The 72,089-nt window shown below is 37.1% G+C and overlaps 3 protein-coding genes across 6 annotated transcripts in view; 2 read left to right on the top strand and 1 right to left on the bottom strand.

Annotated features, from left to right (window-relative positions):
* The window catches only part of pdzd2 (PDZ domain containing 2), an 84,559-nt gene extending 78,363 nt beyond the window's left edge, over nt 1-6,196 (top strand). For both annotated transcript variants that reach the window (XM_060882798.1, XM_060882799.1), the window contains 6 exons: nt 1-1,294; nt 1,753-1,870; nt 2,115-2,216; nt 3,134-3,407; nt 4,152-4,286; nt 4,955-6,196. The exon at nt 1-1,294 is cut by the window's left edge and continues 1,446 nt beyond it. In XM_060882798.1, coding sequence (XP_060738781.1) covers nt 1-1,294; nt 1,753-1,870; nt 2,115-2,216; nt 3,134-3,407; nt 4,152-4,286; nt 4,955-5,121 — 2,090 coding nt within the window. In that variant the 3' untranslated portion in view covers nt 5,122-6,196. The remainder of the gene's footprint in view (nt 1,295-1,752; nt 1,871-2,114; nt 2,217-3,133; nt 3,408-4,151; nt 4,287-4,954) is intronic.
* An 11,516-nt stretch (nt 6,197-17,712) lies between these two features.
* Nucleotides 17,713-55,750, top strand: parp8 (poly (ADP-ribose) polymerase family, member 8). 2 transcript variants are annotated; one of them, XM_060882754.1, is made up of 27 exons: nt 17,713-17,930; nt 18,047-18,180; nt 18,490-18,544; nt 31,978-32,015; nt 34,161-34,250; nt 35,847-35,914; nt 36,000-36,068; nt 38,635-38,729; nt 43,295-43,355; nt 43,931-44,021; nt 44,222-44,288; nt 44,380-44,508; nt 44,953-45,478; nt 45,864-45,917; nt 46,002-46,097; nt 47,765-47,857; nt 47,956-48,081; nt 48,159-48,224; nt 48,330-48,397; nt 48,858-48,906; nt 50,339-50,451; nt 51,643-51,715; nt 51,842-51,911; nt 51,996-52,069; nt 52,159-52,228; nt 52,330-52,414; nt 54,049-55,750. In XM_060882754.1, exons 2-27 carry the CDS (start codon nt 18,096-18,098, stop codon nt 54,149-54,151), a joined length of 2,514 nt encoding a protein of 837 aa, XP_060738737.1. In that variant the 5' UTR covers nt 17,713-17,930; nt 18,047-18,095; the 3' UTR covers nt 54,152-55,750. The 2 variants fall into 2 exon arrangements, with proteins under 2 accessions (XP_060738737.1, XP_060738736.1); XM_060882753.1 differs by having other exon boundaries at nt 17,713-18,180.
* Nucleotides 55,751-57,292: 1,542 nt separating this feature from the next.
* si:dkey-3h3.3 (uncharacterized protein LOC100144568 homolog) lies at nt 57,293-60,882 on the bottom strand. 2 transcript variants are annotated; one of them, XM_060883157.1, is made up of 4 exons: nt 60,471-60,693; nt 59,063-60,034; nt 57,750-57,967; nt 57,293-57,635 (listed from the first exon to the last, which is right to left on the bottom strand). In XM_060883157.1, exons 1-4 carry the CDS (start codon nt 60,534-60,536, stop codon nt 57,566-57,568), a joined length of 1,326 nt encoding a protein of 441 aa, XP_060739140.1. In that variant the 5' UTR covers nt 60,537-60,693; the 3' UTR covers nt 57,293-57,565. The 2 variants fall into 2 exon arrangements, with proteins under 2 accessions (XP_060739140.1, XP_060739141.1); XM_060883158.1 differs by lacking the exon at nt 60,471-60,693 and adding an exon at nt 60,811-60,882 and having other exon boundaries at nt 57,296-57,635.
* Nucleotides 60,883-72,089: the final 11,207 nt, after the last annotated feature.

The raw sequence follows: 72,089 nt of genomic DNA, 5'->3' as shown, positions 1-72,089 counted from the left end.
AAAGCCCTTTGTTAAAAAAGACCAGTTGCTCCCCCACTCAAAACCATAAATTACCGGTCAATAGAATCACCCCTACAAATAGTCCAAAAATTAGCAGATCATTAGAGAACAGCAGTACTGCTCTTATTAATACAGGTGACCAAAGCCAAGACACAACTCTGCCAGATCTGACCAGTACTTTATACGCAAATGACGCTCTCAAAGCTGAACATAGCTCTGAAACAGAATCCAAAAGTTGTCTATCAAAGCAAAGCGAGGCGGTATATAAATGCGAGAACACAACTACACAAAGAACTTTCATCGAAGTGCGACTTTCATCTTCTGTATCGCCATCTTCTTCATCTGCACCAGTTTTAGCATGCAAAGAACCTGCAAATTCCAATTCAACACAAGTTCAAGGAAACCATATTATTCTCAAGGATAACTTACCCTCTTTGGGAACTTATATGACTTTTGACTCCACTAAGTCTATAAAAGAGCAAAACGATTCTAATAGAAGTTCACCTAAACCTGTGGACATTACTCCCACAGAGCCTACATGTCTTAAACCAGGCAAATCCAAACATTACCTCAAATCACTGGATCGAAGGAGCTACTCCACAGATAGCGACGCTTTCAAACGCCACTCCTTTTCTGTTCAGCAAAGAATCAAATCTTTTGAGAACTTGGCTAGTTTTGAACGTCCAGTTGTAAAAGGCATTGACATCCAGTCTTACGCTGTTGGCTCGAAAGCAGCTATCCACAAGAGGTTGTTTGGTCCAGCCCATTCCAACGATAATTACCCCTTAAAAAGGAGTCTTAGTTCTTGTGCAGAAATTTTAACCTTAGGTCACTATTCTTCAGTGCAGTCACAGAGCTCTTCTTCTAATACAGTTATGAATTATGAAAATTCTGAATCATCACCTTCAACCGGACCCACTGGGACGCTCGTAGAGAAAAGGGCAACACCCGAGGGCGCCGTACCTCTGTCCAGTACAGTACCGCATACTCCACCAGTGCTGCGCTCCCGTAACTCCCGGTCTAATAGTGGAATATCACGGTTAAAACTAAGGGAACTGAGAGCACTTAGCATGCCTGAACTTGATAAGTTATGCACTCAGGACTTCTCACAGGACCCTGGCAATGTCATGTTTAAGACAGAGCTGGAAATTCAACCTACAAGGCCCGCAAATTCCTCATCAGGCGGCCTTCAGTGTACTGTGGTGACCAGGATGAGTATGGTGGAGCCTGGCTCAACTGGCAATGGGGAGCATGCTCAAGAACAAACCATGAGACAGTCAAGTTGGTCTGTTAGGTGAGTAGCATGTGCTTCTTCACTCCAATTATTAATGAACTATTGCGCTTTCCAGTTTATTCAAAATCTTGTTTAACATCAAACATTGTCATTGTGTCCTATCTTAGGCTTTAACTGACTATGAATAGATTATTCAGAATGAGCAGATGATATGTTCCGGACTGATCCAAACACAGATATGAATAGGAGACATTAGGAAAGCTGAGGCTTAGGAAATCTAACCAATTAAAATTGCTAGACAATATTGCAAACAACTAAAAATAATACCTGTGCAAATGAGATAAAAAAAAAAATCAGTCTGCACATTTCTGCTAATCATTAACATCCGCAATACCTTTATGTTTATGACATTATTTAAGTCTTGATTACCAACATTTGTCACATCTCACAGATTTTAATTTCATGTGGATGGAAGTAAGACGCATTATGACCATCGTTCTATCTTTCTTCTATAACAGTCTGAAAGATTTATCATCTTCACCGGTGGAGCGGAATGAGGTGCAGAATGTCCTAAATTCTTTTCCAGCTGTATTGGATGTGATGACTCTGATAAAGGAGGTTAAAAATGTTTCAGAGGTAATGTCTTTTTTCTAAGACCCAATATGTTTTGCATAGTTCTTTTACAAGGTTATCTAGGACACAAATTGTTTGATATATCACAAGGCATCTTTCCACCTGAACTGGCACTTTAACCTTAAATATAATAACAAATATTCTTAAAGAAAACCAATACTTTGATCACCACAATTGTGCGATCACCACTGATTCCTTCCCTGCTTATGTTAAAGGAAATCTAACCAGTGTGTAAATGTTTGTTCAGGTTAAAGAAGATACGTATTTTGTGATCTTGACAAAGAACGAGGGTTCTGGACTGGGTTTCAGCATCGCTGGAGGGATGGATCTGGAGCAGAAATTGATCACTGTAAGCTTGCCCTTTTATATTAGTAGCAGTTATATCTCATATGTATCTGAGATGTTTTGTGTTGTGTTATTATATTTACCGATCATACAATCAGTGTTAATAACATTTTTATTGGTCAAGTATTAAAGGTGGGGTCTCCGTTGTTTGAAAGCCAATGTTGACATATGAAATCAACGAAACATACACACCTCTAACCCAAATGGGTCCCACCCCTGTATTGATAGCTCCACCCACACATACATACGTAACCCATACATAACCAACGTTACTCACCTATCGAGAAGGAAAAAAGCGCCTTCGGCGTCTTAAGTAAAGTTGGCCGCATATTCACAGATTCAAGAAGTCAATAACTCTTGAGCTAAACGCTGTTACTAGTAAAACGCGGTTGTAGCTGCGTCTCTACATTACTACGATAGAAAAGAGGTGTTATTTGTGTAGTAACAGCGTTTAGCTCAGGAGTTATTGACTCGGGAAACTCCAACCTGTGAATATGTGAATGTAACTTCCTGCTCCTTCAGTTCTCTCCAGCTCTGGAAAGCTGATCCTATATTAACACGGTCTTACTTCTTGTCTTATCGTAAGCCTTTCTTCGCTTTCTTTCTTTGTTTTTATCCTCCATGTCAATGCTCTCTCTCCGCCCATATTGACAAGACACGCCCCTTTCTGCTCATTGGCTACACGTTAGTTTTGTTTTTGTTTTGTTTATCGGCCCGACTCAGTTTCCTGAAGCATTTCTCAACAACGGAGACCCCACCTTTAAGATGGGTTAGAAAGTTATAATACTTTTTTTTACTTGTGCATGTTTTTCATGGACCTACCGTATATGAATTTTTTGATCTATCATGTTTTGTTGTTTTTGCCTTTTTGTGTGAAATACATTTTCAAATCAAGAAATCTAACGCTCTTTCATTGGACAGGTCCATCGGGTGTTCACTCAAGGTGCCGCCGGCTTGGAAGGTACCATTCGTCGTGGGGACATTGTGTTGTCTATAAATGGGAGCAGTCTAAGTGGGAGAACCCACGGCGAAGCTCTCTCCTATCTCCATCAGACCAAGCTAGCCAAAAAGGCACTCGTGGTTATTCAGAGAGGAAAAGACAGTGAACCTGTCACAGTTAGACAGGAACCTTCTTTAAAACCCAGAACAGGTTCTTCTTCTGCCTTTCCAGACATCAGCAGGGAAAATGGAGCAGGTAAATAAACCCTAATTACAAATAAATTATTCACCATAGAAAAAAATAATACAGATCATTATGCATCAAGTTGAAACTTCTTCCAGAGATCACAAGTTCAAATCACTATGGCACAGCCACCCAGGACGACTAGGGGCACAATTGTCCATGCTCTTTGGTGTAAGGGATGGCATACAGTACTCTCCCTTTCTTGCCAATTACAGTGACACTAGGCAGTTATAAGTGTTTTTTCAGCTCAGGTATGCAGAAGATTGTAGATAGCGCTGTCCTCTGAGTGTGTTATATTGCTTTGTAAAACAGCCTGAGCAAGTTTCTTGGAGAAGGCGAAAGTTTAAAGTTATAATATTTGCTATGTTGTTTTTTTTAAAAAAGATTTATACCTATTTCTTCTTTTAATACCTATAATTAGTTCCTGTTTTCAGGAAAGATGTATCATTTCAGTATCAATACCAGATATTTTATGTATCTATACACACGTAATGATGGATGACATGACAAAAACGACACATAAAATATCTTAATACAATCTTAATACAATACGAATACAATAAAATACATCAAGTACGGGAAAAGCATTACTTAAGAAATAATTCTTCACCTTTTTCTTTCACTTCCTCTACATTATTATTATTATTATTTTTTATTATCCTATTTTTATGCTATTAGCATTTAAGGGTCAAGGTTACTCTCCAATAGTTGTGTATTTTGCTGCTTGTCATTTGTAACATGATTTATGTGTTCTAGCTGTGGAGGTCGGGCCAGATGGAGCATTAATAGTGGAGCTGCTGAAGACATCAGCAGGTCTGGGTTTCAGCTTGGAGGGGGGCAAAGCTTCAGCCCAAGGCGACCGTCCTCTCTACATCAAACGCATTTTCAGAGGTAAACATCTCCCTCCATCTGAACTTCTCACCTCCACTAGGGGGGGATGTTGTTGTTAGTATGTTACCCAGCAACACATTCTCAAAGCAAATTACTCTCACTCACTCATTTTCTACCGCTTATCCGAACTACCTCGGGTCACGGGGAGCCTGTGCCTATCTCAGGCGTCATCGGGCATCAAGGCAGGATACACCCTGGACAGAGTGCCAACCCATCGCAGGGCACACACACACTCATTCACTCACGCAATCACACAATACGGACAATCACACAATTTTCCAGAGATGCCAATCAACCTACCATGCATGTCTTTGGACCAGGGGAGGAAACCGGAGTACCCGGAGGAAACCCCCGAGGCACAGGGAGAACATGCAAACTCCACACACACAAGGCAGAGGCGGGAATCGAACCCCCAACCCTGGAGGTGTGACGCGAACGTGCTAACCGCTAAGCCACCGTGCCCCCAAAGCAAATTAAATGTTTTTAATAAGAAATATGACATTAGTTAGTGACATTAAATAACGGGCTGCTTTTTTTTTAATGAACATTCATAATCCACTTTATTACACATTGTTAATAAATTATTGTGTTAAAAAAGTTTAGCATAGCGATAATATTAACAATATGAGTATATACTGTATGTATATCTGTTCTGTGTATTTATTCAGGAGGTGCTGCTGAACTCTCCCAGGTTATAGATGTTGGAGATGAGCTCCTGGCTATCAACGGCAGGTCTTTGCAGGGCCTAATGCACTACGACGCCTGGAATGTTATAAAGACTGTGTCTGAGGGCCCAATCCAGTTAGTCATTAGAAAACCACGCACTTCCGTATGACCTCCGTGGACTCGTTTGCTGTATGTATACGCAGTGCCAAACTGATCTTGTAAATACTGTATGAAGACTTTTTACATTTTTATACTTGTTTTTCTACCACGTCTAATGTGACGATACATTTTCGGATGTTAATGGATTTTTCTGTTTCGAAGGAGGGCATCATCTCTATGAGTATTTGTGCAATCGGTGTAGCTAAGCAGGTACTTATCTGTACAGTGTAATTACATGAACATGAAATGATCTTTTTTTGCTCTAGATGGATTTATTTTATAAAAAGCTTCTTACCCAATGATGCTAAAGTTCTGTTTGACTGATTGACTGACTTGAAGCTTTCACATTGGCAGTCGTGAAATCGTTCCTATTTCCTTTTCATTTCCTCACTGTCCTTTTTTAAGCCTAATCACAGCCACATAAAAGTATTTACACTTCCTGTATAAAAATGCTTGTTTTGTTCTATTTGTTGCGCTAAAACATATTAGATTTGAAATATTACATACTTCTGATGGAACCGCTAGCTGTCATATGTAAAATATCACACGTTTTACCCCACAGCTTTTTTTTTCTGAATTGCTTTTCCTGACTAACTACAGAATATTTCTCAGAACACAATTGCCTTCTAGTAGCTGTGAATATTTTTCAGCAGATAAACTTATTACAGACCTTGAACCGTAACTCTGATATGTCGAATCGACACATTCTGCATGAATTATTTGTGTAAATATTGCAATCATGAGGAATATCGCCATGAATACTGCCCTTTTGTAAAGAGACGTGAACTATTTTTTCAGTGCAGTGCTGTTATTTATTTTGTAATCTTCCTTTCAATTATGTTAACATTTCCTTCCACTTATAATTTTGACGTTTTTCTTTTCTTAAAAAAAAAAACAAGGACTCACAAAGGTACTGATAGCATCTTTATATATACATGCTGTTGCTTCATTGTAGAGTTTATGCTGACCTTATTTATATAAGCTCATCTGAAAGAGGCCTGGCATTTTGTGCAAAACATATTTGGTACATACGTATATTAGAATTCTGTTATAATATTAATAATAATAAAAAAAAAGTCAGTTTATCGGTTGTGTAATTACTACTATTTTATTTTCAAGTCCTGTGTTGTCATCTATCGTGTGTACAAGATTCTGGCCGTATTTATCTGTTTGTATCTTTGGGTTGATCCAGGAAACTTTCTCTCATGTATACTACTCTTAATCCTGACACTTTATGTTGCTGTATAGAAGGGACAGTCATGTTTCCCATGAACTGATAACAGCTTTGAGAGTTTACAAATAATGGTGCAGAAGAACAATTTTTGTAGGACGGAACAACATGTTGGTGAAGAACGTCAAAGAAAAATTATTTGAGTTAACAGGAAGCCTACTGTAACTCAAATAACTCCCCCAACTTCCTTAAAGACATGCGTTGTAGGCTTTAAACTTAAATTGTCTGCAGTCTGTATATGTGATTGTGCCCTCTGATAGACTGGCACCGCGTCCAAGGCGTTCCCTGTCTTGTGTCCCAAGTCCTGTGAGATAGGGTTCAGGTTCCTTGTGACACTGTGTACTGTATGTTAAGCAGTTCAGAAAATAAACCGATGGATGAATGTAGTCCTAAAGTGGTAGGTGAGTGTATATATTTATGCAGTGGCAATTTATGACCCATCTGCTGAATAATTTACAGTTTATTTGACCTCTGAATAGTGCAACGGTCCAAATCTACAGACACAACTACACGTTGACCTGCAAGGATCATTTTACATTAATTCTAGCCACAAACATATGGTAAAGCAAACTGTATGCGAGGGTTACATCACTTGGCATGAGTCTACAGACACTACAACATAACCGGCATTGTTTGAGTGTTGTACCTGTGCAGATGGCAGCGAGAGACTCCAGAGATTTTCACTTTCCTACTGCCAAAAATTCATTAAAACCTGGCACAAAAATGTTCACTAAATGCGGATCTGTGTTTGGACACTGTACAATGACTTGGACATGATAAAACTGCAGATGTTTTTCAGTGTCCTGAATTTGAATGTTTATTCAAACAGTAATTAATGGAGGTTTATTTTTTGCCAGAAGATTTAAAAATAGCCTCGTACAGGTTTGGTGTGCAGGGTTGGGAACAGACAGTGTCGATGCAGCTGCTGGAAAACAGACTATATTTACACCAAAGAAAAGTGTGAATCAGCAGCGGTGTGTCTGTGACAGCCTTTGCATATACAAACTTTAATATCAGACTTGAAAACAAGGAAGTTTACCTTTAAAACTCTTTAAAAAAGTTTGAATGTGTGGGTTTGCGATTCATGAGGTATTTTAAATGCAAATTTGTTTGCGAGTGCAAATATTATCGATATCGGAATACGGATCGCTTTACAAAACCGAGGAACAGATTTATATCTTTTATTAATCATTTGAAATGTTAAACTTAAGGCTGTGCTTATTTTAGCTGCTTTTTTAATAGCTGGATTACTGTATATCCCCAGTCTATCTGAATCTGTTAAATTCTATTGTTTTGTGGGTGGGACTGGATTAGCGTATCTGAGCGAAACAATATGAAGCGACTGCTTGTATTGTTTTGTGGTTTTGTAGCAATTCCACCCTAATAGTAGAAAGAAAAACAAGTGAGGTTATCTCTCACTTCCTGTTTTTGCTCTGGAGAAGTCACACTCGTCGAGCACTTTGCAAAGACACCGGACTAGCAACCCGAGCAGAGAGAAATCCTGCAGCCTTCTCAGGGAATTACTAAAGTAAACATTCAGTTTACTTCAAATAACAGAAAAATTTCGAATGTCGTTTTTGTTTAATTGGTAATTCTTCAGCGTTTCTATATATAAGGAGGCTATACAACAACGTGGGTGGACGTAAAAAGAAAGTCTGAGCATGTCTTGTCTGACCTTCTTAAAGCAAATTCTAATACCGCATAATTTTACGTGGGTTTATTGACATTTCTAGAGCAGCATGAAGCTTTTTTCAGCACCAGGATGTTAGCTGTAGTCCATTTCCCTAAGATATGTGCTATATGCTGTCTGTAATGATGGGGGATGAAGATGAAGGTGTAGATTGGCGGACAGTACAGTTGATTGCTAATCTCCAATCGTTTTTTTTATCTCCAATCGTTTAATAATATAAATGACTTGTACTTTGCACTGCATACAGGTACATGATGTATATTTATCAGTAACTTTAATCTTTGCGGTTACGCAGTGGGTATCAGTCAGTGTGCTAAAATGTCAAGCCTTTGCCAGTCAATTTTCCTGTGTGTGTGTGTGTGTGTGTGTGTGTCTGTGTGTGTGTGTGTACAAATAGTTGACAAATTTACGGAAAAAACCAGTAGCTCTATTCTGCCTTTTGGACATGTTACTGGCATGAAGTCAACATAGAGGTAAGATCACGAACATCATCTTTATTCTACGAGGAAACATTTTTATCCTGATACGAACGACCTCATCCGGGACGTGTTGATGGTCTGTAATTTCGGCCAGCGTATCTGCAATTTAGTCATAATTCACCTCCATCTCACATATACAATCGGCACGCACCCGATGCTCAGGTTCTGATCCTTTAGCTAAGAAATGAAAAGCATGTGGCTTTATCTGTAGCTCCCTCCTCCGAGCTCAGAGTGGTGACATCTAATTTCTCACTTTGCTGCCCTTCTTTGAATAGCACAGCCAGCTCTGAATGATTGTGTTCTGAGAGAACGGGACTAGGTCTGGAATTTTAAAGATTCCTGTTCAAAAGGGAGATGTGCCAGGCTGTTTAAAATGGACAGCTCGTTGGTGTAACCACTGCTCATCAAGTGGATGGCATGCATTCTTAAATAACTGCTACAGTCCAACTGGGGCTGTGTTCCTTCTCATATTGTAACTGCTAATTCTTAGTGAGCTCATGTTTTATTCAGACTAAAATGAGCCTCTGTTAGCCTATATAGCCTGTACACAGTACACTATAAGGTCCAAAAGCCAGTCTTCCACTATTTCCTCATTTTTTATGTCAGTCATTTTTATTATTAAACCTGCATTCAGATGCATACGAATAAGAAACTAATGTCAGTGATGAAGAATAATGCACTTTATATACTGTATGTAAGAACTGGCATGTGAAGGGTTTTCATAGCAATGTTGCTCTCACTCACTCACTCTCTCACTCATTTTCTACCGCTTCGAACTTCCTCGGGTCACGGGGAGCCTGTGCCTATCTCAGGCGTCATCGGGCATCAAGGCAGGATACACCCTGGACGGAGTGCCAAACCATCACAGGGCACACACACACTCTCATTCACTCACGCAATCACGCACTACGGACAATTTTTCCAGAGATGCCAATCAACCTACCATGCATGTCTTTGGACCGGGGGAGGAAACCAGAGTACACAGAGGAAACCCCCGAGGCACGGGAAGAACATGCAAACTCCACACACACGAGGCGGAGGCGTGAATCGATCCCCCAACCTTGGAGGTGTGAGGCAAACACGCTAACCACTAAGCCACCGTGCAGCAATGTTGCTAAAAAAAATAATAAAGGTGAGAGCTAAAACTAAACAGCTGCTAAATATTCAAAGCTGATTAAAAGCTCTGTGTCTATAGTATAAGATACTAGTTGGTTAAAAAATGCAGTAAATCAGTGGTGTTGGATGGGAAAGTTACGCTATAATCCATGTAATGTGATTTAGGTCTGGCAGTTGTGGGTGATGTCTCATGGCCAGAATCCAGTGAAGTAGGAGAAATACATGATGTATGGCTGATGAATTAATCCCACAGATGAAGAGGAATTATGAGCTCGCATAATTTTACCTAACGATATCCCAGTGCCAGCTAAATAAACCTACTCTTCCAGTCTGATCTGACTCTTCTGAGTCTGCATATTGGTTTTATAGAAAGAAATGAGTCAGGACATGAGTCTGAGCTGAACAAGAACACAGGACATTTTATAGGATGTCATTTTTTTTCAATGTTTAAGTCGTCACCAGTCATGTGGAGATTCACAAACAGACCTGACTGTCTATCAAAACATCGTTTCATATCTTCAGATAGACGCCACGTATTTTCATCTGACACACGTCTGTTGACAATTCAGTCATTGTTAATTAAATGTCTCCTTACAGAAAGCTTCACTTTCATATTATCCATTTTTATTTTGTCATACAATATAATGTTTGTAACTTTAGCCTTAGATTGTCTTGAGCATCTGCCATACAAGTCTTTCAGAATGAGTTGTCACTATAGACACAATAAGGTAAGGAAATGAGCTTATAAGCCTGTGACTTCCGTTATACTCAGCACTACTGTCAAGGGCTTCAGCTAATCTTCATAGAGCTTCTGTTCAAAATCAGATTTGACCATTCACCAATGTGCAAATGTTACTTAATCACACATTTGTCCTTTTTGCTGATAAAGCCTAGTATCCCAAATATGAACTCAAAATATAAATCACCAAATGCCAAATGTTTCACGCCCTTCTTTATCGTCTCAGATAAATGAACAGGAGCATAAGCCAAGTGTGAGCATGGATTTTAGCGTGTGATACTCACATTTTGCTGACGGGATGATGGATAGGCCAAATGTGCTTGGAACATTTTCCTAAATATTTTTCATCACACTTAAGCAATGAATTGTTAATGTAATCACCGAGTAGCACCTGAAAAACCCAGCATCGATTTCTGCTTGGCTGAATGCATAATTAAAATGATTGCTGAGCACGTTGACCTTAAAACTCAACCCAACCCTCAGAACTGTACTTTAATATGTGATTTCTTTCAAAATTATTTACTACTACTACTACTACTACTACTACTAATACTACTACTACTACTACTAATACTACTACTACTACTACTACTACTACTACTACTACTAATACTACTACTACTACTAATACTACTACTACTACTACTACTACTACTACTACTAATACTACTAATACTAATAATAATAATAAAACAAAGAAGAGGAAGAAGAAGAAAAAGAACTACAACCCTTTGGTTCTTTGGTTGTCCATCAACACTTCAGTGTTCTATGTAGAACCATACAAAAAGTACATGCATACTTTTTACATTTTGTTTGGTCATAAATAAACATTTTTTATGTTAATATACAATAAACATAAATAAATAAACATTTTGTTTGGTCATAAGCAGACCTTCATGCAAGGTAATACAAGTTTTAAAAATGACCTCTTGACTGATTTAATAGTAAGTAGAACTTTAATTGATTCATTTAATTAAACATTATTATGCTTGTAATAAACATAATAAACTTAATAATTGTAATAAACATATTTACCTATGATTGCTGTAATCTATTCTAATTAGTAAGGTAGTTATTATGTTTAGGTATTGGGTACAATTAAGAATATAGAATAAGGTAATGCAGAATAAGGCATTAATATGTGCTTACTAAGTACTAATAAATAGCCAATATTATATTAATATTCATGCTAATAAGCAACTAGTTAAATGATCCTAAAATAAAGTGTTACTGTGCATGTTATAGAAGAATGCAAGTACATGCAGGGGGTTTGGCCTCAATGGCACTCCAGTAAGCAGTGTGTTGTGTGCAAGTGACCGAGGAACGCAGAGTACAAATTCAACTTAAATTGCCTTAAATCTTGTTGTTTTAAACAAAATTATGCTGCAATTGTTATAGGCAACTCTGCATTTTTTTTTGAATTCCCAGTTTATTTCCATATATTCCCATTAATTCCCATATATTCCTGTTAATTCCCATATATTCCCTTTAATTCCCATATATTCCCGTTAATTCCCATATGTTCCCGTTAATTCCCATGGAAAGTTTCCAGCCTTGAAAATTCCCGGAATTTTGCAACCCTACATTTCTCTATTTAAGAGTCTATTAGAGTGTACAGATAGCCTAAAAGTTTACCACACACAAAATGCCTCCAAAGCTAAATTAGTAAGACCCCAAAGTGACCCCATTAGTAAGATTAGTAAGACACATCTGACCCCAAAGTGTCTTAATTATAACTTTTCAGTGCAAGAGTCATTTGGATGAAATGAGAAACCTTTAAACCTTGAGTAATCTTATCCAAATTATTGTTAGAATAAAACATTTTGAGATTTTGTGTTGCTGAAAATGCACTGAAGCACTCTGATGTATGGTTTGGTACATTAAAGGTTAAATGAGTAAATGATTAAATGATACAGATAAACAATACAGAAATGATAGAAGGATTATATATTTCTCAGATCAGCTCACTGGTTCACAATGTTCACTAGTTTTCTGATGGAAACCAGTGCAGAAAAGTGCAAAACCCAATCAACTTGCAGTCTTCAAGATTCTGATGACTGATGCCAGAAAAATGAACAAATGATGCCTCATGAACTGTGGATAGAATATCTGTAGCTGAGACAGTGCACTTCGTTTCTGTAAAGCTGCTTCTACAGATAAAATTGAATTGAATTGTATTTATTGTGAGAAGAGAAGAGAAAAGAAGAGAACAGAAAAAAGTGAAGAGAAGCGAAGTGAAGTGAAGTAAAAGAAGAGAAGAGAAGTGAAGTGAAAGAAGAGAAGAGAAGAGAAGTGAAGTGAAGTGAAGTGAAAGAAGAGAAAAGAAGAGAAGAGAAAAGAAGAGAAGTAAAAGAAGAGAAGAGAAGAGAAGAGAAGAGAAAGAAGAGAAAAAGGTGAAGTGAAGTGAAAGAAGAGAAGAGAAGAGAAGAGAAGAGAAGAGAAGTGAAGTGAAGTGAAAGAAGAGAAAAGAAGAGAAGAGAAGTGAAGAGAAGAGAAGAGAAGAGAAGAGAAGAGAAGAGAAGAGAAGAGAAGAGAAGAGAAAGAAGAGAAAAAGGTGAAGTGAAGTGAAAGAAGAGAAAAGAGAAGAGAAAAAAAGTGAAGAAAAGTGAAGATAAATGAAGTGAAAGAAGAGAAGTGAAGTAAAATAAAAGAAGAGAAGAGAAGTGAAGTGAAAGAAGAGAAGTGAAGTGAAAGAAGAGAGGAGAAAAAAGGTGAATCAAGTGAAAGAAGAGAAGAGAAAGTGAAGAGAAATGAAGTGAAAGAGAAGAGAAGAGAAGTGAAAGAAGAGAAGAGAAAAAAGTGAAGAGAAAGGAAAAGAAGAGAAGCAAAGAGAAGAGAAGTGAAAGAAGAGAAGAGAAATGAAAAAGAAGAGAAGAGAAGAGAATAAAGGTGGAGATTAATATATTGTGAGCTACATAAATCATCTTTCACCTCTTGTTACACAGATCCCTCTTCTGAGGAACGCAGGCCTTTAACACTGAGAGAAATCTGTGTACACAAAACACCTCCACTTCTTTCCCTCACCTTTTCCCTGGGCCTATAAATAAAACATCTCCCAGGACTCACATGCAGTGTCCTGTGTTTTATCAGCTACAATAAAAGAGACAAATGGTTCCTTAAGGGCTCTGTGGATAGTTAATAGTTAAGAGACAAGCATATGTTGTAGGGTTCTAAAGGAGAAGGAAACTGAAGAAACCCTTGGATGGAATGGAATATTTTATTTTTATCAATGTTGTTAGTTTTATTTTTCTTCATTGTCTCCTGAAAAACCATCAGAAGTTACAGTAAACTTTCACAGAAAATGGATCTTTCTTTCTGGTTCTAACTCTAACACTTCTAATGGAAACCCCTGCTAAAGGGAACAGTAATGACCTCTTAACCAAGAACCATTTAATGTTCCAGATTTGACTTTTTATTTTTCCTAAAACTGTCCCATGCATCTCCTGAACAGCTTTCTATTACAATTTCATTTAAAGGAAAAAAAGCAGTCTACCAAGACAATGTTAATAAACCCGTGTACATTAATTATATTATGGCTATAAATCGGTGCCTCTCGGAGGGAAAAAGATTGCAGCAGAAACATTTTGAGTGGAATAGCATGATTATGGTGATGAAAACATCTCAGGTCTCCGGATATTTAAGCTGACTTTACGTAGCATGAAGAGCAGATGATAAAGTGTATCAGAGTGCATGTGGGTGCCTCGATGGCACACGTACCAAACGATCTGCTTCTCTGTGAAATTGGAATTAATGAGCCGACTTTAGCAAGCAGTCAAGTCAATGGTGCGGGAATTTCTCTTTCTCAGTCAGCTACACTTACTGTGCCTCTCACCGCATGCCCATACTTACCTCAGCATGTTTTTACAACCAGCAAACTGTGTCGACAGATTTCACCCTATGTGCGTCTTTCAGAACAGGGCACCGCTGGCTCTCAGCTGTGGGCTCAGTAGTAAAAGAATGCCTCATGCCATAGTGCATTAAAATAATCGCTGAATGCTGAATGGCGTCTCGATGGAGACGATGTGAGCACCATTTGCAAAACAATTCATGTGATTCAACATCAGCAACTCATAGAGAATGTGGGCTGAGATAAAAGGAGAGGAAATAAACGGGTTTCTAATTAGAGTTTGCTTTCATTCATGAAATGTCTGCGGTCAGGATTAACTCTCGCACAGCCGAGGAGGACGGGTTCATGTCCAGATACTGACTGAAGCTGCATCGGAGCACAGCTGGTATGCTGCTGTCTTCTTGGACAAACTCCACAGCACAGCCTGTTAATAAGCCAGGATTAAAGCATCAAACCTTGACTCATATGTGCATGTTTTTAAAGCTGCAGGATATGGAGATAATAGACTTTTGGTATGTTGAATTACACTGTAAGAGACAACTGCTTGCAGCATCTACACTGTGAAGTAAATACTGTACTGCACTAAACAGGGGAAGAATTACACACTACAAGACATGCTGTTATCAAAACATGATCAGTAATGTGGTGGTGTGATATAGTCTGTTACCTCACTATAGTTCTATCTGCCTTGTTGTATTTCTTTTACACCACATCATTTATCAACAATTTACCAACGCTAAGAATTTTTCATTTATTAAAGAATGAATCGTTGAAGTGTGTGTGTGCCCTGCGATGGGTTGGCACTCCGTCCAGGGTGTATCCTGCCTTGATGCCCAATGATGCCTGAGATAGGCACAGGCTCCCCGTGACCCGAGGTAGTTCGGATAAGCGGTAGAAGATGAATGAATGAATGAATCGTTGAACATCCATTGTGATTTCTTTATTTTCATTAGAACCATCTAAGTCCCCATGTCTACACAGGGCTGATAGAATTGTCAACTCTGCTCAAAAATACGACTTGTTCTAAGCAGCTCCATGCTGCCAAAACACAGCCTTGTAGACCATCTTTGCTAGCTGGTAAGTGATGGTAGAAAGAAAGCAACTGAATTAAGGCTACTACTGCCACATCAACAGGTTATTTTAAAGAAAAGCTGGAAGGTGGATAATAACTGCACAGCCGGAAAATAGAGTACAGTGTAATATAGACCAGAGTACAGTGTATTATTAACACTATTCTACCCTCTGCTGCTTCTACACTGAAAATATTCACAGCCAGAGCATAGATTTGCACAACCTCTATTAACACTTCTTGCATGAACCGTTTTTGACCTCTAGTTGTAATAATAATTATTATAAACTAAATTGCACAACATCTGGAAAGGTGACCTAATTAAAAAAATCTGTATAACTAATGTGTAATCTGTTGTACACTTAAAAGAGATAATTAGTATTTTAATGAAATTTTAAATGTAGAGAGTTGTGAATGAGGACTTTACCATTTGTTTTATGACTTACAGTATATGATGGGGCTCCGGATGAGCTGTAACTGCTTTCTACGAGATGTTGGTATTATTCAAACTAGCCCATCAATGTAAGAAGTCCTTCAGTTTTATATCATTTCACAGCAACTGACTACTATTAATAATAATAATAATAATAATAATAATAATAATAATAATAATAATAATAATAACAAAAATAATCCTAAACAAATGGATGAACGGATGGTCTTTTCACCAGCATATAGAACTGTATCATTCAAAATACTTGTTAATAATTAAAACAGATATACAGAAGACGCTCTGTAAAGCCTGCCTAAGAAATATTTGTAGAAAATGTGGCCAAAATTACAAAAAGAAGCACAACTAACAACATAAACAACCATATCAATATCAAACCACTGTGTTTCTGATGGCTAAGGACATGTAACAAGATTGACACAAGTCCACATCCCTCAAACAGCACTATATTGGACACTACCAGGGAAAAGGAAACCAGTTCTGTGCTGCTTTACCTGGAGACAAATAGTAGCATAAGAATTACCAGACAGTGTATACAATAGAAGCACGGCTCATTGCTACAGACATACAGTAGTGATGGTTGTCTTATAAGGGACAAAGACAGTAAGTATGTGACAAAAATACATATTTTCATATTTAAGATTTACAATTCTACAATTTTAGCATTTATTTTTTTGACAATTCCGAAACGGACTATATACACTTTAATGAATAAGTCGTGTATCTACTGTATCTAGTCTACATGTATCATCTCACCTACTTTACTTTGTGCTACAATTACAATTAGAATTTCTTTCTTTCTTTCTTCCTTCCTTTCTTTCTTTCTTTCTTCCTTCCTTTCTATCTTTTTTCTTTCTTTCTTTCTTTCTTTCTTTCTTCCTTCCTTTCTATCTTTTTTCTTTCTTTCTTTCTTCCTTCCTTTCTATCTTTTTTCTTTCTATCTTTTTTCTTTCTTTCTTTCTTCCTTCCTTTCTTTCTTTCTTTCTTTCTTTCTTTCTTTATTTCTTCCTTCCTTTCTATCTTTTTTCTTTCTTTCTTTCTTTCTTTCTTTCTTCCTTCCTTTCTATCTTTTTTCTTTCTTTCTTTCTTTCTTTCTTTCTTTCTTTCTTTCTTTCTTTCTTTCTTTCTTCCTTCCTTTCTATCTTTTTTCTTTCTTTCTTTCTTTCTTTCTTTCTTTCTTCCTTCCTTTCTATCTTTTTTCTTTCTTTCTTTCTTTCTTTCTTTCTTCCTTCCTTCCTTCCTTTCTTTCTTTCTTTCTTTCTTTCTTTCTTCCTTCCTTTCTATCTTTTTTCTTTCTTTCTTTCTTTCTTTCTTTCTTTCTTTCTTTCTTTCTTCCTTCCTTCCTTCCTTTCTTTCTTTCTTTCTTTCTTTCTTTCTTCCTTCCTTTCTATCTTTTTTCTTTCTTTCTTTCTTTCTTTCTTTCTTTCTTTCTTCCTTCCTTTCTATCTTTTTTCTTTCTTTCTTTCTTTCTTTCTTTCTTCCTTCCTTCCTTCCTTTCTTTCTTTCTTTCTTCCTTCCTTTCTATCTTTTTTCTTTCTTTCTTTCTTTCTTTCTTTCTTTCTTTCTTTCTTTCTTTCTTTCTTTCTTCCTTCCTTCCTTCCTTCCTTTCTTTCTTTCTTTCTTTCTTTCTTTCTTCCTTCCTTTCTATCTTTTTTCTTTATTTCTTTCTTTCTTTCTTTGGTCACCCCTTAGCTACTGTTTGCTCCTGGGGTAGCTCACCTGATCAGTCTAGACTAAATTGTTCAGTAGCTCCTCCCCTTTTACGACACTAGATATTAATTCATTACTCTGTAAACTTTTTTATGGGAATCTTTTCTGCCCGAGCATGACATAACCACCAGGCTGGTTTCGAGTCCAAGTCTGGTGTATGGATGACTCTGGATATTGTTTATATCGTTTATTACGATCGAGTCTTCCTCATCCGTGTGTGTATTTATTTATTTATTTATTTATTTTTGCGCTACTTTCACTTTAAGGGCTCGCGCTGGCTCAGAATCGCAGAATCGCCATTGTTGAGGCTCGCGCAGTGATGAGCAGCGTTAGCAGCGTAGCTTCCGCCGTCAAACCGACATCTACATGTTATCAGTCGCGAGACGGAGCCTCGAGCTGCCGAGTGGACTGCGTTTTGTGTTGTTTTTTTTTTATTTTTCACGTTTATTTTGTCATTTCGACGTTCCCCGAGGCGACATGAGAGCTTGTGAGTGTCCGGACTGAGTCGTTAGTTTGACACCTGGATCAGAAACCGTCTGTTTCTGCCGTCGTGACTGAAAACGGGTGGGAAAGAAAAACAGCGATACATCCAAATTTTTGCAGAAATTCCCAGAAAGGCCATTCCGCTTGAGGGTTTTGGAGTTTGAAGGGGATGTGTTCAAGGCAAGAGAGGATTCAAAAAGACGTCGACATCGTAATACAGAGGTGCCAGGCGGAGAAAGGCTGCCTTTTCTCGGGTGAGTTTAACATCCATAACAACAACACACCCGTATTCATAAAACGCACTTAGTGAGCAGAAATAAAAGCTGTTTCTTTATAATAAAAGCATCCTTTTGGCTCTATTTGGCCCAGGTAAAGAGTGTAAACAAGCATGAGTACGCTGTGTAAATATTAATTAGTCCAGCTCTCGGTTCACGTCCTCGATATCCGATGACAGCGGAAACCCCTCGCGATGTTGCCATGGAGACTACACGTGTTGAGAGGGACCTTCCTGTCTGTGTGCATTTATGTGTTCATAGTTTTTTTTTTTTTCTCCCTGTTTTTAGATTTTCGATTCACTGACGCCACGTTTACGTTCAGCTACTCGAAAGGATCGAAAAGGTAACTGGTTGTAAAATATTATTAATGTCAGCACAGTTACACTGAATCTTTATTGACCTGATGTCTGGCTCCATCTTCACCTGCTGCAGCTTCAACACACAATTCGATTTCTTTATCTGAACCTTTTCTGAAAACCCTCAGCCATGGCTTGGCTTGTCGTGCTGTCTGGTTGTGCACATTTCCTTCATATTTACAGTCCAGTGCAAAAGTTTGCACCCCCCTGGTTTCTTGGTGAAAAACCCAGGAAAATCCCAGGAACACCGTGCATGAGGCAAGAAAACACCCTAGTTGGGATGCCGGTCTATTGTACGGTATTGTGCACACACACACACACACACACACACACCCAAACCAAGTGGCGTTTATCATACCCATTTCACCTACCAGCATGTTTTTGAAGCTAGAGGAATCTATAGAACAGAGAGGAAACCTCCAATGAAACGATGTGAAACTCCATACGTACAGTAACCCAAGTTCATTATTGAGCCAGGAAACCTGGAGCTGTGATTGTGACAGCAGAAAAAATTAAAAATCCAAAATATTAAAAGTAAAAAGTTGTTCATTTCGAACATAAAGTACGATCTTTTCGATCACTAGATCTCTCTATCTGAAGAAAGCGGCGTGTAAAAGATCTGATGAATAACGCAGAAAATATTGGCCAAGAAATCAGAAATGGTTTTTCTGAATATTACTGCTGAGAGGATTCAAACACCGGAGGATTTAAAAGACACTGTAGGCGGTTACTAGGGAATATCTACAGCACAGATATATTTATATATTCATAAAAATCTAACAGACAAATATTCTCTCACTGTATATTAATTTTCTGTCTCCTAAGGGAATGTAAACTTTTTACTTTTACCTTCCCTGTAATAAAACTCCATATAGCGAAGACCCACTATAACATTTCATTCAAGTTCTTTATTGTGTAGAGATGTGCAAACTTTTCTATTCACACTTACTTCTATTCTGTCTTTCATAGGCAAACATTAACATCTCATACACTGTCTTAGATTTTTTGCTTTTGCTCTTTCTACACAAATCTGAAGTAGAAAACCTGTGACACTCCTTTATTATGTGTGATTTTAGATTTCACTGTGAGCTGTTGTATCATCATTGTGCACAAAACTATGCAAAGGTTAAATGTTTGATGTAAGCTTGAGAGCCAGAGTTAGCAGCAGTGTTTCTAAGTTGCATTTAACGTTAGATTTGGTGACCTTTCAGACCTCTTTTTTGCGGTGAGAAATGTAGCAACCTTCTGAGCAGCCTATAGTGATCATTCTGCTCTTGATACGGCTTTCAATCTCATATCAGAGCTGCTGGTTATATAAGTTTAGAAAGCAGGTTTGGTTGACCCACCATCAGTGTGTAAACCCTCTCAGAATCAGAATCAGGTTTATTGGCCAAGTGTGTTGACACACACAAAGAATTTGGTTCCAGCTGTTTGTGACTCTCAAAAGTACAGACATAAATAACACTATACTATACAAACTATACAAGACAATGCAGACGATGAGATACAATATAGACAGAATGAGTATTAAATATGAATATAGGATATATGACTGATCAGTTATGTACATAAATTGTGGGAAGTGCAAATAACAATGTTGTGCAATATTATGCTTTTTGTACAATATATATAGCAGCAGTAATGTGTGTAATATATACAGATGATGTGATGACTGACAGTCCTGATAATGCAGTACTTATAGATATGAAGCAGGGAATATAATTATGGTGAGTTGTTAATCAGGGTGATAAGGGGTCTGGGGAAAGAAACTGTTCCTGTGTCTGGCAGTTTTAGTAAGCAAAGTTCTGTAGTGCTGCCAGAAGGGAGGAACTGAAAGAGGTGTCTAGGGTGCGAAGGGTCAGTGGTGATTTTTCCTGCCCATCATCATACATTGATCACCTTTGCCCTCAATCACCAATTCCTGATTATCATTACTATCAACAACCGATTACCGATCACTATTGCTCCCAACATCCAATCATCGATCGCGTTTGCTCTCACCAATCACTGATTACCAGCGTTATTTCAATTCTTTATTTCTACTTATACTTAAAAGTTTTTATCAAGCAAAACAACCCCAGCATCTGTTCATGTATTTTTAGAAGTTCTGCTAAATAGCATTCTTCTATGGTATGGTATAAGTATAGAGGTTTTCAGCTTTGTAAGAAATTGCTGGGTAACACATACACTGACTGTCAGGTAAAACCTGATCCAGAGACTTTCCCTCTGTTTAATCGTGCATGTCACCCTGGAAAATACCCTGCAGTCCATCAATTCAGTCTGCCCATGTGGTTTCATAGCAACTGCTTTGTGTTAGGCTGGCAGCACACGTGGCTGCTCTGGTTATAGATCTGAATCAGTCTGACAGTTTCAGTGTGGAAAACATTGACAACAGGTTTAAATTTAAACATCCTGGCTCAGGTGCCACCCATAGTTTATACACACATTGTATAAACACAAGTATTTGTTTATATATTTACTTGTTTGTTTGTGCTTCTCTAGTTTGTGGGGGGCATAAACTATAATATTGAGTAATCTTAATTTTGAAGGATAGAGAAAACAAGGCATGACTCATAAAATCTTCCAAATATTCCTGTCTCTTTTAGACCTACATTGTCGGCTCTGAGCAATCATTAACTATTCTTCTCTTGGGAAAACACCTTTCTGTTCGCCTATGTGCATCTGTCTGTACTTGTGTGCAAAAGCCTGTGGTTTATAGTTTAAGGAAATTTCCTTTATGCCTGACGTATTTCCTTTTACCTGTTAAGAGAAAGGCAGCCCATTCTGCTCAGTGTAGTCTGTGGGTTATAGACCACAAACAATAGATTAGTTGCTCTGAATTCCCCGGTTTCGTTTTTGTTTCCTTCGTAATCTGCCCTGTTAGTGTTTTGTCTTTTTGTAGCCCGAGATCACTTTAGACACCCTCAGTTTTATTTGTTTAGTTCATAAACATTTTTTTAGAGCGTTATTTTTTCAAGTGCTGTAGAGCTTTCTATTTCTGACTTTCCTTTGACACGATTTATAGACTGCATGGTTTTGAGTTATAGAGGTTTTGGACTAAACTCTTTGAATTCAACTGACCAATCAAACAGACTAGTTTCTCTAAGAATGCTATAATAAATATGTTTACTTATGATGGGATTTCCACCTCTACATAACTAATTTATTTCTGATTCTGAATAAAAAAAGAAAAAATCACAGAACCCCTGGCTATTCTTCTCTGACCACACTGCTGAGAACCGCTGCTATAAACATCACCATAGGTATATTTGAATGAAAGCTGACAGACCCCAGCGGGAGATGACTCAAACAGCTAAAGTAGCCGAAGAGAAAAGTTCTGTTCTACGTATTTAGTATTAAAAGTACCGAAGGATTCAATTAGAGAAGAAGCAGGAAAAGATTTCCAGGTTGATTTACATGAACAAAAAACATCTTTCAATGTAAAACCAATTTTGAAAATTCACCTGATCACATTCTCCAAGTCCTGTCACCTTCAGATTCTTAAAATGTTCTCCTCTTGGCCAGAGTGTATTATAATTGTATTATCTATGACTTCTGCTCTCTAAGCAACGATGTAAGCAGTTTTTCTTGCAGCAGGATTTTTGCCCCTGGCTGCTCTACTCTCCAAGATTTGCTTCAGTGAGGAATAGTTAGCTCATCCTCTGCCGGGGAAGAAAGACATTGTTAGATTGGTTTGGGTACTAAGAGATTAACTACCGTCTATCTGCAGAATATTGCGCCTGTCTTGGATGGACGCAATTACTCATTGCACAATTACACTCATTACTGTCATTCCAAAACGGTGGTGAAATTCCTAACATATGAATTTCAAATTGAATTTTTCTGATGTGATTTATTACAGCTTTAAAATCGCCTGTAAAACAAGGTAGTTACTGGAGGTATCTGTTTTCAGGGTGGATTTATATCCACAGCTACCTGCACATTAACTAGCTAATTACAGTATCATTAATAGACTTAATTACGTTTTCCTAGACACAGGACAGGCAAATGTCTGAAGCATGTAGGAAGGTTTGGGCAACGTGGTGTATATTTTGTTTGCTCTCTTTCATCTTACCAATACAGATTATGGTTGGTTTTATGATCTTTTTGGGACAAAACCCCTAAAAATGTTATTTTGCCTACATCTGAGGTTTTAAAGTTACAAAATCAAAGTTTTAAAATGCCACCATTACGACTACACACATCTCGATAAAGGGCAAAATGCAGAGGCAAATGGGCCACATGTCATCAAACCGAATCAGCAGTACAACCATGTGAACATGCGTACTGTATGTAATGAAACGATTAGATTCTTACACACCCGTCTGTGTATGTGCATGTGTGTGGATGTATAATATACCATGCATAAATCATGATTCTTCAAGGAATAATGTGTTTCATTACTGTTTGAACAGATTGCATGATTATGAATAGGGGTGTGGGAACATGAGGATAGGAGTAGTGGGAATTGTGCATGTGCGTGTGGGTGGATATGAAGGATTTTTCTAGACTCTCCATTCTCCCTTAAAGTCTGTTCATGTTTCAGACTCTTTTTATACTACAGCGTCTTTAAGAGGAACCCGTATACGCACGACATTAATGCAGCCTCGCCATAGATAAAGGGTTAAAATGACGTTCTGATCGCAGCATCCATGCAGCATGAAGCGATTATATTCAGGTTAAATCTTAGCTAGTTCACTAAAGAAATTGGGAATAGTTAGCTGATTCATCCATGTAGTTGATTTCTGCTTATTATTGGCAAGAAGCACATTCACTCACTCTAGTCACTTAGACTAGATCCCATCGACATTCAACAAGGCATAATTAGTCCTGCTCTCTGGGTGGAAAAGATGGCCATCTTTTCTTGGCTGTTAAACAGAGCAATGTCTGATAGTTAATTTATACAGAAAAGGGCAATTTGTGCTCTACTCCAAGTGCATTCAGCTGCCCTATAACGCTGCATGAACAGCAATCCAAAAGCATGTGCCAGCTGGCTTCTACTGTTCTGGAGGAGACATGTGCTAGCTTTTGCCTTCCCCGCCTGATAGCTGGGAATCAGCCATGACTAAATTGGGTAAACATCACAAATGACTACACAAATGAACGAACAGTGTTTCTGAGATTCTTTGAGTTCCTTTAAAGAAAATTGGAAATCATTTGTAAAGCATTTACTCAGTGGGACTCAGTATCTTAGCTCAAACCTTATGAAGCGCTGCGTCTCTGACATGTCCCATTAAACGTCATCTATATTTTATTGTTGCGTATCGCTCAATACTTTCAGTTTCAAAGATGGTGTCTTCTGACAAACACCAAATGGACAAACAACATCTGACCATACACTGCAAACCCATCCAGCTCTGTGACAACGCTGAGAGCCAAATAATTCCTATTATTACCTATATATAAATAATTAATATTACAGCCATTTTATAAAAGTGAGAGGCTGCTGGAAAAACATCACCTGCAGATTCATTGTCATTGAGGTGACTTTTGTTTGATGTGAACATTAACTGAAACTCTTCGCTTATATCTGCATGATTTTATAACTTCGTGTTGCTCTCTGTTTGCTTTGTAAAATGACATTTAACAGTATTTAGATTGTTTCGCTGTGTTTAGACTGTTTTCCGACAATCATGCATTTGAGATTAGATTTTATTTATTTACTGCTTATTGTAAGCCGTATAGACACACGTGTTATGTGTTGGTGATGTTGCCAGCAACCTGGTTATGTCCTTTATTCAGTTAAAAGGATACAGGTTCGCTTGACATCAATTACGTGAAGCCGAAGGCTTCCCGAGCCATCGCACATTAAATGAGCCGTCTTATACCTCTTCTTTCCCTGTGGCCGTGCAAAATTTCTGATAAATCCCTCGATAACTGCTAATTAAAATGGAGGTGTCCATAAATGCACCATGTGCTCACTACTCCAGCAGCACTGGCACAGATAAGGTGGACCAGTGAAAAGATTTATGAATACGGAGTAGTGGCCTTCAATATTTTAATTAATCCTGCTTTAATTTGGGGTGCCCTGGACGTAGACTGCATCCTCTGCAGGTCTTCTGAAATATGGCCTTTTTTTTTTTTTTTTTTTACTATAAACACCCTACGTATTGATGGTGAATGCGGTGGCGGAATAAATTAAATGCATGGTTTATCTGTAAATAGATGTCAGTCATGCTGTCTTGTATTTGCCTGCCAGTATAATGACACGTTAGCCAGGTGTGTTTCCCTTGAACGGAAAGTGAGTGTCAATGATAGCTTTCAGTAACAATGAAGTCAAGTTCTAACAAAGTTATAAAGTAATAAAGCTAATAAATGTTCTGTCTTATATATGCTACATACTTTTCTTTTTTATATATACATTTTAAACATGTTTTTCTGATTTTCATTTCATCTGATCACAGCATTGTGATCGTAATTGTACTTCTGATTACGCTTTGGTGAAACTTCAGGAAATCAGTTGCTTAGTTTGGTGCTATTTGGTCTTTATTTTTTAAAGCCAAATCATAAGTCATTGTCTAATACTGTTAGATTGCCTGGAATAATAATTACTAATATATTTTGCAGTAAACAGTGAAACAACTAATAGCATTAGACATAATTTGTGCATAAATTGTACATGGTCAGTACACTGCTGTGCAGGAAATTGGGCTTGTTGGAGAATTTATTACCGTTCTTCCCTCTCTGCAGGGAAAATCCCAAACAGCCTCTATTAAAAAAAGAAAAACAGAAACACGGTCTAATATTTAATATCGTCCGTTACTTAACGAAATACAATTTTTTTCTTTTCTTTTTTGAATGCATTTCCTGTATTGATTTTGGTATTGCATCTTGCTGTATTGTACCACATTTTAGAGAGATTCTGAAATGAATTCAGTCCTGTGTCCTGAGTGACACAACAACTGAGAACTTCAGTCAACCAAATCTCAAATGACAGATGAACACATTATAAGCACCGACAGCTACCGGATTGGGTTGCCAAGGCTGTGCGAATCAAGCAACCCAGAAAGCGACTAAACCAGACAAAAAACTCCATACTCAAAATATGACATGCTTCATGTAGATCCTATACAGTGCTTTTCAGCGCCGTACGGTGAAGCGGGTCATCGGTTTAACATCATCACACATTCATATTTAAAATAGCTTAAAATCAATGTCTATAGTTAAATACGCATTTTATTTGAATAGTGACTAAAACGCTAAAACAGAGGACTGCGATGCCGCTATTCAGAAGGAAATTAGATGGGTTGAGCTCTTGGTTATCTTTAGGATTGCATATGTGCGTAAATGAAAGCAGTCAGCTTTAGAAGATGGCAAGTTTAACCTGAATTACAGTCAGACCTCTGGATTGAATCAGGAGCTTGCTGTCATGTGTCAGCGATTGAACTACTGTAGGTCTTTAAATGTCACAGTTGTTCAGAGAGGTGGTGCCGTGCATTACAATCAGGAAGCTGAAGGAGGGCTGTCTATGAAAAACATTGTCACTGCAGGGTGTGTAAGAGGAAGTGATATAGTTCCTGGTTTTCTTTTTTTTTTTGGTGTTACTTGTGTTTTTTTGGGGGTTTTTACTTGGTTCCTGTTGGTGTAAATTGCATTATAAAATGAATCTGTGATTCTGTTCTCCACATCTGCATTTCGCACAGGTGATGGGTGGAGGATTTGTGTTTCTGCCACTCAGTCTTACCTTCTTTTGTTCCATTTTGTACATAGCAAGGCTTTGCTGTCCCTTCAGGCAGAATGGAGCAGACAAACCGTCATAGTACATGCTTCAGAAAAGTGAATTTAATCTTAAAGCAGAAAAAAAGATTTTGTATATTTATTTAGTCTAAACCTCGGTCAGAAAATACATTTCACCGGAAGGTGTTGTTTACTTCCACTATGCATTTTCAGTATGTAGTGTCTTTTCTTCTAGGTGAACTTTGACCTGTGAATTTTAAACCCTTGGCCTCATGCAAACTTCAGACTTTCAGTTGGACCAGACATTTCTTTTCTTCAGGATTGTAATCAGCTTAACCAGATGCGCTGAACTCTCAAACCTGACAAAATCACATTTCTGAATGTTTCTCAGCTGACGTACACAGGAGTAACGTGAGAGCAGACGCAATTCCTACTGACAACCCAATGATAACAATTCAACACCACAGCAAATCTCCATTTTGTGCTTAGAGTTGCTTGCAGGGCTTTAGAGAAGCGCCAGTGACTACGACACATATTTCATCAATGCTTTTTATGGGTTCTTACCGAGCGCTAATTTCATCAAGTCCAATTTCGGTCACGGTTATGAGCTTTGGACGCCGCAGGGCTGTGCTTTATGGCTTCCACAGAAGACGGCAGCTGAGAACAACTCTGTAAATGGGCTCTAGGAATAGGATTTTAAAACACCTCATGATTATGATGTGATATGATGGGTGTGTACAACGCTTTCACAGCTCTCAAAACTCCCTAATGAAACACCATTGATGAAATGCAGCCTCTTCAGCATGTATCTGTGAGGCTGAGCAGGTGAGAAGACTTAATCAAGCCAGCGTGATGTAGAGCACAGTACACGTTTTCCCTTTCTGTTTTAGTCTTATTTCTCCCAACTTTATGTTGTTTCACTGTATTGTAACAGTTTCCACAGATGCTCACACAGATCACTGTTTTTATATTAGCCTTTCCTGGACAGTATGTTGTTGTTTAGAATATACAGATATGAAGGTACAGTAATATACCTAAACTTGAAGAACGATCTCTCTCTCGAGGACTGGAAGGCACACTTTGTAGACGGAGGTGGAACAACCAAATATCATCTCTGTACATTGCCGTCTTGTCTCTGCCACTCTCAGAGCTTCAGACACCAGTGTAATGTGGCTTTAGTTAACACGTTTGACACAACAACCGCATGTTCAAACTGTCTCCAAGACTGGCCTGGACTTCATAGCTGGAGTTCTTGTAATAATGTGTTATTGTTTGTAAAGTAACAGCTTATTAACAGGGCCTTGGATGATCTTTGTCTTGGATAATAGGAAACAAGACCGTTAAATGTTGTTTAATAAAGGAAACATTTCTTTATTAGTCTCCAGTGTCAGTTTTGAAGCAGTCAGAGTTCTTAGCACAGGAAATGTCTTCAGGAGAGATGAGTTTATGATTATTAGTGTTATTATTAAATGTTTATGAAGTGAATGATATTTGTAAGGGAACTGTTTAGTGGTCCTATAATGTAAGTGAAAACAGGAGCTAACTTATCTCCCAGGCGTTCCACAACATTCTATTTAACTAGAAACCATTAAAATGCATGACATGTTGTTGCTTAATAAAATCAACATTGTAGTCATTGGCACATTGCTGTGGTATAAGTGCAATAACATAATCCTGACCAAGACTGCACTCCGTATTTTCTTCTAACATCATGGTCCTTCATGTGTTATTCCTCATACGATTAATGATACGAGACCATGTTAGAAACTATAGTGACGTTAGAACGCTGGAAAAGCAACTAATGAGATATTTTGCAATTAAAAATAGTTTAACAGCTACAGCTACTAAATCTCCCAGGTGATTATTAGCTTTGTGTTTAATAAAGAAAATCATTTAGCACACCTGTAGTTCCACAGTTTTACTTCCCTTGTGTTCAAATCCTCTTGTCTTAGAATCATACTGAACAGTCTTGGAAATCACGTCTCATCATTGAATTTAACCGGCATTTATTTGAATTAGAATTTCAATTTGGCAAAATCTTGCTGGATGTCGTAGTAAAATGACAGCATGTCTGTAGGTGTGTGTGTTCCCTAATGACATTCTTTAGTCATGTGGTGTGATGTGTCACATCGCATGGACAAGATGTGGACTCAAGGTTTTTTTAAAGCTTTAATAGCTTGGATATTGTAAATGAAGATGAAAATCAGCTTAATTTAGCCTTTTCTTGCAAACGACGTCATGAGGAGCACATGTGATTAACGTACTGTAGAGAGTGTGTGTATTCAGCACAGTCGGATCAAAACGGTTCAAGATGAATTTCTTCACATTTCATATTATTATGGTTTATAATAATTGGCTATGAGTCAATAGTAATATAGACAGTTTAAGCTGAGTGCAATTGGTTCAGATGCTTGTTCTGTTGCTGATCTTTTTCTTCCTCTTTTGGCTTTCTTGAAGGTTTTGAAAAATTGAAAATGTCCCAAAGACACATCTAATATTCAAGCTATAAAAACACACCAGTGTTTCTTACAGTGTTACGTTTTCTTATGTTTTGTATATATATATATATTGCTATTGGCTTTTCATATATTTTCCTCTATGCTGCTGTCAACTGCTTTAGATCATATAATATGCTGACTGATCACATATTGTACACATAAACAGTGGGTGTTGTGGGTGGGTTGTTTCCTTGCATTGTTTTGCACGAGGCCTGTAATTGTTGCACAATAAGGACACATATAGTTTGAAACTGTCTATGAAAGTCTTATGTGTTCTTATGTGTTCTGCTGAACACACACACATTTCCATTATAACTTTGGGGAAAAACTGTACAGCACACACACAGCAGGTGCACCACTGTTCTCGTGCTTTCACTATGAGCGAGATAGATATTAGTTACAATTAATGTCTTTTTTCTACATCTGAAATTGGTTTAAAAAAAAAAATTGGAAGTGTCAAATGTTAGCTTAATCATTCCAATCCAATCCCCACCAGCTACAATATGTGCATAAGTGTCCATGGCAATACAAAGAAATGTGCTCCTGTTGCCTTTTGCTAAGACTTTAGTTACTACTTTTTGGTTACTACTTTACTACTTTGTCTGGGGAAAAAAATCTCTTCTGCTGACCTCTGAGTGAGAATTTCCATTTTGGAATTTTTAGAGATTTCTTAGAGCACAGACCAAAATGAGAAATGCTGCAGCTGACAACATCAACCTGCCTCAAAAGAAATAAAGTCAATAGTATTACAATGGGGGGGCACGGTGGCTTAGTGGTTAGCACGTTCGCCTCACACATCCAGGGTTGGGGGTTCGATTCCCGCCTCCGCCTTGTGTGTGTGGAGTTTGCATGTTCTCCCCGTGCCTCGGGGGTTTCCTCCGGGTACTCTGGTTTCCTCCCCCGGTCCAAAGACATGCATGGTAGCTTGATTGGCATCTCTGGAAAATTGTCCGTAGTGTGTGAGTGCGTGAGTGAATGAGAGTGTGTGTGTGCCCTGCGATGGGTTGGCACTCCGTCCAGGGTGTATCCTGCCTTGATGCCCGATGACGCCTGAGATAGGCACAGGCTCCCCGTGACCCGAGGTAGTTTGGATAAGCGGTAGAAAATGAGTGAGAGTGAGTGAGTATTACAATAGTATAGGTTGATATATTTGTTTATGATCACTGATATCTGATCAATTCCACACCGTCTTCAGCCTATACCGTGTCTAAAGTACCTTTACTGCTAAGTAAAGTTTGATCGAAATGACAGCCTCCCTTTTTATCTAGTACTGTAAATGAAACAGCGCTGTGTGAGGATGGGGAGTTAATTTGGCTCGCAAACATATGAATCAGTCTCAGCTGATTAATGGCAGTAATATGCCATGTATATTGCCTCAGGTCATCATTTATTCCTTCAATTTTAAAGGATTACCTGGAAATCGGGTTCATAAACTTTTCATTTCTGAATCTGAAAAGATTTTAAGGCTGTTCTTGTTTTGCCAATCACACCAGCTGTTCAACAGACCAGATGAATTTTTCATGCTTGTCAAACCAAATAGTGACAATTTGGTAGAAATCTGTGCATGAATGTGCAGTTTTTCTTCTTCAGTTGTAGATTAGAAGCACAGTGTAGAAAAAAAAACGTAATGAACTCGGCTCTTTCCCAAGATTCTCTAAACAATCGCATCTTCATTATGTAGAAATCCTTGAGGACCTGTAGGGGTTCTGAGTTTAAACAAATGACTGTCTCATAATAATCTATTTCCTCTGTTTAATACCTCAGCATGTGTCTTTCACTTCCCATTTCACAAGAGGTTATCGGTTATGCTAAGATATTGTGAGCTCTTGGGTGTCTTCCAACGTTTTCTTGTGCTACCCAAAATATATTGTGGCCACGATGCTAACAAACGCCTGCTCTTGGCTTTTCACTTGAAAAAATCTCAAAGGTTTATTCACATTAATGTGCTTTTTGGAAACTTTTCCCTTTCTTTTTCCTTAGCTTCTAATTAGCCTTTACAATTCCTTGACACTGTCTTTTGATATACTGCACAACACAATGGAGCTTGGGCTTTATTTGGTTTATGAGACTATTCACTTTTGTGAATGTGCTGTCCTGATTATTTTTAGCACACTCACCAAAGTTGATAATTAGGCTTAAACATTCTCTCAGAAACGTTCGGCTTGTGTGATTAAAAACACGGCAAAGTGCAACCGAACACAATTGTCTGTTGATATCGCAGCCTCGATGAAACATGTAATAGAGACATTATTAAGTTGTTAAAGTTTTAAGGGCATGCGCCTGGTGCTTTCGTCACTTCCAAGCCTCTGCTATTTCAAGCTATACACAAATTCTTGGTTACATTTTGTTTAACCAGCCATGAGCTGTGAGAACGTACACTACAACACGTAAACACAAATCATGCTTTTTGGTTTGTTTTCTGGTCTAAACAAACCATTCTTTATTGTGGTTATTCATTCATATCTCTACTACAGAAGGTAAGGATATAAAAATGGTGAATGAAGACTTTCCTCCTGTTTGTCTTATTTATGTCTTATTTCTTGACACGCAGCTTGATTGGACAGTTTGTGCTTAAGGCTGATAGATTTGAAAGGATGCTTTTGTTCTGTTGTGCTTGGTTTAACATAAATCCTAAATAATCCAAAGACATTTATTAACATCAAATATTCTGCTATGCCAAAAAAAATGTAACTTTATACAGTACAAAAAATGGATTTTATCTATGAGACAAGACTCTGGTAGTCCACTAATACCAGTCACACCTGGATCCACCACATACGTACATCTGCTGTATATTACTGGTACCAGTTATAGCACCATTTGGATATATGTAAACCATTGTTTCTAAGTATGAAGAAGAGTTGTTTGTAGAAGGATGTCTGTTGGCAATGCTCGGTTGATTTCACTACTGATCCTTGAAGTCACAAGAGTAAATGAAAAGTGCTGCGTAAAGCTGAGTACATTTCATTATAAAAGAGACTTAAGTGGATCAGCTGTAAAAACAAATCATCCGTTCTTTCTAATTCCATAATGATGTTTACCTGTTTACTGATTATGCGACAAAGGGAATTATAATTAGTTTAGATTTGATTGACCACAAAAGTATAATTGTCTTGAAGCAGTTATTAGACTACAGTTTCTAATTTATTAAAAGAAAACAAAAAAACAACACAGGGTTAGGTTCGGATTTACTGTATATTTAATTTGTCAGACGTGTGATTTGTATTTTGTTTTTATTTCCACAGTGTGTCCTACTCTGTACATGTCTCTGATGATTATCCAGGTAAAGTATTTTTTTTCTTTTCTTTTCTTTTCTTTTCTTTTCTTTCATTTTCTTTAGTTTATTTATTTTATTTTATTTTATTGTATTTTTCTATTTATTTTTGTTTTATTTTTTATTTCATTTTTATTTTATTTTATTCTTTTTTATTTACACCATTGGTTCCCAGAGTGGGCTTCATGGACACCCTGGTGCCACTGAAGCATAGCCATGGGAGGTTGACTATTTTTATTAATAATAAATTTAACAAAGTTTAATAATGTTTATGAAATAAATCCATACTGAGGAGGTTTGTGGAATTTATTTGTTTGAATGGGCTACAAAAAGCTTGAGAGCCACATATTACAAGAAGTGGACATTTCAGTGGACAAAATCAGTGGAGAGTTTATTTAAGCTCCAAATGATTATATGGAAGGAATCTGAATTTATTTTGATTTTCACCTAAACTGTGATGTCAGACTCTGAATGTATATAATAAAGGCAATAAAATCTGTAGATGTTCCATATTCATTACTAGTAATGGCTTTTAGTTACCTTTTTATCCCCCTCCTTATACTTGTCCTGGCTTAATGAACGGCATATTTAGATCACGTCAAGTTTCGCTCCACCGCTATGACAAGCAGCCGGAGTCTTTTAGGCAGAGTTTAATTTGGTCAATGAACTATAATTGGCCTGCCAAGAAATCTCCTGCAGGACATGTCATGTGAAAGCGCATGTGGATTGTCCACTGCTTCAGAGTAAAGGCACATTTTAGCCTTTTTTTCCCACACCATGGGGTCATTAAAATGATACTTCATTTCACTTTTACTCAGTCAGCACACTGGTCCATCGATCTAAAGTGCATAAATGTGTATATTTGTTATTGCATTACCCTTGACTCAAATAACGATGTAAACATCATTAAGTGCAGGATGGATAGCAGCATTATGTTTTAAGACCTGTACATTTTAGTTACAAGTTTAGTTTTAGTTATAAAAGTTTAGAAAAAAAAACATTCATTCTTTTTAACGTTATTGTTAGTATCTTGCTGTAGTTGCAGAAGTATTTAAGAATTATTTTCCTATAAATGTTTTTTTACCTCTTGTATCACTGCAGTTATCAGTGTTATCACTGTCAGTGTTTTATTATTTTTATTTTTAGGCCAACACATCCTACCTTTTAAATAGTTTTTGTTATATTTACTATTGTAGAATATCTGAAACAACCCAAAACCAGTTATGTTATAGCAGCTATGGATAGTCGTTCCCTCACCAGCCTCGATTTTCTCTCTAAAAAATGAATATTAAAAAAATATATAACTAGTCGGAACGTTACCAAGAAACGTTTCTCATGGCCATACCTCTGACACTCCGTCGAGAAACCTGCAGACCGCTTTACCTAACATTAACTCATCTGATCTCATTAATACTCTTGTGACTGAATGATCACAAATCCCCACAGCCGTATTTCAACGTCTAGAGGAAAGCTTTCCCAGAAGAGTGGAGCTTATTATGACATTAAAAGGTGGACTAAATCTCGATCTCGAATATCTAGATGTTCAGAAAGGACATACGGTTGTGTTGGCCAGGTGTCCTTGAACCATTTATTTTTGTCACTATGACACTCTTGTTTTAGTGGTTTAGAGGATCGACCTGCTTTTTATTTTCAGAAAGACACAGATACACTGATTCAGACCACGTTTCCAAATCATGGTCTTGATCCAGTGTTCTGAAACTTAATCCTACCTTCATTATAGTGCACAGTCAGCTTTGCATTTGTTTCCTGGCACAGATTTGGTCGTTATTTACAAAAGCTGGCAAAAATTAAAGTAGTGTGATAGTTAGTTCAAGAGGAAAAAATGATTTAAAAACCACATTGCTTTCTTCAGCCTCCTTCTCTTGTTATTATGCAGTGTCTTAAAGAAACATGACTAGAAAATTGACTCTCACTGCTAATTTGATTACGCATTACAAATAAATAAATTATGTATTATAAATAGATGCGTACCGCAAAATTCAATAAGACCATTATCTTAGTCTGTTCATCAGTGTATTGTGGGCATGTAAACACGATTAATCAGAATTGTTTAATTAGACTGTTATTATAGCCCTGGTTTGGTTGATTGCTTTTCATGTTAATGCTAATTGACGTGTCCTGTTTCTCTTTCAGACAACACATACGTCTCAAACTCTGAGAACAACGATGATGTATTAGTAACAAGAGATCCCATACCAGTTATTTTCCATAGAATTGCAACAGGTAAAACCTTTATGATATGATATTAATTAATCACATCTTATGTTTCTCTAGTTATTACTTTGTTAAATGAAATAAATGCATACGATAATAAATAATAGAGATGTGCAGTACACTCTGTAGGTTAGAGTCAAATTAGACTTTTAATTTTAATCGTCAGAAACGCCTGGGCATGGTGATGGTGTTATTCAGCAGGACAGCTGATGGTTCTTGTATGAAGTAATTCACATACATATTGTTTCTAAGTGGTCACATTTTTTGGTAACTTGAATAGACCACAGATGGCCATTATCTTCAGTTAGTCACTAAATTGGTACATTGCCATACATTCAGGGACTAATTACATAGCTTAAGTCTACAGTTTTAAGAATTTTCTCTTGTTTTGTTTGCTGCTTAAATCTGGAATACTGACTGCAATTTTTTCCCCTATGAACGTAAATAGAAATTGTCTCGCACAGCAGCTGATAGATAATAAGCACTTATACACAAGCGCACAAACAGATGAAAGGAAAGCAGTATAATGTGTGTGTGTAAGGTGCTGCCTTCCCAGCTTCAGTGAACCCTGCCAGTTATTCTTTAAGTCTCTGGAAATGTACTATAGCGATGAGCTCTGTTCATCTGAATGATATTTCAGTCGGGGTTGTGATAGTGGGGAAGAAGGCTAATGATGTCACTAGAAAATCTTTCAAGGTCAGGTGATAGTAATGGTCATAGCATATAACATACAATCGTTTTATCCTCATCAAGAGATTCACTGAGATCTCTTGTTTTACAGAGTAAAACTATCATAATAAATGTGTATGTCTTTTCAGTCCCACTGCCCTCTAAATGGGAAAAGTGGATCCAAACCATAACCAGCAAAATGTCCCTACAGCATAACAGAGCCCACAGTTCCTCCATTAATGTGTCATCTGACTGTAAATGGCAGATGGTATAGAGTCATAAGCCTATGAGTCATAAGCCCAGTGCTTCCACTGTTGTTCTTAATAAAGCAAGAACTCTATTTTTTATTTCAGCTTCAGAGATGTTTATCAGCACAACTTTGTCTAGACATAATACGTTTTATATTTCATCTTCAGAGATGTTTATCAGCACCTAGGACAAAATACATTTACTCAGTGGCCCCATTTTGACCTGCCATGTACACAGACAGCTTCTAGATTGCCTAAATCATTAGCAGCTTAGCTAATCATCTATATCACAGCAGGTAAAGCCTCAGGCACCAGGTCTAAATCCCAGGAGTGATGACGATAAAGGAACGAAAGATATAGAACAGAAGACCACTATTTAGATTTAGTATTCTGTAGTTAGTGGATTAAATGTGTACGTGTTATCCAAGGATTACTTGCTGTATATGCAGCAGAGTGTTGGAGTGTAATTGACTGTGGATGTGTCTACTGATTTAGCAGTGAAGTATGTCTCCTTAATCACTTTTAGTGCAAAGTCAATGCAAAAGAGAATCCATTAGAACCTTGCATTTATTTAATGTAATGCTATAATTACTAAAAGACGAATAAAAATACTAAAAAATAAATATTATAGCTTAATAATCGACTCAGTAGGTATAGATCATCATCAGTGATTTCGTGTTTTCTACAGAGATAAGGACAGCTAACGATGACAGTTGTCTTTCCATTAAGTCAAAGCTTCAAATTGACAAAAACCCGGTAAGAGAGATACCACAGTGTTTCATTCATTACAATGAATTTTACATTTACATGTAATAACTAATAACTTGTTTCTATTCTACAGTGCCATTACACTGTAGAAGAGGATTCAGAGGGAGATAATGACTCTGAAGAGTTCTACTATGGTGGACAGGCAAGTGTATATGATGTTTATTTACTTGGAAATTAGTTTTTATAGCTCATGACAAACCCTAAATTCTAGATTCTTTAATTAGCACACCGAGCAAACAGAAGCACCATTGTGCTGCCAGGTCATGTTATTTTGTCATCCAGAAACATAAGTGACCAGGTTACAGATGAATGGAAATCGACCTACCCACGATCACGTAGGACATTATGTTTACGGCTTCGGTAAAAATGCAGCAAGCCATAAGCCAACTTTTGGCAGTAAGATTTGGTGTTCCGTTCTCACAACAAACATAAAATTGATTACGTCCCTCAGGATAGTGTTTCTTTTCTCTGATATGTTCACCCATTGGGGAAAGGTGGCTTAGTGTTTAGTACAGCTCCCTTGCACCTCCGGGATGATGGGTTCTGTCTCTGCCATGTGTGTACAGAGTTTGTTTGTTCTCCCTGTGCTTTAGGGGTTTCCTCCTGTACACAAGTTTCCTCCCTCATTCCTAAAACACACGTTTGGCTGATCATCTCTAAATTGTCCATGATGCCTGAGTGTGTGTGTGATTGTGCCTTGTGATCTCATCCTCTCCAGGGTGTTCCCTTCCTCGGTGAGGGACACCCTGAACGGGGTGCCAACTCATCGCAGTGCTTATCCACTTACTTATTAATAATAGGAAGGCAAGACACTAAAAACGATTTTGTAAGCAGCCAAAGCCAAAAACCCTTAAGGTTTCTTTGCTCTATAAAGCTATTAGTACATTCATCAAAGGAGGTAAGAGAAGATTTCAATCATGAAGATATGAATGTCAGCGCCAGCGAGTCCTTCTTAAATAACTCATATACCAGATCATTGGAGAAAATCCATTACAATAAAGCCAGGACAAGTGACCTCGATTTACCCTCAGTGAACCAGACTCACGGCAGACTTTCGTGACTGATTAGTGAGCCGTCATTTCGATGAATATGGATCCTCTTATGCCCTCGGTGCCTGTGAACGCACACTGGCACTCGCTCACAGTAATGTGGCCCCATTACAGCTCTGACATCCATTGTGGTTTTGGAAGTGTTCAATCACTGCAGGCAACATTGTCATCTTCATCATCATCATCATTATCATCATTGCTTCAGGTCCTCTGCTGAAAAGTTATATTTCAGCACTGAGGTTATCAGATGATGGTAAATAAAGAGCTCAGCATTTTAGTTTGGCCATAATAGGAAAAAAAGAACTAGTGCCCGTTTATTTCACTATTTCTGTTACAGTTTGCTGCCTGTAGATAAACCTCATGTTGTCATAGCTACTTACGTAGCTTGATTTACTTTTGGAAGTTTCTTGATTTGCCTCGAATGAATTAAAATGTGGTTATTTTGATGAAGTAAGTGAAGCAGAACACAGGCAAACAGATCCACATTGTCGACTAGAACAGATTTGTCAATCCTGACAGCAAAATGTAAATAACAAATTTCCCCCAGGATTATTTGTTTGGCTGTCTGGCACATTCGGACAATTGACTGCACAAAGATTACATTCAGAAAGTTCTCAAAATTGGTTTGGTAAAGAAAGGAAGGTTTATGAATCACATAAAACTGTGAACTTGCCTTGTTATGAATATAAGAAGCGGGGATTGTGTAGCAGTTTGGTGATGTCATATTAGAGCAAATAAACAGTTGCTTAAAACATCAGATGAACTTGATGATTCAGTGAACCCTTGTGTTCTGTGTTCTGTATGATTACCCAGAATACTGTGCACATGAATAGGATCTATATAGGACCATACTGAAACTGGGCAGTCTATTTGTAATAACGATTTAATCTGAAGCTTTTCAAAAAAAAAACCCCACATTTTAATAGTGTAGGATGGGAACACTGGGCTTCAGAATGTAATGCAGTGCTATGACACACTTGTACCGAATAATGACGTAGAATCAGCTCAGCAAGAAGGCGGTCCAGATGATGACAAGAACAATGGTGTTAATGTTAGTATAAGCATGGAAGTTGAGGTTTAGGAAGCTGGTCTGTTTGAGCAGAGTTTACAGATGACAGAGCAGAGAGAACTGGACAGACAGAATTGTATCTCCCTGTTCTACACTTCCACTAACTAGCTTTGAGCAAACATAAACATTATTCATGGATCTCATGGGAGGTTTTGAACGCCTTCTCTGTTCCTGAAGTTCTGCTTCCTTCATCATCGTAGTGCCGAATTGAATAAAAACATTCTCAAGATAGTAGATAAAATGAATTAGCTTTGGTGTTATCTTAGGACACAGTGGAACTTTGTGTCTAAAAGTGGAAAGAAGTTCTGACCTTAGTCACCTAGAGTTTCTTGGCTAAAGTTAAATAACTGCACTGCTGCTTTTATTGCCTAGGGCTCAGTGTTTGCCCCTGACCTGTGTGTGTGTGTGTGTGTGTGTGTGTGTGTGTTTGTGTGTGTGCGTGCGTGTGTGTGTGTGTGCCTGTGTGTGTGTGTGTGTGTGTGTGTGTGTGTGGTGTGTGCCTGTGTGTGTGTTTGTGTGCCTGTGTGTGTGTTCCTGTGTGTGTTCCTGTGTGTGTGTGTGTGTGTGTGTGTGGGCTTTGCCTCTGGCAGGTGAATTATGATGGGGAACTTCACAAACACCCACAGCTGGAGGCCGACCTGGTAGCCGTGAGGGAGTTATATGGCCATCATGCAGTATCTCTCAGGTACTTGCTTGTTCTTTTGCTTCTTTTGGTTCCTTAGTCAGCAAATCAAATTCTACCCAGCTAAGGAATTTGTGCTACTGTTTAAAGTGTTTGTTGTTCAAAGTTTGAGAACACATTGGATTGGGTTTGTATATGAAAAAGCAAGACATAAGAACCTTTTCATTATAAAAAAAAAGAAAAGAAAGAAAACTGCGATGATCACCGTGCAAGCATAATAATGTGGTGCTTCGATTAAACTTTAAAAAACACTCAAATGCTATAACTGTAAGTCATTGTTATTAATCTTAATGTATTTTGGTAAATGCCAGCACAGGTTTTTTTGTGTAATTGTGTAAAAGGAAATGCCACAAGGTGTTCGTGCCTTTTAAAAGGTCTGCAGTTGTTTTTTTGTTTTGTGATTCTTTAAATTCAAAAATGTGAAAAAAATTCAGCTTTTGAAGATAAGTGTGTCATTTGGAGGGCCAGAAGGCAAGAAAAACAAGTATGGAGTGGCAGTAAAATATCGGGTATTTAAGGATACATATATATATATATATATATATATATATATATATATATATATATATATATATATATATATATATATATATATATAAAAGGATATTTATATAAGGATATTTATTACATGATTAATATACATTGACAAAATCCCCCTCATTGCAATGTAAATCTAACAACTTCCTTATTTTTAAGACATACACAGATACACAATGTGATATCCCACTTACACAGTGGCTGCACGCAGTCAAGCTAGACAAGCAGCTGCTGAGGATTTTCTGCCTCAGAATTCACAGCAAAGGCAAACAACCTCCTAGTCGCTAGAGTTTAACCAATTTTTGTAGCAATCCTTTATTGCTTATTATTGATGATATATGTAGTGTGGAAGGAGAACTAGTGTGAAACGAGCCTAAGTAATAATGCTGTTTGGTTCTTACTAAGAGGAAGAAATACTGTGTGAGTATAAAAGAAGCAACAGTGTGAAATGAGAGAAGGGTAAAAAAAGGGAGGTAATCACCTTTTAGCAGCTTTTAATAACTCTGTTATTACATTACATATACACAAATATATATAGACATATATATATATATATATATATATATATATATATATATATATATATATATATATATATAGCCAAGTTGAATGTAGGTCTGAAGAAGCAGCTCATACCAAATGAACACACTAAAATGTTCTACTTACCCCTAGAACCCTGCTCACTCTCCTCTGTGTTTATATTCTTGTTTTTACCCATCCATCATTTTATCATGGCCTTATTTATACATGTGTGAAAGTGTGAAATGGGGAAACTGTAACCTGCTGTACACACCACCAAGAAACTTCCCCAGCCCCTGGGTATATGCAGTGGTTTTCTGCATCTAAAAGGTTTAGCCTGCTTAAAGTCATGTCATTACCAACTTCCTCAATCTACAATGATCACAATATTTTCCAGACAATTTGTTATTTTCAAACGAACAGCAGTTGTTTAAGAGTGCAGGCCCGCAGCTTTACAGCAGGTCTGATGATTTGCATATTAGCTGATTTGCTGCGTATGCTGGAATAGATTCGTCGTAAACTGCTTACTTGCATTGCCTTCCAGAATTATTGGCAGCTGCATAAATAGGAGCAAAATGGCAGTATATAATAAACCTTATTCACAGTCATTCATATTCAAAGGGGAAACAAACAAAAAATCATTCTGATTAAAACCACATTTTTTGATAACAAAACTATATATGTGGCAAAATTTAAAATAAATGAAACAAATTGATATTCATGAAAAAATTGAGAATTTTTTTCACAACACCAGGAATTTCCTTTAATCGTGTCCTGTTTCCCGGGGGTATAAATATGAGGTGATCAACCCACCCATCCTTGTGTCCCCTTCCTTGTGCCGCGAGTCCCCTGTGATAGACTTCAGGCTCCCTGATACCCTGTGAAGGATAAACAGTACAGAAAATGGATGGATGGAATAGTGATCACACTGTCACTCCACTCAGAAAGAAGGATAATGAAAGATTGAAAAAAGAGCTCAAAGATGACAGGTTTAGTGCACAGAGCTGATTTTTGTGCATGTTTCAAAATGTGTTGGATGCCACTTTCATAGCAGGCTTTTTGCAAGAAAGGAGTCCTTCCTGTGAGCATTTCACACAACGTTGTGGACAAATGCGTCCAAAAGCACAACGGCTGAGCTCACTATCAGCATGTGAAGGAAAAAAAAAGCAACACTTACAGAAAACAATTTGTTTATTTCATTTTATGATGCATTCATTATAGAAGACATTGTATATTTTAACGTATTTACAAGCAATGTTATAAATATTTTATTTCAAGGTTTCACTCTTACTGATGAGCATGATAAAGGGTTTGATAGCAAACCTTTTTCCAGTCATTATTACCGCAGCATATCGTGACAGCATCTGTGATCTTAACATCCTGAGAAAATGTGCACGCTTGACACATAGAGTAGGTGGGGATCATTACAAACGCTGCCAAGCCATTGCTAGAAGAATGATTCATCTGTAAAATCTGGTACTAAAACAGCATATTTTTTTAATACTAGGCTATGTTTGTGTGACAGGAAGAAAATGGACCTTTTGAAACAAATGTAGAGCTTATCCTTTTAGTGACAGACATCTGTTTTGTCCACTTGTGCCATTTTTTTTTTAACCTGTTGTCTGTTGTGTGTTTTGTGTACTTTAGAGTAGCGATGTAATCGGACCATTGTGTCTACAGATAAGATTCAGCAATGTAAATGTGTAAAGTGTGAAAATGACACCTTGAGTCTTTTGCTTCATTTTTCTAAACAAATCTTTAGCCTTAAAAGAGCAGTGTGGGACTTTTTGAGAGTTGGGATAGAAAATTAGATAACACGTAGCCAGGAGTGTGAGAAATCTGTCTTGCTATATTATGCATGTGCTGTCACTGTCCATAGCATAACTCTGACATTTCTAATGAATCGCACATCACACCACGATATCTGTCTATGTCTCTCTCCCTCTCTCTCTCTAAGGAGTGGGAAATGTCCGTACATCAGAAATACGTACGCATCACAGTGACCCAGTGACCTTGTTTTCTACACAAAGACTGAGAAAAGGAAGGAAAATGTCTTCTTTTTCACTTTGCCAGTTTTCGGGGTTTTATTTTGCTCTGCAGTTTCAGTAAGATGCAGTTGGTTTGGAAAGTTTGCTAAAACATGCTAATATTTTGTAAGAATTTTCTCCATATTTTTACATTTCGTGACGTTCGTTATCTTTACGTTTTCATTTCTATCCACATTTTCCAAGTCAGGGAACTTATGTGGTCGTATCAGAACAGAGAGGTTCATAAAAGGTTTAGCTTTACGATGAGTGAGCTATAATAGATATGACCTTTTATAATCTGTAATGAAGACACAGAAGTCCCATTCTCACTTATGTTTACAATGATCTGCTGCCAAATCTAATCAACCAGAGTCTCAAAAGTGGTGAAATATTCCTGCTAGTCTGTCTCCAGTGAATGTAATGTGTTGCTAATAGCTCCTGTAATAGAACAGAAGTTCAAGTAATTGTCTTGAGCTTCAGTTAATAGAGGAGGGAAGTTTGTCCCAAATGACTGCTCTTTCTGAATATCTCTTGGCCTTAAACTCAGAGAGTCTATTAAATCTTGGTCAGCAGCTCAGAGCTGAAGTTTATGGACACATTATTTCCTTTTATCCTTTGCAAAGCATTCTGATGTGATAGTTTTTGTTGAGTGATAGGTTAAGATTTTTGTTGTTGTTCATTTGCCTTTCATTCTGCTCACTTTTATGTGCATTGCTATAGGATTTACAAACTAAACAATGGGGAATATGTGAATGATCTCAGATGAAAAAACAGATTTCAAAGATTTTTAGTCATAAACACTATAAAATCTGCCCTTATTAAAGCACCACACACAGCATATTAAACATGTTTAATGTGAAGGCTCATGGCTGGACTGTGAGAAGATTAGTGGGTTAACATTGGATTTTACACAACTGACATTACAGGACATGGGGGATGTGATAGCTCAGTGGTTAATGTGTTGGATTACAGCTTAGAAGGTTTTAAGTTTGAATCCCATTCCCACTAAGCTGGGCCCCTGAGCAAGACCCTTAACCCTCAATTGCTTAGTTGTATAAAATGAGATGAAAATGTATGTCACTCTAGATAAGGGTGTCTGCTAAATGCTGTAGAAGTAAGGACGATCATTTAGACCAGCCTGAAATCAGGACACCTTTTACAGTACGTTTGTCACTCAAATCAGCCCGATTATCCTCTAATGTGAGACAGGCAGATGCTGCTTTTTACTCCATAAATGCAACTGAAATAATGTGTAGCATTATAAACTCATGAGATTTTGCATGGTTGTGTCTATGATTTCAGATAACTGGAGTTGTTAGTCAGTGTTACTGGAATAGAAGCAAAGCATAATAGCAGTTTAAGGGACGGCTTTAACGATCGGCTCTTTAAACGTTTATTAAATAACGATGAATGACTCCCCAGACGATCTGAAAACATTCTATAGTTTTATAACTAGTGTAAATGTATGGTTTGTTGTCTTTTTAGGGAATATGGTGCAATCGATGATGTAGACATTGATCTACACATTGATGTCAGTTTCCTCGATGTAAGTATTAAATGTTTACGTTCATCTGGAACTCTTTGCTGATTGGAGAAGTGATTTTATTTACAGTATATTCAAAAGTCTGAGAGCACCAGTGAAAATGCTTCATGCATTGTTTTCCAATTTAGCACAAGAGTTAAACAATTATACTATTGATATATCACAGTTTCTTACAGTATGTCCCCCATTTGCTTTAATGACAGTGTGACTCATACCTGCATGGACACCACAAAACCTTATGACCAAATTTAGATCCAATCCATTCGATTGTGATCTGTACATGTTTCCATAGGAAAGATTAGACATGAGGAAAATCTGATCTTCTGTACAAAGCAGTTAACATAGTCAATCTCACAAACATGCTTACTTTTAAACAGTTACCTAGTAATGGTAGAGAATGTTGAATATTAAAAATTCTAAAAACTTTGTTTATATCTCATTTATGAAAATTATTATTATTAAAATGAACCAAAAATCCCAGATTTTCAATGTAGCCTCAGACTTTTGGACTCCACTGTATATAAGAGAACGTACTTCTACATTTCTATTGTCTTTCATTTCTACTATATTTTCTGCAGGAGGAAATTGCCCTTGCCTGGGATGTGGTCAGGACTGAACCTGTCATTGTACGTCTTCACTGCTCGCTCACGCAGTATCTGAATGGACCAGGTCAGAACACACACACACACACACACACACACAAACACGCGTGTTTACTAAACATGTTCATACTTGCTTGAAACGTTTAAAACTGTGCCAAAACTTAGATCTGTAGGTCTCTTATGCTCATGTCCAGAAATACTTGTACTTAATAAAAACATACCTTACTTTACCTTACTAAATACCTATTTTCCTTTGTTTTATTCTAGTTCCCACCGTTGATGTATTTCAAGTGTCCACAAAAGACAGGTTTGGCCTGGGACATCAACTGAAAAAGTATGACTTAAAAAAAATCCTATATCAAATCTTATCAACTTTCTAAACAGATTTGCTCCTGCTGAAAGCTACTGTTTGAATCTCTTATCAGGATAATGCAGACCTTTGTCACACAGCAGTGGAAGCATCATACTAAAGACAAGCTTAACTGCCCACATAGCAAAAAGCAGACAGATAAGAAGGTGAAGTCTCCTCTGCATATCTTCTCAACCCTTCGCAGGTAATAGCAACACTGCTATGTATAAAACCTAATAATCCACAACCTTTGGGCTTCTGTGAATTAAAATCTAAGAGTTAAACCAAACTCAGTAGCTGTAGTATATTTTTAGGCCTATGTAAAAGATCAAAAAATTTTGCTCGTTTTTCTAAAATTATTGAGTTTGCAAATTGGCATAAAAATTTGTCAGAATTCTCATTATCCATAGTCTTGATTTATATGAAGACTACTCGTGTGTCAAAATATTCTGTGTTTAATTATGTCAAGCTGTTAAAATCTCCCTTCATCTCACATTTTTCTCCCAGTGAGAATGGTTTAGATCTGATATAAAAAGAAACATCATTACAGAAAGCAAGTAACATTAGGAGGGATTGTACACACCGTAATGTTTTTCTTCCCTTGATTTGCTTTTCCTAATTATACTTCTGCTGTTCTGTGTTAATGGAGGTCCCCTAGCTATCCCCCACCCGGCTGCACAAAGAACAAAAAGAAACTAAAGCACGAGCAGGATGGTGTGTCCAAATCTCATCGGCTCTTGCGCCGTACATGTTCGAGCGCAGTGAAGCCTGAGGTGGACGGCTGTTCTGGGAAGCCGCGCAAACTCCTGGGCCCTTCGCTGTCAGAGCAGACGCCTGGACTCAAACCACCCCAACAGCTCTTGCCGAGGCCTGAAGAGAGCATGATCTCACGGCCTCACCGACTCCTGCCACGCTCCGGCTCAGGTGAGCCTCGGTGTGAACGTAGCACAGGTGCCGACAGTAGCAGCGTTCTGAAGCCCCACCGGCTCCTTCATCGTACCGATGAACTGGACGGTCTCAAGCACCACCAACGGCTCCTCGGCAGGTCCTGCTCCAGCAGTGCCAAGATCACCAAAGGCGAACTGCTCAAGGAACCGTCTGGAGAAAGTCGTCGTCTCTCGCTCACCTCAGGGCTCATAGGCATCCTGGCCCCGGCACTCTCTCCTGCACCTCCGGTAAGCTCATTGAAGAGCCTTCTGAAGCTCTGCTCAAACTTTATTTCTGGTGTTAATCAGTGCTGCATGCATGCATCATTGAGTTTCTCAGCTCTAATGCACATGATTCGACTTAACTGATTTTCAAGCTCTTTATGAGCTGAATTATCCGAATTATAGTATGGAAATGATAATGCAGTGTAGGTCTATTACAGAGCTGGAATGTCCCAAGTTTAATTTACTGTAATGGAGATCATTTTCACTGAATGCAGGGTTTGTTTGTTTTTTTTTTTTTGCTCTCTGCACTAGAAACTGTTTTCTTTTTTCCCTTTTTAATTTAAAAGAAAATGGTTTTGAATTACAGTAATGTATGGTATGGTATATCTTTTGTCATTTTCTTGACTAGCCAAACAATGGAGCCAAATCTATTCCAGTCAGAGACCGTGGCTTTCTCGTCCAGGTGAATATTAACCCATCACACAGATTTCAGCACAACACAGGTATGTAACACATGTCTCAATAATGGATCTTAACTGTATCACAGACAATGGAGTATGCAGAGCAGAGGATCCCAGTGCTGAATGAATTCTGCGTGGTCTGTGATGAACCGCATGTGTTTCAAAATGGACCGATGCTCAGGGTGAGTGTCCAGAACACATAACTATGGTACAAACTATGGAATTACCAGAAAACAGATCCCAGGCATCATGGCATTTTATTAATATTGTAAAAAGAAATATTCTGGCATTGATAAAGACAAAGCCAGAGCATGAATATAAATAGACAATATTTATATTACACTCAGGAAGGGAAATCCATGCTTTTCAACTGGTATCTTTTGCACTACTGATCTCATATGTTATTTGAGCATATTTTGAGACATGTTTGACATGCACTAGATGGCCAGAAGTTCCATCACACCAATAGTTGTTAGCACAAATTTGTCTACAATATCTTTGTATGTTGTAGCATTAAGATTTTCCTTCTCTGGAACTTAAAGGTGGGGTCTCCGTTGTTTGAGAAATGCTTCAGAAAACTGTGTTGCGCCGCCAAACAAAACAAAAACAAAACTAACGTGTAGCCAATGAGCAGAAAGGGGCGTGGCTTGTCAATATGGGCAGAGAGAGTGTTCAGTGTGCATGTGTGACATTAGCAGAAAGCGGTTTTAACATTGACAAGGAGGATAAAAACAAAGAAAGAAAGCGAAGAAAGGCTTACGATAAGGCAGGACCCGTGTTAATATAGGATCAGCTTTCCCGCACTGGAGAGAACTTCCGCGTAAAACGGAGCTAAACCTTTCACTGTACAACACACAGTACTACAAAAACACCCTTGGTCAGCTGTCCCAACAGGTTCCACCATAATACCTGTCTGGGTTATGCTTGGGTTATAATACTTGTCTGGTGTATGTGTGGGGCTGCGCTATCAAAACAGGGGTGGGACCCATTTGGGTTAGGGGCGTGTTTTTTTGGTGATTTCAAATGTCAACATTGGCTTTCAAACAACGGAGACCCCACCTTTAATGGCCCAAGCCTCCTTAATCATGACAATGTTTCTGTGAATAAAGGTTTACCAAGGTTGATGTGAAAGAAATTGTGTGTGCCGAGCCCTGGCCTCAACCCGGTTGAACGTTGACTGAGCACCAGGCTATCTTACATGACATCACTGCGTGACCTCAGTAATGCTCTTAGACTAACAGCTCAAATCCCCTCATCCACACTCCAAAATCTAGCGAAAAACTTTCAGAGAATAGTGAAGGATGTTCTAACACTAAAGAGGGGACCAACTCAGTGTTAATGCTCATGGTTTCAGACTGGGCAGATATGGGTGTGATAGTCAGGCACCTACATGCTATTGACCATATAGTGTAGAACAATAAATGTAAGCACCATAAAAATTTTTTCTGGTAGCCAAGGTTGTCTTTCAGGGTGACCCTTTTAGAGTCTGTGTATAATCCTACCAGCTGGAGGTAAAATTAGCTTTATGAAAAAACCATTTCAGAGATCCTCCCTTGTGTGGGATTTGTCCATATGTCACATCACTGCACAGAATTGCAGTTGGAGTTCTAGTGTCTGATTCTCCAAATCAGTCCTGGAATGACAGCAAGTTGTGAGAATTACATGTTTGGTCAGAGTTTGTTTGGTTTTGTTCTTACATTATTTTGCACGTCTGCAGTTTTTAACAGAATGATTTAGGTTGTACTTTTCTTTACATTCTCTGTTTTGTCCAGATCAGTGTTGCTTAAGACTTTTGTTTATATGTAACTACAATTTTACTAATGACATTCTGTTGTGTATGTTTCTGCAGCCCACAGTGTGTGAGAGAGAGTTGTGTGTCTTCGCCTTCCAAACATTAGGAGTCATGAATGAGGCTGCTGATGAGATCGCCACAGGTGCCCAGGTACGCATACACAATTATTGTTTTATTAGAGCAGCATATCTCACCTTGCTTCCAGGGTTTTTTCCTGATCTTTTTGTATGGTTTAAAACAAACCACAGGTTGTTGACTTGCTGGTCTCCATGTGTCGCTCTGCATTGGAATCACCGAGAAAAGTAGTCATTTTTGAGCCATATCCCTCTGTAGTAGATCCCAGTGACCCTCAGTCCTTGGCCTTCAACCCAAGGGTATGATAAACATGACAATACATTGGAAGTTACAATACAATGTGTTATTTCAAAATTAACGCTATGCTTTCTCTTAGAAAAAAGACTATGATCGAGTAATGAGGGCTCTCGATAGCCTCACATCTATAAGAGAAATGACCCAGGTATTGCTGATAATATGGATCAAATGCACCAAGATGTGTGTTTCGCTATGTATAATTATTTATGCATCGGGAATTGTGTCAAAAGATAAAATTTGTGTTAAACAGGCACCATATTTGGAGATAAAAAAGCAGATGGACAGAATTGACCCCCTGGCTCACCCACTGTTGCAATGGTAGGAAACGTCTTTCCATACCCATTCAATTAATTTAGGTTTGCTTAGGTTACTTCATTGGTAATGTTAGCATCAGTGTCTTGGGGGAGTTTGGTCATTTGTAGTCACAATGGTTATTTTAGATCCCAGATAGCAAATAAGTGATGATTCATTGCACTTCCTAAATCTACCACCTTTACCTGGCCCACATACTGCCATTGATTGAGGGAGCTAGATTCATCTGAACTCGACATTCAGAAGAACGAAGCTGAAATTCTTTAGAAGAATTTTTTTTGGTTCATGGGTCTTTGTTCATGCAGATTCCATGCGGTGGTTTACACTTTTAGATACTTGCAATCAAAAAGTGTCCCTTACATGCCTATACTCAAGCATGTGTGGCCTGAAATCGCTTGCTATCTGGGATATATGATGTATGCATGAATTAATGTTTTAAAAAAACTAAGAAATGTGTTGTTCACAGGGTCATATCTAGTAACAGGTCTCACATAGTGAAGCTACCAGTGACCAGAGTAAGTCATTTTAATTTCTTTACTGACTGAACACTTGAAACGTAAGCAGAATGTGTTTAATTTAAGGCTCTATAGGAGTCCCAGAGGCACAAAAACTCGCGTTTCAATTTTTGTTTTTTAGAAGTGGTTAAAGTTATGAAATATGCTTGTAATTAATAATTTATTTTGCAACACCAGAGCTTTGCTTTCGTTTAGGAAACTGAGAGCAACATTAGTATAAGGGTTATAGCTCTTTAGAATGAAACAGCTCATACACACTCAGTACTGGTTGCATTGAAATGTACAACAGATATAAAACGTCTTCATAGCATGTATACAAAATGAAAAACAATCAGAAAGGGAAAAAGGAAAAATAAAAACTTACAATGAACTTGAATGCATAAACATTGTGCACACCCAAAAATTAATACTTTGTTGAAGCACCATTTGATTTTATTACACCACTCAGTCTTTTGGGGTAAGAGTCCATCAGTGTGGCATTTCTTGGCAATATTTTCTCACTCTTTCTTGCAAAAACATTTTAGAGCCATCACATTGTGCTGCTCTAGGATGCTTCAGGTCACCCTGCAGATATAGCTCTGGCTATATCATTTAAAAACTTTAATCTTCTTTTAGTTAATCCATTCCATTTTTGCACCAATCATACCCTTTGGACTTATGGAATAACTACACCTTTTGGTATTAGTCTCATCAGACCATAACATATCTTGCCATGTGGTTTGGGGTGATTTAGTTGAGCTTGGGTGTTTTTGTGAGAAAGTTCTCTCCTCCCTATCGTACATGTGAAGTATACAGGAGACTGTTGTCAACATTCAGAGAGTAATCAGTACTTCTCAGATATTACTGTGGCTCCTTTAATGTTGCCATAGGTCTCTTGGCAGCCTTCGTGGTAAGTTTTTGTCTTGTTTTTTCATACATTTTGGAGGGGTGTCCTGTTCTTGGTGATGTCACTGTCATGCTCCATTTTCTCTATTCATTCATGAAGGCATTTATGGTGTTTCATGGTACATTTAATGTTTTGGAATTGCTTTTATACCCCTTTTCTGATCAATGTCTGTCAACAAATGAGATAATATGCATGCTTCGTAAGCTCGTTTTGCGGAATATGACTTTAGACTTCAGAAGTAAAGAAGATAAGATAATGAGAAAAATCCTAAAGAAACAGCTGATCTGTATTTAGAGTTCATCAGAATCATTTTATGGACAGCTGTAATTATTTTTGAACATGAATGTTATTGCTTTATTCTGAACACAAAAGGATATTGAAAGTCTGTTTTCCTATTTCACTAAAATAAAAACATGCCATTTTAATGTATACTTTTTATATCCCGTGTAACTTATGCCAGGGTCAGGACTAGTGCTGCCTGGATCCTATGTAGAGAGACAGATTAAAGCTTTGTGTCTCTTGTGAATGTTCTTTCACTCCCAACAGCAACTCAAGTTTATGCACACCCCACACCAGTTCCTCTTACTCAGCAGCCCACCGGCCAAAGAATCCAACTTCAGAGCTGCCAAAGGCCATTTTGGGAGCACCTTCGCTTTCCAGTAAGTTCCAGCATATACTTAATATCACAGATATTATTGTGCTTATTAAAAGTCCGCCTATAATAATAAAGATTGTGCAGAAGTGTTATTATTTCTCTTTTACTACAGGAAATTAACAGCGATTTCAAACGTTTACTATTAATGAACAGCATACCATACGCTTTATAATTAAATTACATTTTTCGTAACATCTGCGAAACAAGTTAGTTCCTGTTATCACTTATGTTACAAGTCTTCAAGCCTGAAGATTCTCCTATCGCAGTAAATCTACTGAATGTTGCACTTAGACTGGCCTATTATTGTCAGACAAGTTTGTGCCAATTCATAGACATAATTTAGCGCATCAATTTAAACATGTGCTTGAGCATACTGATTAAACTTGCTTAGCATTTGGAACTACAGTAATACCTCGTGCATAATTTTCATTGAACCTAACTAATTTTAATTCGCGACCCATACTACAATTTTTTCTTAAATATTTTAATGTGCATATGTATTTTTGTTCTCTCTCTCTCTTCCTTTCTTGTAGTTAGCACACATACATTTTTACAATTTATTATTCCTCTGTATGTCTTTATGTAATTTTAAATTGATTGAATATCTGTACCCTCTACGTACAGTACTTACAGTACATATTTTCTTTATTTTATTGAATTTGTACCTTTGTTATATGACTTCTATGACATATGAAGTTTACCTAGTTTACCTTCCTGACACTGACAAAGAAACGTCAGTCAATAAGTTTACAGTCCCAATTAGTATACTGTAGGGGTAACATTAGTATACCGTATTGTAAATGTGCTAGTGTGGCAAATAGCCATGAGGCAATAATGTTCTCTATTTTTATGTTAACCATTTATTTTTTTAAGGGTACTGTATTAAGCTAACTTTTAAATGAAATTAAAGTGCTTTGGGAGCACGATTTGGACCATATTTACTGGGTTAAACTCTAGAAATGAGCATTTTTAGTGACTCATACCAAACATTCACGATTCCTCCTGATCCATGATGGGTTCTGAAACCTAACCTCGCGAATGTTCAAGGTATTACTGTATATGTTTGCTTACTTCCACCTAACTAAAATGTTTTACGGATATTATCGATTTACATAAATAAACGTATACACAAGCTTAAGAGTATTTAAGTGTAAATGAATTGGTTGTTAATTCACATTGTAATGATCTGTTCTAGTGGATCCCACATAGAGAACTGGCACTCCATTTTGAGGAATGGTTTGGTTGTGGCCTCTAAGACAAAACTCCAGGTATAAACCACTAAAGCACAAGCTCACAAGCTCTTCTATATATCTGTGATTAATGTGTTTAAAGGCAGGCTGTGTAGATAAGCATGTTAGAGTTTTTTTATTCGGCCCATTTTGTTTTACCTGCAGCTCCATGGCGCCATCTATGGGAGTGGAATTTATCTCAGCCCACTGTCCAGCATATCCTTCGGCTACTCAGGTCTGAAAAAGTGTTTTAACCCAGTGTTGTGTTTAGCGATAGTAATCTTTACATATGTTCATGTGACAAATTTGCTTGTTAAAGGGATAAACAAAAAGCAGCAGAAAATTGCATCAAAAGACGAAACTGCTACAAACAAGACCAACATTCATCTGCAGGTATGAACAGATCGTAGGATTTAACATGTTTTCACAGATTTTACTGCAAACTCATCCAGACAAACAACACATACGTTTATTCATTGCAGTCGCAGAAAAAAGGTCAGCAGCCACAGTTTCTGCAGAGTCGCAATCTGAAATGCATAGCCTTATGTGAAGGTACAGTATACATGTGCACTATATTACAATGCCAGTTCATAACAATTGCCTTAAATATTATGACATTAATGCCTTTATATCTTTAACATTCACATTTTCAGTTATTACTTCGCCGGACCTTCACAAGCATGGCGACATCTGGGTAGTCCCAAACACCGATCATGTCTGCACACGATTTTTCTTTGTGTAAGTTTATTTTCTACAAACAAATCTTATAGTCGTGCCACGTAATGTCTTTAAGTAAATTAGCAGGTTGTACTACAGTAAATTCAGAAAAGCCTTTTCATTATTTATCCGCATAAAGCGGAATCTTCATTGTATTGTTTTTGTTGCTTAATCCTTATAATTAAGAAAAAAAAAAAAAAAGTCAAGACAGTTTATTCATCTTAAGTAAAAAATAAAATATGCAGAGGACTTGCAGAGATCTAAAGAACAAAATGCAGAATTTGTGTCCGCAATGCACTCACTCACTCATTTTCTACCGCTTATCCGAACTACCTCGGGTCACGGGGAGCCTGTGCCTATCTCAGGCGTCATCTGGCATCAAGGCAGGATACACCCTGGATGGAGTGCCAACCCATCGCAGGGCACACACACACTCTCATTCACTCACGCAATCACACACTACGGACAATTTTCCAGAGATGCCAATCAACCTACCATGCATGTCTTTGGACCGGGGGAGGAAACCGGAGTACCCGGAGGAAACCCCCAAGGCACGGGGAGAACATGCAAACTTCACACACACAAGGTGGAGGCGGGATTCGAACCCAAAACCCTGGAGGTGTGAGGCGAACGTGCTAACCACTAAGCCACCGTGCCCCCTGTCCGCAATGCAATTTACTTGCAATTTAATTGAAATGTACATTAAACTACATTCCTCAGACAAACCTGAACTAAATGTCAAATATCTCATTACATTTCTATTCAGTCATAGTTCTTTACAGATTTTGGGGTTATGGCTGAGGTTACATACAGTAGCTTCACTAAAGGCTGGTTCAGATCTTAGTTTTCGTTTAATCCAACAAGCATTTGCTGTTTATATGCTGGTCCAATGTGGACTGCAGCACATTTGTAACTTTCACTTTCACACGAAACTTTGCCAATGACTGTGAGAATCAATTCCATGTTCTTTAGCAGACATGCTGTGTTGATGCAGTAACCTGTAACTTATGACCAGACATAATTTTTATAATTGACATTAATCAATTCTTTGCAGAATTGTTGCTTAGATAATTGTGACTGGATAACGAGTAACTTCAAATTCTGCTTTGTTTTCAAAGTACGCAACTTAACATTTACTTCTGTCACTTTATAGCATGCACGCAATAATATTTGTATTTTGACTTCAAATCCAGCATCTCATTGTTTTTCAGTAAATCTAATTATTTGTTATGTCAGTGTAAGAACTGCAGTTCACAATTTTCCACTAAAACCTATTCCAATAATCTAATTATTAACCAATGTAACTTTATGAACTAAAGAATAATGTTTTACTTTTTATAATTGTGAAACATCCACAAACAAACTGATTCTTTACAGGTATAAGCAACAGTCCCCTTGCCTTCTACTTCTTTTCTTTCTTCTTGCATTAGATTAGAACAATCAAACAAACAAGTAAAACAGAAAAACCCAGTGCCTTGTCATGTTCTAGAAAAATCAGGAAACTTACTGAATGTTACAAAGTGCAGACTCCTGAGACTTCTTACATAAATCTAATACAAACATTACATTTCATATAATCTTATTAATTTTATTAGTGTTGTAATTACTGAAATCTGTCTTTTTTTTTTTTTTTGTCCTTGTTCTTCTTTGACTAGCTATGAGGATGGACAGGTGGGGGACACAAGCATCAACACGCAGGACCCCAGCATCCATCGAGAGATCTTACGAGTCATCGGCAACCAAACAGCCACAGGATGAACGACTCCAAAAGCAATACCGCTGCCTAAAACTGCCCTCCTGACTCAGAGCTGGATATTTGAGCATAGGAGGTTTTATCGTAGGTATTTTATTAACACAAGACAAGAGAGAAAATATCTACAAAATCAGTGAGAGTTACCCATTTACACAGTATTTACACTGGTTAATCACACTCTGTACATTTGCCAGGTTTATGAATAAAATATTCATTTTTAAAGTTTGTGGTATGTCTCTCGGTTCAGCCGACGATTTTTTTTTTAAGTTAAGAAAGAAAAGATCGTTCTTTCTGTAACATTTTAAGACTTCTGTCTGATGTTATTTGGCCTTTGTGGTTATACACCATTCTGCATTGTTTACTAAGAATTGGACTTTTAAAAGTACAACTTTGTACTTACCGAAGGTGTTGATATGCACTTTATTTTTTCTTAATGTATGGTTTTAGTTCCAACTTTATTATATTAAAATGCCTTCAAAGACGGTAGGTTGCGTATTGACTTCGGTGATGGTGAGCAGAGCAGAGACGTTAAGAGCTGAAAGGTTGCTGTGTTTACAAATCCCATGTTCCTGAGCTACATGAGTTATTACATGCTACCTGGAAGTAGCTGCTGGTTTACAGTTTCCAAATAGAAGTCACAGTTTATTCTCTCTGATTCCACTGCGACTTTTTTCTTTTTTCAACCCGATGACTGTGACATTAGGTTGCCATTTTGGTATGATTATCATGAAAAGATGAGGTATTTAATATATATTTGAATGACACTGATGGGAAAACAAAATGCATGTGGCTTTCCTTACATTTTCAGTCAGTTTGTGTTCTTAGATATGTTAATAGCATTTTTATACAAGACAAACTGGCGCCCAGTTACAAAATGTATTTAAATATTTCAGTATATCATTTTGTAGAGGTGATTTAAGATGGAATAAAAGCTCGCAGTGTATTTATGCATTATGGGATCGAAATGAGAGCGACCTCCACAATTACTCTTATTTCTCTGAGGCATTGAGTTCAAACGTTGCTAACAGAAGATCGATGATAAATAAATAAAAAAGCATCTTTCACTGATTCTTGATTAAATTCTACATTGACCCAATCAAAATAAAGTGGTACAAAGGCAATCATTTTATAACATTTGTATAAATATATAAAATGATAGATTTTGTGAGCTTTGGATCTGGACTCATGCTATCTATGTTCAGATGTAAAATAATACATAAGCAGGCTACTACAGTATCTTAGTCTTAAAGTCAAATGACCCCCGGATAACAATTGTTCAAAAAATTCCAAACCGTTGAAAATGGTTTCTTAACAAAGTGTGCTCAGTGTTTTGCTTGTATGGTTTTGTATATTCCACAGAACTCTCATGCCACTTAGCATTTGGTGCCTTACAGTGAAGGATTATTGGGAAACATATAACAAAACTGTACATACTGTAAATACTGCCAGAACAACACGGAGTCCAACTATTTTCTGTATTCAGTTTTTACTTTTTTCTTTAGTTTGGGAACAGATCGAGCTTTGGGTCTTTTTACAAGTTCTGGAAACAGTAGCTTATGTACCTGTTTATGTTCAATAAAGTTGAATTTACCTATAAATCCAAATATTTGTCACATCCTTGTTTTCCTTCCACATAATTGCATGTCCCAGTAATTTATCCAACCTTTAAAAGCTTAGTGGGGGCACGGTGGCTTAGTGGTTAACACGTTCGCCTCACACCTCCGGGGTTGGGGGTTCAATTCCCGCCTCCGCCTTGTGTGTGGAGTTTGCATGTTCTCCCCGTGCCTCGGGGGTTTCCTCTCCGGTCCAAAGACATGCATGGTAGGTTGATTGGCATCTCTGGAAAATTGTCTGTAGTGTGTGATTGCGTGAGTGAATGAGAGTGTGTGTGTGCCCTGCGATGGGTTAGCACTCTGTCCAGGGTGTATCCTGCCTTGATGCCCGATGATGCCTGAGATAGGCACAGGCTCCCCGTGACCCGAGGTAGTTCGGATAAGCGGTAGAAAATGAGTGAGTGAGGGAGTAAAAGCTTAGGATTTTCACATGCTTACCCTTTTCCCTCCAAATCACACATGCTTCATAATATTTTCCCCCTAATCATTATTTAACTCTTCAGAGGATTAAAATCTTTTCAGTAGAAGTATAAGAAATTTCAGGCTTCAAATCTGACATGATTTTGTCCCTGTGCACTTTCCATATATGTTGTGCACCATTTCATTACATTCTGCTTGCCACTTAACCTGTTTCCATGAACTTTATACTCTAAGTAAGTAACTAATTAATCTCACCTGATGCTACTTATCTGCTGTTTAGTCAGTGTATTTAAACCCGTTAACTTTCTGAGTTTAACTTTCTATCTTTCTATTATGTTAGGTGTTTTTTAGTCTTGGATTTTTATGTTTTGTTAAATTTTATCGCAGCAGATATCTATTTTCTAGATACTTTTTTAAAAGGTTTTAAGTTTAACTTTAAAAGGTTTTTAAAAAACTTAAAGTTAAAATACTAATCAATACATTAAACCAGTCCAGAGGTCTACTCTTAGTGAGGATGATGAAATGAGAAGTTTATTAACCCTGTTTGTAGACTTTTCTACAGTCAACCAAAGTCTTTTGGTTTTACTTTCCCACTTGCCAATTTATTTAAGCAGTGTTAGTAGTATTATTTTATTTTAAAGATGATTAATTGGCACACTGGGATTTTCATAATATTATATTAGTTGAATTATTTGCCAATCACTTGTTCATTAGCTTCAGTGTCATTAAGAAAAAATACAGCCTATCAGATCACTGGTATGTTTAGCTCAACAGCAACATTAAAAACATTAGAAATTACACTGCCTAAAGCATCAGATTATATAAATATAAAACTTCAAGATTATACCAGATAACTTTCAGTGAAACGAACACATTAGTCTATGTGTCTATGTATAATCAATGATCTGTAAAGAGTTATGGTGTTGGATTATCCCCAAATATCCCTATCCTGTAAAAGCAAGGTAAAGGGAAAAAAAAACACCATATTTGATCTATAAAGAAACTAACAAAGTACATTTCCAAGTTCTGTCCATTTATAACCAGGATTAAATGGTCATGTAACTTCATTATCCTTTCAACATAAACACATACTTCAAAAGTATCAGTCAATGGTTTAATATGCATTGTGAGAGACTGAGGACAATTTGTATTAATTTCACATAAGAAATAATTAATCAACAGTTAGCATTTTAGTAATTATTTAACACATTTACAGTATATATAGTATAGGAATGTGTAGACTTAACATTTTGCTTAAACTGGTGTGCATAAACCTTATACTGTATTTAAATATTCACAAATATGGTTCCACTACCTTTTGGAATAGTGTTGATATTAATTATGCTGGTATTTAAATGGATGCTGAGGCTCAGTCATTATTACGTGTCAATAAATTCCTTTCACTTTCAGCTCCTCTTGGACCCGTTTCAGATAGTCAGGATCTGGGTAACCATAACTAGACACAGAAAGATCACGATGCATGATTATTAAAAAAAATGATATTGCTGTACAAAATACAATACTGTTGTATATCTGATTAAATATCTATAGAGCTTCTGTGTGAACTTACGCAGTAGGCCCACCAGTACAGGATGTCTTGTGATGAATGTCATTCCAGGTGACAACGTTACTCTTGCCCGTGGTTGATGAGCGTCCGACTGTGAAGATTAACCTTTGATCAAATGCTCGTTTAAGGAGTTGAAGAACTTTCTTTCCCTCTGGGCTGTCTGGTAAGTAGGCCAGGCGTACAGCACCATGGTAGGGCTGGCCTGGATTTGGGTGTTCATTCTACATATGTACACATAGAAGAGATCATAAAGTGTTAGTCACACTTAGTTTCCTATTTAAGAGGTGGACATTTTGTAGAATCCTAAATGGACAGTTCAGATATGACAGTAAGGTTCAAAACCCTATGTACAACCTTTCTTAAAGTTCAAAGAACTTTTGAAGGTCAAAGATTTAAATGAATGAATGAAATAAAGTTGTATTTTGGTAGCTTTTAATATTTTCCTCTATTATATTGTTTATACAAACAAGTCTTTTTGTGTTCTGATTTCACAGAAATTCTTTCGTCACAACAACAGAAACAATGGTTTTTAGTAGGTTTGGTAGGTTTAGTAGTTAAAAAAAAGTTATTTGAGTAAGCTGCATGTTGTGAATTTTCTTGTTGCAGGATGCATCTATTTATAATTCTATTTTCTATTGGGATACAATTAAAAAAATAATAATAAAAGACAAATAAGTTAATAAATGCATATATATGCATATACATGAGGACAATAAGGATCTGCAGATACAACAAAATAATCAAACCTACGTGGTTCTATAGCTTGACAGTAGTTCCAGTTACCAACCAAAGTTGATTATTTGATGAAAATTGCATGTCCTAAAGTATTTAATTCCTCTTATACCACAGCAATTTGCTAATGTTAATATTTGATTACTTAAAGGACAAAACACTTTACCTCTTTCAAATTTTTGTTCACTTACTTTATAGCAACGTCTCTCTCTCTCTCTCTCTCTCTCTCTCTCTCTCAGTTAATGAGAAACCACAAATATAGTCTTCTTACAAATATTGAGACTCGAACAAATGTTAAATAAATGTGTCCTCGCAGAGAAAACTTCACCATATAAGTAATTACACATTTTTTATTCTGTTTATGTAGAGCAACCAGTGAAGTCCCTGTGAATTAGTTGTTAATTACAGAAACATCGACATATTAGAATGAAGGCATCAACAAAAACCTTGCAGCCGTCCTTGCTCTCTGAACTGCTGTTATAGAAAACTAGCCAGTGTCTTCTGACTAATTATAATTAAATATTAAACAGTATTTTTATATAATATAAAATGAGTAAATATAAAAAATGATTTGTATTACTCACCCCCTGTAACCCATCTGGAATGACGTAGTGAATGGTGATTGTTCCATATTTTTCATAACCCGGTAGGGAGAATTGATCGTATGTGACTTTCATTTTGCCTTCTGGTTGGGTTCCCTTTAGTGCCCCGTATATAACTCCACATGTAGGGCAGACAGGTTTAATTTTGAAAGCCCTCTTTAAACAGTCTGTACAGAAGGAGTGCTTACATTTCTCCAGTGTCTTCATTTGTGATTGAACCATGTCTTCCAAACAAATAGAACACGTGCCCTCTTTGTCAGGGGTTTTACTCTGTAACACCTGGCTGGAGGCTGTAGCCCTCGTGTCCACAGAGTAGCTGATTTTCCTTGGAGAAGACATTTTAAGAGGGCTTTTCAAGAATTGTTCAAACTTTTCGAGACTAATGAACCTCCCTGTGAGGGTTATTTCATCTGTTTTACTTTGTCCAGTGCTGAGTAGGAGCTCAGGAAACTTTGCAAGCAACGGCTGAAGTTGGTTTGCGTCTAAACAATACGATCTAGTCTGCAGTTCCGTAGCGATCTTCTGATAGAAGGTAACAAAGCGCTCTCTTGCCAAAAGAGCGAGGATTGCTCCATGTCCTGAGTCCTGTGGATGAAATGTCACCTGCTTCTTATAATATTTCACGCTTACCTCAGGTCGTTTTATTTTATTAAGCTCCTCAGAGCATTTTTCTGCAATGTAATTCATAATGACACTGTTGACCTCAACTGGTTCAGCTGGTTCACTGGAAGCTGACTTCATAATGTTTGAGGCGTGCGTAACGACGCTCTCATATTTTTTTCTCTCCTTGCACGTTCCTTGCAATTCCAAATATGTATTTTCAATATCTTTAAAGGTCCCACTGATCTTTAAACGTGATCCTCTTTCCTCTATTTTTACGCCAGTCTTTTTAAGAAGTGTGTGTGGCTCCAAAAAAGTTTCTGGATCGACAAGAAGTGCCAAATTAGTGAATATCTGCAATCAAATGGGGAAATGCAGTTTAGAAAAAAGTAATTAATAAATACATAAATTAAATAAATAAAGAAAGAAAGAAATAGTTAGTTTTTTTTTTTTGTTGCTTTTCTTTAATTTGTAATTCAATTAATTCACCTTCAAATGCTGGACATAAAGCTGAAAGGTTTTAGAATGAAAATAATATTGGAAAATCCTGCAATAAATATCATTATGACATTTGATACACTTTTTTTGTACAGGAAAGAAGATGAATAACTGTTTATTTCTTCTTAGACTACTTTAATTTGTATTGAACACAACCTGTATTTGTTGACTGGTTTAGCAGAAGCAGGTCAACACTGTGTACATTTACAATGCACATAAAGGAATAAACACACACAGTACCTGATGGTTATTCTACACCATAATGAGGTCAAATCTTGGATATAAAACTTACTTCTGGTAAGTATGGCTCAGCCATCACACACGTCGCCGTATAACACTGTACTATTGAACAATACATACAATACAGAACCTGGTTTGTGAGAGTGTTAAATAAACCTGTAACACGCCACAGTGCCGTCTGGGCATTCACTAAATTCCAGGGGTTTCGTAACCACGACGTAAAGTGGGCGTGTTTCCGGAGCTCTTGGAAAAACGCCCTCTTTCAAAAAAAACCCCAAAAAAACAGCATACTACGAAGGATAAAACAGTCATACATGTAGATTTATTTTAGAAAATAAATAAACAACCAATACCTACGGTTAAGGTTAGATTATCAAATAGGCCACGCCTACCCGATGACGCAATATCTGTTACGCTGTTCTGAAATCCCTGGAAATAAGAACCTGCCGTGCGGTCTGAGCAGCGCGCCATTTGTTCTGCGCCTTTCACTTTCGGTTTGCGCAAAAACACCACGAAACTTACCGTAATGTCTGGAATATGAGGACCTGTTAAAGAAAGAGGACAATTCTGCCACTTGGGGTTTTGTTTTGTGAGGTGTTGGGAAGCAGGTTAAGTGTTTTGAAGGATAAAAGTTTAAAAGTGACCAATTTTATTATTACATCTTTGCGGTTCCGCGCTACATATTTAAGGCTGCTTTTTTTTACATGCGCATCTTTTTTGTTGCCAAGCAACGGTAGCGTCGTCAGTGTTGTAGTTACGTTCAGTGATGCGACATTAGTAACGCAAGAAGTAACACTAATCAAACCAAAGAGACTACCATACTGTTACACTACCAATAGTATTTACATAATAAATCTGATCCTCGACTTAGCAAAATTTCACATTCACAAATGTAAATTTTCTGGAAAAAAAAAACAACCCTGTTTCATATCGTTTAAAAAAGAAATGGAACTTTATCAATCAATCAATCAATCAATCAATCAATCAATCAATCAACTTTTATTTATAGAGCACCTTACAACAGCCAAAAGGAGCACAAGGTGCTTTCCAGAGAAACAACAATAAAAACAATAAAAATCAATAAGAACACAAAGAACATAAAATAGCAGTTGAAACAGGGTCTACATGTTAAAAGCTAAGAACTTTATATTGATTCTATAAGATTGTCTTTAAGGCTAAAGGCACTGAATACTTTGAAAATCGGTACTATATTTAATATTTTATTGTAAATTCCCTCTAGCATACTTTGTATTTGTATTGTTATTGTCAAGTTTGTTAATTGATGTCTGTTGTTAATTCAATAAAAAAGTAAAAAAAATAAAGAAGTAACACTAAACCTAGCGCTCTCTCTCTCTCTCTCTCTCTCTCTCTCTCTCTCTCTCTTTCAAACAAAATAATAACAATTACAAAAAGGAATGTAGATCATAAAAATACCACATGCATATCACAACCATGGCTAAACTATTGGGGATGGGAGGATTACCTGTTGGGGATTTATTTTTGGATCTGTTATTCTAATTTAAAACACTTGGAGGCATTTCCTGCATCAGAACATTAAAAATGTTTGCTGATGTCTACATTATTTGCATATTTTATCAGACAGAGTAACAGCAGAGCATTGGTGTTTCCCAATGAAAATCTCAATCTGAATCTGTCCCCCCTCCATTTCTTTCTTTTTTTCTTTCTTTCTTACTTTCTTTCTTTCTTTCTTTCTTTCTTTCTTTCTTTCTTTCTTTCTTTCTTTCTTTATTGTTTGTTTGTTTGTTTAACTGAACTGAACTGTACTGACACACACACACACACACACACACACACACACACACACACTGTATGGACTGCACAAACCTACACCATATACAGCCTCTTCCAATACACATCCATCAATCTGTTTACATGCTGTTTTACACACTGTTTTTTCTCTTTGCTCTTTTGCACAAAACATTACAATATCTCATGTAACTGCTGCTATAATGATGTGTCCATTCCAGTATTTCTGCACACGCAATATTCTTTGAACATACAGTATTTACACTGTCGCTGCTGTTTTTTTTATTGTCTTTTGTGTCTTTTTTTCTGCACTGTCCTTCTGCCTTTTGTCCTTGTTTGTCTTGTCCTGCACTGTCTTGCACCAGGTCACACAGATGCACTTTATGTATCTAGGACTAACTTACTACTGTAAGTCCTTAGCTCTGTCTTTGTTCTATGTAGGACCATGATCCTGGAGAAACGTTGTCTCATGTCACTGTGTACTTCAACAGCTATACAGTATATGGCTGAAATGACAATAAAAGCTTCTTGACTTTGTTTGTTTGTTTTGTTCATACCTTGGTCTTATGTGAAAGAATTGTATCCAAGCAGTAATCATTCCTCATATTATAATAAAAGAAATAAAAGAATGTCTACCATAAACCTAAACAATGACTTTAACTCATTGCATACCCAAACACACATATATTAACGCGCGCGCGCAGGGTAGATTCGGGTACAAAGCTGATCATGTGAATGGGGTTTAAATGATTTTCCCACTAGAGGACAGTAGAGCTCTTTCACACAGCATGGTCTTGCTTAATTTTTACTTCCGCCGCTAGATGACAGAATAATCCAAACCTCCAATATGCTGTGCATGAACCATACTGGACTAATAATTAGCTTATGTTAGCGCGAGACTTCCATTTTAACAACACGCGCATCAAGCAAATCCACGCTTAATCGATTTTTACAGCACCTACTCCACAATGTTTTAGTCGTGCGACTCAGGAGAAAGACAGCTCGTGTACTAGTCCCCATAGGCTATAAAAGCCACGCTGCACTGAACCGGGCCGCTGTTGCATTACGTTTTACTTCCCTGTAAGAGACATCCTCGCGCTCTGTCTCTGTTTATTTTTGCCTGCATATATTTCTCATGCCATGGAGGTGACCTGAAGAGAGAATGCTTGGTACTGTGTTATAACTGGACCGACTCTGTACCGGTGAATCGGCTCAGCTGGACACCGGCGAGCTGCGCGCGCTCACTGACATCAATGAAGGAATGATGAGATCCGCACGAGACTCCAGAGCTCCCGGCGCTGCGCTTTAACCCGCGCGGCCACGACGCAACGGGAACGCGCGCGGGCTTCAGCTACTTATAACAGGTGTTTCCATTATTTTCAATATTTACTCTTTTATTTATTTGTTTGTTTGTTTGTTTGTTTGTTTGTTTATTTATTTTTTATGCTTGTTCATATATTTAACCAATATTTACTTACAGTATATAATATTTACGCTTTTTCACTTAACAGTCCATCAGCTAGTATAATCTACAGAATGAGTTTCTTTAATTGTGATTTGTATTTGTATATTTTACACTACAGAATAATAACTTTAAAAAAGTTTAGCCGAATTTTTTTATTTTTAATTGAGACATTTCTCAAAATGTTCAGACAAGAGAGTATTTTTCCCCCTCATACACTAATATGATACTCTATTTTAAATAAATAAATAAATAAATAAATAAATATAAGATTAAACAATAATTATTTTTGGAGAAATATTTATTTCCAAAATAAATCATTATCTGATGCCATTGTCCACATAAAGGACAACGATTATTTATTAATAATAAGTAATAAATAATAATAATAACTATAAAAACTATAATAATAATAATAATAAATGTATATTAATGTACGTATAATTAATAATAATATACGTAAACATAACGAAACACAAAATTAATAATTATGGGTTAATTATTTTTTATTGGGTATAATTATTCTTATTATTATGATTATGATTATTATTATTGTTATATATGTTATTATTATTATTATTATTAATGTTATTATTAATGTTATTATTAATGTTGTTGTTATGTGTGTAGGCTTGTGTGTGTGTGTGTGTGTGTGTGTGTGTGTGTGTGTGTGTGTGTGTGTGTGTGTGTGTGTGTGTGCGTGCGCGTGTGTGTGTGTGTTCGTGTGTGTGCGCGTGTGTGTGTATGTGTGTCACAGCGAAATCGGCTTTGAATGGCAGAGAAAGTCTTACTCAATCGGCTCGGGTGAGATTTAGACATCTGTCAAATGCAGCCAATCTCATGTACATTAGTAATATTGAAGAGAGAGAAAAGCGGCCGCGGGATTAAACCCAACTATCTCTTAATCTGATCCTCAAACTGCAGCTCCACAAACCTGCCTACACCCTGGAGGAGCTTTTAACATAAAAACATCATCCTTCTCCTGTTGTCATTGTCATGTCACCTACAGAAAAGTGTGAGATTCCACAATTTATTTATTTCTAAAGCTTTTTCTTAAACTTTCTAGAAAAATTGTTCATTTCATGTTAATCATCGTTATGCTGTTTTAGTTTGTGTGTAAAAACAGAGCTTCATTGGGAACAAAACTACAGTGTATTGTAAATAGTGCAGCTTCATGTAAATATTGGTTTCTAAAAAAATAGACTATAATCTATAATCAGGATTACATATTAGCCTAGAAAGGAACTTGACTTAATCTGGTCTAAATATGGATCAAGTGTGTGTGTGTGTGTGCGTGTGTGGGTGTGTGTGGGTTGGATGTGTAATCTAAATATACACAGATATTTTTTTTGCTTTATATAATGAAATATTACACATATGCTTTTATTAAAGTCTTATTTTCCCACCAAACTTTTTGTCATGAATTTTGATGCAAAGGACTTTAGTCGAGCACTTTAATGTGGTCTCTTCTTATTAGTGGATTAGACTAATACAGGCTGGTTCAATATTTACAGTACAACTATAACTCTGATATAGACTTTTAACTTTTAGAAGAAGAAAAAAAACGGTTCTTGAATGGTTGGTTGCATAAAAAGGAACCTTGGCTTGCTAAAATGCATGTAGAGTAACACTGCTGTTACGATCCGCATAGAACCTTTAAGAGTTCCCGATTTTGTAGATATTTTTGCATGTAGATAAAATTCTTAAACTCATATTTGGTCTCTTTTCTTATCTTGATACTGGTTCACTATACAAAAAACGGTACAGATCCGTGTTATATTCGATGCTGCTGCAGATAATTGATTTTGGGTGATTAGGCTGTAAGATATACTGTTTCCTTTTTTTTTTAATGGATCATCATCATTGTTGTCTCTTCTTCCACATTTGTCCTGCTCCTTCCTTTACATCCGTCACGTTAAACAGCGGACAACTTTCCTTCTGTATCGTGCACATGCCTTCTATTCCTGATCACTGTAAACAAACATGCCTCAAGCCGACGAGGAGCCTAAATGTTCAGTGAATTTTGAAAAGCTGAGCAAAGCACGATATAAATAACAATGCTGCTTGACCAGATAAGCAATAACTAGAAAGAGGATTTTGGTCTTCTTAGCTTACAAGAGGATTAGCTATGCCCGATTTCTGTTAAATACCACTATGTAAATGTTAACTCAAGCTTAAATGCTGATAAAGATGTTTCTCTTTACGAGGAGAAAGATGTACCATGGAGGTATCTCATTATTTTGCTTGTCAGGCTTTAACTTCCCCATCACACTATGCATTGCCAGGTTTCTATTGAATAAAATCTGTATAATTTTGTCCTCAACTCAGAACGGAGAATTTCTCACTCATTTCTCAACTTTTCACACGTAGCATAGGCGTTTGGTTTCGTCTTTTCAAACACGCTTCTAAGTGCCGATTTAAGGCAGCCACGGTGACAGTTGCTCAGCTCTTCGATGTTAATGAACAAAAGATGTAGTGAGTGGCAGGAGATTTAAATACACTTAGAGGTGGAGAATGCAGTGCTGTATAGAGACATTAACACTAGTTTAGTAATGTTAGCAGAAGTCTAAGAAGACTTTATGACAGTTCTCATAGATATTTTTGGTTTAAAACTTTTATGAAAGCGCAAAAAATGTTTGTAAGGGTTCGGCCATAACGTCTTGATGGAATTATTTTTATGAGAGTGCAGCAGAATAAAACCATGTAAAAAAGCTTTGTTGGAACTGATCCTAAGAGTTTAAATGGAAAACAATCATTTAAACAACTTTGCAATTAAGAACAAAACGTATGAAAACAGCTAGGTTAATTATATCCCCAGTCAGAAAGCAGGAAAAGGAAATGAGTGTGTATACGAGTTTGTATAGTAGAAAGTATATATAAAGTGTGTGTGTGTGTGTGTGTGTGTGTGTGTAATACACGTGTATATATCCGGCCTTATCTAAGATTTAAGAACACCCAGTGGATAAAGTAGAGGAAATGAAAGAAAAAACGATGTCTGCCAGATAAGGACAGTGGATGAAGACAAATATTCAGGCCACATTTCTGTAAGTGGATACAGCATATTTATGAAGCCTGAGAGCTGAATTTGTAAGTGTCAGAGAAGACTAAGCATAATTCTCAAGCTAATGAGTTGACCCGATTGTTATTCATACATGCTAATTAATTGCGTTCGGGCTCATGCTAAACAAACAGCTCAGCCCTCATAACTTACTGTTTACTTGACTCTGTGCTTGGGTCACGCCAGTGAACTTCTTGATGGTTCTGTGGATTATTTGGATTGTAATTAGGTTCATTGTTACGAGCCTCTCAGATGATATAATAGACCAGACAACATCACAGAGATGAGAAATGGCCTGTAATTTGTCCTTTGTTACATTTACGATGAAAGAAACTGATTTATTAAACAGGCATACTCATGTTTATCTGACAAAAGTATCTTCACTGGAATTAATGAAAAGTGTTTGAGAGACTGCGATTCAGTGTCAGTAAAAGTAACCTTCCAATCAAAAATGGGCAAAGTTACAGTTTCATACACGATTTAAACTTTTTGAATAACATAGTATTTGTTATTAATGCTGTGCTACTGTGATTATTTTGCACTTCATGATATTTTGCAAATCTAGCTTTCCTTTTTTTGTGACTTTGTAATTTTATTCCCATTTAATGGTTGGACACGTCACGATACTAGATTTGTTATGATTATATTCCACTTTTCCACATTTTATATATTTATACAGATATTATATCATAGTAAAGATATTAGCTATAAACAGCTGCTCTGGTCTTCCTTCCTTCCTTCCTTCCTTCCTTCCTTCCTTCCTTCCTTCCTTCCAACTTGCTTTAAATTTCTACATAGAATCACTTACATTGTTTATGCATGTCTTTGAATTTTTATTATAATTCCATTATTAAATTTACAGAAAATAGGAAGAATATATTTATAAATATTTTCTAATGCCCCCATATGAACAGAGATGCTATTCCTTTTAAAATCAAGAAGCAAAATACCTTCACTGTAACTTTATAGTTGCTTCCAAAATGTGTTTTTGCATAAATGTCTCTAAACCCCTATACTGATGATATGAATTTTAAATCGTTTCTACATAAAAAATGCCTTAAAGAAGACACATTTTTAACCTTCATACATTTTGCAGCATGAAGCTAACTTGCTGTAATTTTCCATCATCACCCAATGTGTGCTTCTGTCTCTCTGGATCAGCTGATAAAGAAGTTCATTTCATTTCACTCGTCAATAGGGACAATTATATTGAAATTGAAATTCTGATATTATGAGAGTGAGAAATCTATCAAAGCTTAACTTAAATAAGCTGAATTGATTTGTCAGTTTGCTTGTGTGTGTGTGTGTGTGTGTGTGTGTGTGTGTGTGTGTGTGTGTGCGAGTGTGTGTGTGTGTGTGTGTGTGTTGGAGTCACACAGCCACTTGAAGACATCAGGAACAGCTGAAAGTGAGACATAACAACTGGACAGAATCGGGCGAATGACAAATGTCTTAAACCTTTTATCTGTTCTTTATCAGTGTAAAGCTTAGACGCTCATGTTAAACTGATCTTAACAAGAATTTTAGTTAGATTTCATAAACAGTGCTATTTTCTTATCAGAAAAACATGTCAAATAATTTGAAAATAAACTTCAATAAATTCCTCTCTCTTTTTGCCAAAGACCACGCCTGATATATTCACAGAGACACTGAAGACTCTCTCCTGAAGTGTTTTTTTGGCTGGTGTAAACCTTGATAAAGAACAGACATCCTCTTCTCCAGGATAAAAAGGGGCCATTCTTCAACCCCGACACGTAGCTTCATGCTAGAAAAACTTGAGGAGATCACTTTAAGGTGCTGAAATGACATGATGACAAAAGCTTTGTTTAGACTAATAGTTAAGGCCGGGCATGTAAGAGGAGCCCAGTATGAAAATCGAAGCACATAGGAGGTGAACTTACAAATGGACTTCTCACCCATGACAAGGTTTTAAGTTTAAAGTGATGTATACAAATGAGATTGTTCCCATAGAGACCACCATAAATTAAACACCCTTGAAAAGTGTGGAAAATGGACTAGTCTACTTTTTTCTTTTTTTGTACACAGTGGCCAAGCACATGAAAAAGTTCTTGTGGAAACTTTTGACATCTTAATCATTTATTATTAGATGAAAATCCAGCATGTTTGTTCATCGGCAGTGCTTTAGAGTAAAAAAAGAAAAGAAAATAATATTAGTAAAATGAAAATGAAATACAAACAGTGAAATTTAAAGCTATGCATTGTTTTCTAAAAAAAAAAAAAAAAAAAACAAAACAAAAAACTTTTTTTTTTTTTTTTTTTTTTTTTTTTTTTTTTTAGACAGTACTGTTTTTTTCCCCAGGATGTTTTTATATAAAAACATTTTGCTGAATAATTCACATCATTTGTCTGAGGTAAAATCCTAGCTGTCTTTTTCCTCTGAAATAAAGTGAACATTCTCCAGAGAATAATAATCCAAGGTTCAACAGCTTTCCTTGTCTATATTTTTATTATGAGGATCACCAGAGCGTGACCGTGAGTAGCTGTATTCTTCTATGCGTTTGGCTTGCCTCTTGACTCAGTAGCAGTGTCCTTGCCATTGTTACTATAAATCAGATGATATAAAAGACCTCCTTTGCTGTAGGCACTAATGAGAAGAGCAGAAGCTAAGGATGTAGATTATACTGTACACTGTAACTTATTTCATGTCCTCGAGATACTGTATCAGCATGCAGGTACGAGGAACAATGATACCACTGATAATAGCAGGATCAAGTCTGCAGTAAAAAAAGGCACAGTCTCTTTGGACTGCATAGAAGTGCTGCTGTTTATATCATTTGTGCTCAGTGTTGTGGAGGTCTCTTCTCTTACAGTGTAACACACAACCGCACGTGTGTGTGTGTGTGTGTGCACATGCATGGGTATGTGTGTGTGTGTGCATGTGTGTGTGTATGTGTGTGTATGTATGTATGTATGTGTGTATGTATGTGTGTGTATCTGTGTGTGTAAGTATGTATGTATGTATGTATGTGTGTGTGTGTGTGTGTGTGTGTGTGTGTGTGTATGCATGTATGCATGTGTGTACAGTATGTGTGTGTGTGTGTGTATGTATGTGTGCATGTGTGTGTGTATATATATAATCCGCGTATATACATGCATGGTTGTGTGTGTGTGTTTAGGTTCGCATGTGTGCGAGTGTGTGTGTCTGAATATGTGTAGGTATGTATGTGTGTATGTATGTATATATATGCATGGTTCCTTGTGTGTGTCTGCATGTGTGTGTTAGAAGCTCCAAGTGCATGGTTGAGCACCTTAACATACTCAAAGTAGAAGTCTAAGTGCTCGACTCTTCCACATGACCAAGTTGCCCCTCGATCGGCTGTTATAAGGCCTAGTGGCGGGAAAGAAAGTCTGTGTGTGTTGTGCAGGACCTTCAGCCACACCCTGCTACATGAGGTAGAGCAGAGAGTACTTTAAGAGGACTCATTTATTGCTCTCACAGATCACAAAGATATTGCAGCTATTACAGTAGGAACTTGAGGATGTCTGGTACAAAAAAAAAGACATTTCTGGACACAATTACCATCAAATCTGTACGGAAAAAGTAACAGATAGATAAGGTTAAGGTTAATTCAGCTATCTACATCTACTGAAAGGTTAGGTTGATGTCTTATGATATTGACTATTGATTTTGACTAAATGGCAATGGATAAAGTGGATTTGAGCTTTTTTCTTTTCATTTTTAAAAAATAAAGAAGTTCCTGTCATGGAAACTTTTCTTGTTCATTCTGATGTCTCATTTTGGGTGAATTCAGATGATATACACACATAAACACACAACCGTCTGCTTACTTAAATCTCAAATGAACTATTTTTGTTCTGTAATTAAACAAATTTTTCACAGAATAAAAACAAACAAATTTGATTAATTACGAATAAATTCTAATAAGTGTTCTATAATATGTTAAAAGTGTTCTATACTATGTTCACTTGGTGGTTGAAATGAAATAGAAATCGTATTTCTACATGCAGTAGAAATAACACATAAATAAGATCAAACTGTCGAAAAAATATTTCATTTGAATAATAAGAGCTCCGCACGACTTCTGTGGCAGATTTCTATACTTATTTGAACTGAAATTCTGATGATGAATGATTTTTTGACTACTTTTTACAGTACATTGGGATGCTTGGTGCTTGATTCTAATCGTTTGTCTCTTACAAACAGAACTTACAAATAGATCTTTGTAATTAGCAGAGCCAACAATAACTGTAGTGAATTATCGTCATCTTTATGAAACTGTTCAGTTCATGTTGTCATTCCATCTATTGGCTAAACAGTAAAACAGTAAAAAATGTAAAACAAATTTAAGGACCTGCTATACAAAAGCATACAAAAGGTGTAGCGAGCTACTCATAAAGTGATGTATAATGACCTCTGATCTGTGCACAGGTCATTTAAAAAAAAAATATCTCAGACTGAAGGTAACACTTAACTGGTGTGAGGCAAATAAAATCATGCTTTAAAATGGCTCGGACAAAAAACAGGCGTACCTCACTATTGGTGTGCAAGAAAAAATGTTTCCCTTAATTCAAAATCCATTAGCAACCCTGTGGCCCACAACATAATGAATCTGCACATTCACTTTTTTTTGCCAGGATCGGATGAAAACACCACTTCAGATCTCTCGGCACTGGAGTAGCCATTTCAAGCCTTCGTGAAAAGCAGAGCTCTGTGCATTTGAAATTATTCTTTAATTAAGAGATATTATATTCACCTCACATTCAGATATTTCCATGAGTGCCATTGTGGATAGGCTTTGGGCCACACACTCTGAGATGCTACGTTTGGATGAGTGCACTGTAAACACGGATAATGGAGACAGGAAAGTAGGCTTCGTTGGCAGCCTTCTTCGATTCACGAAGCTTTTTTTGTCTTGAAAGACAAACGACGGATTCACCTGAGAGAAACATAATGAAATGTTTGCAAGACCTGGTTGTTTATAGCAAAATCAACTGATCTCTGGAAAAAAAAATCAAAGCAATTTTATAAAGCCTAAAACAAATGAGAGCTTTTAATATGACATACGTATTGGTCAGTCTTTCATTTTCAGTAAGTGTTTTATCCTGCTAAGGGTGGAGTCTGGGGAATCCAGAGCCTTTCTCAGAAACTTTGGGAGTCAGGTGGGAATACACTCTGAATAACACCCGAGTCCATCACTTGGTAACACACACACACTCTTTCTCATTGTTATCTAGGGAGAACTGTAAAGCCATCAAGATACCTACTGCCATGTTGTTGGGAGGTAGGAGGGAACCACAGAACCTGGAGGAACCTGAACACACAGAGTTCAGGATCAAACCAGAAACTCTGGAGCGGTGAGGCGGTAAATCAACTTGACTTACATTTATATTTCAATTTATAC

This window comes from Tachysurus vachellii, chromosome 12 (genome assembly GCF_030014155.1).
Source record: "Tachysurus vachellii isolate PV-2020 chromosome 12, HZAU_Pvac_v1, whole genome shotgun sequence".
NCBI classification, from domain to species: Eukaryota; Metazoa; Chordata; class Actinopteri; order Siluriformes; family Bagridae; genus Tachysurus; species Tachysurus vachellii.
Note: the sequence above shows the minus strand (reverse complement) of the source record. Positions and strands in the feature narration are given on the sequence as shown.

Excerpts from the sequence above, each read along its gene's own strand:
- si:dkey-3h3.3 (XM_060883157.1), bottom strand. The coding sequence starts at position 60,536 with ATGTATTGTTCAATAGTACAGTGTTATACGGCGACGTGTGTGATGGCT. Across the intron at positions 60,035-60,470 it reads CTGAGCCATACTTACCAGAA|ATATTCACTAATTTGGCACT; the intron begins GTAAGTTTTATA and ends ATTTGATTGCAG. Across the intron at positions 57,968-59,062 it reads TTCCAGATGGGTTACAGGGG|AATGAACACCCAAATCCAGG; the intron begins GTGAGTAATACA and ends GTACATATGTAG.
- parp8 (XM_060882754.1), top strand. The coding sequence starts at position 18,096 with ATGTGTTCAAGGCAAGAGAGGATTCAAAAAGACGTCGACATCGTAATA. Across the intron at positions 46,098-47,764 it reads AAAATGGACCGATGCTCAGG|CCCACAGTGTGTGAGAGAGA; the intron begins GTGAGTGTCCAG and ends ATGTTTCTGCAG. Across the intron at positions 52,415-54,048 it reads TGCACACGATTTTTCTTTGT|CTATGAGGATGGACAGGTGG; the intron begins GTAAGTTTATTT and ends TTCTTTGACTAG.